Here is a 72,089-nt window from a genome sequence, read left to right as displayed (position 1 = left end):
TAACTGTGGGTATGTAAGTATATCAGACATCACACCTGCATCACGGTTTGGCAAGGGAAGACCCAGATGCAGAATGAACAGGGAGAACAAAGTAATTAACAGAATTGGGAACACAAAAGAAGAGGGAGAATGTCTAAAGACACAAGCAAGGAGAATGCACACAAGGCACACACAAAACAAACCAGCAAAGACAAGAGTGAAGTGAGCACAATATATGAGAAGGCAGGACAAGAGGAGCACATGGCCAACACAAACAAAGACACAGCCATGTGCTCAGGCTCAAAATAAACAAAAACACATTAAACAAAGAAAGGACAGACAAGACTATCAGGGTAGGATCCTGACAACCTGAGGTTCACTGACAGTGTAGCGGACCCCGTCCGAATGATGGCCGAAACTTTACTGATGATTTGAAGTTTTATTACTTGTCCATTTACTCTAGCAATCACCGTAAGAGCTGAATCAAGCAATACAAAAATGTACATTAACATTATTAGACATATTCAGCGATTTTCACAAATACTTGATTTAACTAACAGTATACAAATACACAAACCTTATGCCTTTTCGGGGGGCAATTACTCTGCTTCTAACAACAAGACCAACTTCTGCGCTGGCCTTTCTACTATTGAGATTTTATGAATCCGTTCTCCTTTCTTGTTTAGTCTTTTGTCACCAAGTGCTACTTTGGCCTTTCTTACCAGTCCATCTGGGCTCAGAACAGTCTCTACAATCCTTCCTAATCTCCATTCACTCCTTGGTAATGTTTCATCAATGTCCATGATCACGTCACCAATTTGAAAGTACCTTTTTGGAGCATGCCAGCATTGTTGAGCAGCAATGTTGCGAAGATACTCTATTTTCCATCTGCTCCAAAACTGTTCAGTAAGGTACTGCACACGTCTCCATCTCTTTTTTGTATACACATCCTCTTTTATGAACTTTCCAGGTGGTGGTAGGGCTGTGGTGGATTTCATGGTAATCAGATGATTAGGTGTGAGCGGTTCTAAGCTCTTGGGGTCATTCAAGTTGTCAACTGTAAGGGGGCGACTATTGACTACTGCCATGGCTTCGTAAAACAAGGTGCGCAATGAAGCATCATCAAGCCTGCCTGATGAAAGGGCGACGGTAGCACCAAGAATGCTCCGTACAGTTTTGATTTGCCGCTCCCATACACCCCCTGCATGGCTGGAATGAGGGGCATTCAGAAAAAAGTCACACTGTTTATTTGTCAGAAAAGTAGTGAGCCTTTCGGGATCAAGTTCCTTAAGTGCTGAGTTCAGTTCGTTCTTCGCGCCTACAAAATTGGTACCTTGGTCACATCTTATTTGTCGTACTGTACCTCGAATTGCAATAAAGCACCTTAGACTGTTAATAAACGCATCTGTGGACATATCTTCTAACATTTCTATATGAATAGCTCTTGAACACAGGCATGTTAGAAGCAGACCGTATCTTTTGTGATTTTTTCTTCCTTCTTTAGTTGTGAAAGGACCAAAGCAGTCCATACCGCAATACATAAAAGGTGGAGAAGGCTCTACACGTTCTGAGGGAAGATCACTCATCCTCTGTCCTTCAGCAGTTCTTCTCAGCCTTCTGCAAGTTACACAGTTGCGAATGTAAGATGTGACCGCTCTATTTATTCCAGGTATCCAATAGCCACACGATCTGATTTCATTAATTGTGAAACCTTTACCTTGATGCTTTACGCTTTCATGACAGTGTGCAATTATCAGCTTTGTTACATGATGCTCTTTAGGAAGGATCAGTGGATGCTTAAATGAATGAGTGTATGATGAGTGACTTAGTCTTCCTCCCACCTTGATCATACCATCCTTGTCTATGAAGGCATCCAAGTGATGAAGTTTACTGTGACTTGGAAGTTGTTTTCCTCGACTCAACACATTGATCTCTTTTTGATACATTTGCCTTTGTACTCCTTTTAGAATCAAACATTTAGCATCCTCTTGTTCACTTACAGAAGCCGGTAAATTTGTTTTATCCCTCTTAATCCATCTCAGAAGGCGTGCGATGGCTTTGATAGTTTTAGACCAAGACGAAAACTTAGACAAACAGTCTACAAGATCTTTACTTTCTGTGGTCTTTGTTTGCAATGTCTGAATTTTCTTTACTTCTGGATCTCCTACGGTGAGATCTGGCACAATATCTGTGGTCGTTATTTCCTTTTCCCACAAGAATGAGGGACCAGAGAACCAGTTAGATGAGAGAAGTTCCTTTATTGTTCTCCCTCTAGAAGCATTGTCTGCTGGATTCTCATCCGTTGGGACATACAGCCATTGTTTAGGTTCTGTGCTTTGACGTATTTTTTGGACTCTATTGGCTACAAATGTGTGAAAATGGCGGGCATCATTATTTATGTAACCCAAAACCACTTTTGAGTCGGTCCAAAAGAATTCATCGACATTGGTGAGGTTAAGCTCTTCTCTGAGTATATTGCTCATTCTGACTGATACCACAGCTGCCGTCAACTCTAATCTAGGTATCGTAATAATCTTTGAAGGAGAAACCCGGGCTTTGCCAATGAGAAAAGTGCAATGAATTTCATCATTCTCATTTATCATTCTTATATAGGAACACTGACCGTAACCACAGGTACTTGCATCAGAGAAATGATGTATTTCTGTTTTCAAAACCTCGCCAAATTCAGGAGGTACATAACATCGTGGTATGTTCACTTTTTCCAAATTGACAAAGTCATTCTGCCATCTCTCCCACCGTGGGCTGAGTGTAGGGGAGAGCGGATCATCCCAGCCCGTCCCTTGGCGACACATATCTTGCAGAATTCTCTTGCCATTGAGAACATATGGAGCTACAAAGCCTAAAGGATCATATATGGAGGCAACAGTTGACAGTATGCCACGGCGTGTTGTAGGTTGACCTTTTAGTGGGATATGATTTAAAGCTATCACTCTGTATGTTCCAATGAATACCCAGTGCTCTCTCAAGCGGCATGTCCATGAAGGTGAGATCTTTTATTTCAAAGTTTACAGCACGTTCTGATGCTGGTATGCTCTGCAAAACAGTGTCGTCATTTGATACAAACTTATGAAGCCAAAGCCCTCCCTTTGCACATAACTCCCGTGCTTCTTTTGTCAACTGGATGGCCTTCTCTATTGTCTCTGCACTTGTAACTCCATCATCAACATAAAAATCTCTCATGATGAACTGAGCGCCTAATGCATGTGATTGACTGTACTCATTGACTAGATATCTTAATCCATAGTTCGCGCAACCGGGCGAAGACACTGCACCGAATAGATGCACTTTCATTCGGCAATCTTGAAGCACATAATTTTCCCCACCATCCCACCACAAAAAAAACACACAAATAACAACAATCCTCTTCTACGACGAACAAATGAAACAACATTTTTTCAATGTCACAAGTTACTGCTACAGAATGCCTTCTGAACCTTACAAGTACTCCTATTAGATTGTTTATCATGTCTGGTCCTGTTAACAAATGTTCATTGAGACTTGTACCTTTGAATTTCGTGGAGCAGTCAAAAACAACCCGTAGCTTATCTGGCTTCTTTGGATGGTAGATGCCATGATGTGGTATGTACCACTTTTCACCATCGGTTGCATCATCATTCACTGCTTCTACGTCACCTCTGTCAATGATATCATTCATGTAAGTAACGTAGTCTGTCTTGTATTTCTCATTTTTACAGAATTTCTTGTTCAAATGATTGAGTCTGACTACTGCAAGTTCTCTGTTGTCAGGCAAGTATGGTCACTGCTTAAATGGAAGAGGATTTTTCTTTATTCCTTCTTTGAGTTTGTTTAGGAACATGATATCCTCTTGAGAAACTGTCTTGTCATCTGCTGTGACATCCTTAAAGTCTGACTCGAGTATACGAACTGCATCCACAGGTGTCAAAGCTGGTATCTCCTTTGTGGCTATTCTGTGACAAAGAGTGAATCCTATTGATTCATTGATACTTGGTGCGGAGCAACCCACAATACTCCATCCTAAATCTGTTAGAATAGCATATGGTTCCTCATCCTTACCTAGTATGACTTGCCTCGGTGCTAGCACTCTGGGGCAGTTATAGCCGATTAGTAAACCTACTTCACAACTGAGAAGTGGTGGCATTTTGTCTGTAATTACCTTCAGATGACTCCAGGTCTCTGTTGTATCCTGAGTTGGTATGTGATCACGATTAACAGGAATACACTCCTTTGTGTAGACTGGAGGAAGACTGATATGTACTGATGAATTGTAACCTCTTACACGAAGATCAGATACTCTTTTACTCTTAATGATCACACTGTCTCCTACCATGGTGGTTAGTTTGAGTTTCACTGGGTGACTGGCCACTTGCAGTGCATTACTGATTCTTTCATCAATGAAAGTAGTGTCACTCTGTGTTTCTAGCAAAGCATACACAAGCTGTTCATTGGAAGGACTTTTTTAACTGACGACACCCCTTCACAGGTACGATCAAAGATGTAATGACTGACTGACCTTCACTTGTGATATTAAGTGACATGGCATTAGTAGTTTCACTTTCAAGTGCATGCACATTGCTTACCATGGGCAATGGTCGTTCTCTATTTCTGTCCTTGTCGTAGCTGTAATCATGAAGACACGTGGGATGTCGTAATTTGCATACATCACATGTGTGTCGATGACGACACTCCTTAGCACAGTGACCTGGTTTTAAACATCCATAACAGAGTTTGTTATCCTTAACATAGGCCCTTCTGTCTTTCAGAGACTTTTCCATGAATTTCAGGCACTTATGAAGTTGATGATTGTCATCTTGACACAACATGCACTGTGCTTTTAACTGTTCTTTAACTATTGTTTGTCTATCATTGTTTACACTTGTTTGAGTCTTAAAGACAACTGCTCTGTTTCCTTTGGTTTCCTTTAAGATTCTTCTCTCTTGAGGTGATTCACGAGAATGAAGAGCATGTAAGGACGTGATGGGATTGCACATAATTTCTGCCTCTGTAGACATGAAATTGACAAAGTCATGAAAATTTGGAAACTCTTTGCCATCCATGAGGGCTGTTGTGACCTGGCGGTTCCATCGGGAAGCTGCCCAGTCAGGACGTTTTTGGACCAGCTTCTTGTTCTCCTCACAGTCATTTAATATTTCCAGACCTTTAACATGAGGTATGGCTTGCAAGCAGGCATTTAAGAAGTCTGAAAATATTCTCAGACCTTCAGCATCTTTGGACTGTATTTTAGGCCACTTAGACAGCTTTTCCTGAAACGCTCTTTGAATAACAAAGGGCTGGCCGTACCTTTGGTTAAGCTTGTCCCAAGCATCTTTGTAGGCTTCTTCATCGTTTCGATAAAAAGTGCCCTCAAGGTATTTGTGTGCTGAGCCACTCAAATACTTTTTTAAATAATAGAGTTTATCAGCTACTGAGATGCCTTTTCTATCTATTAATGATATAAATGATGCTTTCCAGTCTACAAACTGCATAGGGTCTCCGTTGAACACTGTAGGCTCAGGTACAGGTAACCTGTTTATGGCTATGCTGTCCTGAACTGCTTGAGCAAGGTGGGAACCCTTACTGAGAGGTTTTGACTGAACAACACTGCAATGCTGATGTAACATTTCGTTTCTCTGCCCTTGATGATCATTGGGTATTGATTGACTTCTTATCTCTTGTTTTATTTCTTCATCATAGGATTTTATTCTGGCTCGAGCAACCTCTATATCCTTTTCTACCTGCAGCCGTTCCAATTCAAACTTTTGAGTTTCTAACTCTCTTCTGAGCTGCTCTTCTAAGGTTCTTATTTTTTCCTTTTGTTGCCTTTCTGTTTGTATCATCTTGTATTCAGCCTCTTTTGCAGCCAGCTCTGCTGCAGCATCTGCACGTTTGCTTGCTGTACTAGAAGATCCAGAATGGCTACTGACACTCGTTTTTGAAGCACTGGAACCGTATATAGAGCGAGCATAACTATGTGCTAAAAGTTCACGCAGCCTGCCCCTTTCTCATTCTGCATCAAACTCGCCATCTACCGTTGCCATTCTTTCCAGCACTATTTTGATGATATCATTGGTCACAGCTTCACATGCATCAATTTTACGTCTTAAATCTGCAGTAGGTGTAACATATTCCCTTATGTCACTGAAGAGTTTCAGAATATTATTCTTTTTGTCCTCTAGAGAGTCAGCCATTTCAGCCAGCTGTTTATCAGTTATGTCAGTTTTTAAGTTCTGTCTTGCTTTACGAGCTTCTAACTTCCACTGCTCATACAGAGTGGTTAATTTTTTTTCTTTCTTACAGCATTCATCTTTCCGATAAGCAAGCATTTTCTCCGTGGGCATATGCGGACATTCGAGTCGAGTGAGTTCTTTACTGTCTTGCTTTTGACACTGAAATTCAGGTGTATCTTTATCCTTACGTTTAACTGCTCCATTTTTATCCTTTTCACCTTCTATTTCCGTATGAAGCAGGCTTTCAGATTCCTGTTCGTCCGTATCCATTTCCATAGTGAACTCGTTGACTACAGCGTCTCTGCTCCGTAGACCATCACGCTGATTTGGACGTGCAGCTATCCGTCACGTTGCCATCTTCTTCTCTGCTTCTTCTAGCTCTCAGCGGAGGCGGTCGCATTTCTTCCTCTCCTCCCTGCCTTCCCTGCTTTGCTTGGTTTCTCTTGTCTTGTCTACTTTGAGAGACCTGCTTTTCTTTCTGCACTGCTCTTCCTAAACTCGAACATGGATTTGATTAATTGGTCTCTCAACGCAATTGACACCATCTTCTCGACGAGGAGCTTGGGTTCGGGGGAACCTGACTGCCCTGCCGGAACGTTCGCAGCTGGCTACACGATGGACGCGTGGGCGAATTGGCGGGTCGTGTGTCCTGGCGGCTCTTTCCGTGGAGGACATTGAAGACATCTACCTATTCGGAACCATGATAACAGGTATTCTGCTGATTGGATTAGGCTTTGCCCTGGGTTATCGGAAAATTCAGAAGACGGGAACAGCTGTCCAAAGCCTCACAAGGCTGCCCGTCATGATTGAAGCAGTGGGGCAGAGTGGTCAGCATTGAGACTTGAGACTATTAACCGCAATATGGATAACATCATGAAGAAGCTCACGGCTTTGGAAAGGAAATTGGAGAATTTGGAGACCAAATGGACAATGAACAATCATAGTGACCGTAAAATGGAATGCGGCTACTAGACCAAACAACTGGTATCAGTATCTTCTTTCGGCGTTTCTCTACCAGCCTTGGCCTTGGCTGGATAACAAATATCTCCGGGTGAGCACGGCAGCGAGACGCTCTCGCATTCCTCCCCCCTCCCACAGACACCTGAGATTGTTGACTCTGTCTAGGACCTGGCCAAGGCTGTCTCCATGGCAACTTGCTGTGACGCTCTATAATCTGGCGGACTGAGGCATCTAGAGAGAATCGCAACTCTCCAGGCCACACATACACTAAAACTCTTACACATATACAGATATGCATTCACCCCCCCAACCCCATCCCTCGCCTTCACCGCTTTGTTCCACCAGTCTGGCGAGCGGGTCTGTGTCCAGCGCTGTAATGGCTGCAGGACCGGATGCTGATTGCCTGGGCTGGATCACCTCGATCCCCAACTTCCGTCCCCAGGTTGCAAAAGTCATGTTTTATGGTGTATTGATTATGTGCTTTTGTGCTGAGGTGTTTTTCCTGTCCTCAAACGGTGCTCCCAAAGGAGCACAGTCTGGGTGTTGGTTTTTTTCCCTCCTCTCTTTTCCTAATGTTTTTTTTGCTGTTATCTCTTCCCCTGTCTACTGTATTTCGTTGCCTTGTGCCCACATGTGCAATGACAATAAAGTTGAATCTAATCTAATCTAATCTAATCTTGAGCATGCACGTGCATCGGGGATCTGAACCAGCGAAGGTGAAGCTCTTACTGTAGCGGACCCTGTCCGAATGATGGCCGAAACTTTACTGATGATTTGAAGTTTTATTACTTGTCCATTTACTCTAGCAATCACCGTAAGAGCTGAATGAAGCAATACAAAAATGTACATTAACATTATTAGACATATTCAGCGATTTTCACAAATACTTGATTTCACTAACAGTATACAAATACACAAACCTTATGCCTTTTCGGGGGGGGGGGGGGGGGGTGCTGAATAAACTTATAAACAATCATTTCGTGCATGAGTTCTGTTAAGCCGTCATGAAGCGTTCGCTCTCCATGCCATTTCTCATTACTCCCACTGAGCAGATTCCGATTCAAAATAAAAGTCCCCCATAAAGAACGGAAATAATATAATCCTTAGACAGTTTCATAAAAAAAAAAAAAATAAGGCAACACAAAACAAATAGATAAATTAAGGATAACTCTTATTAAAGTCTGTTACAGACAGTCTAATGAATATTGCAGAAAAATTGGAAAGTACCTGTGAAAATCACAAGCTCCAATCAGATCGCCAGACTGCAAAACTTCTTGGAGTTGCACAGGTTTTCTTAGTTTGATGGGAAAAATGATAACTCTTTACAATAAGGTTTTACTAGTTAACAACATTAGATGACATGAACTAACATTAACAAAAAATGCTGTAACAAATGTATTGCCCATTGTTATTTAATGTTAGTTAGTGCATTGCTTAAATTTAATGGGAACATTAAACGTTGTAAAGTTACTGTAAAATGTTTGAATTAATGATGAATTAAGGCATCATGTATTGAGAACTAACCTTAACTACGACATGAGTCATATAAATTAATTTGTGAAATTTACCCCAAAGTGTTAATTAATACATTAACTAACAAACATGTACTAATGTAGTCAGTGTGGTGGTTATTCACACATGAATTCATATGATTCATGTCGTAGTTAAGGTTAGTTGTTGATTAGTACATGCCTTAATTCATCATTAGGTCATTTTAAAGTAATCTTTAATTTAGGAATTGTTCATGTACTTTTATAAAGTGTTAACAAATTGGAAATTACTCTGTGGTAGAACTTTAGCAACAATAAAGTTTATTTTTTAATAATAAATTTAAAGTTTGTGGTTTCGAAACCGTCAATATTCTGAACTGAAGAATTGGCAGTAGCACTTTATTTTACAGTCCTGTTCTTCATGTACATTCTATGTACTTGCGATAGTAATTACAACAACTGGGTAATAACTAGTAACTAGGTACTAAACCTGAACCTACCCCTAAACTTAACCCTAACCCATGTCATAACTATATATTACCCAGCACTTTATTAGGTAAGTACAGTGTAATTACAGAAAAGTGCATGTACTGTAAAATATAGTGCAACCAAATTAGCTCAATGGATGGATGGGTGGGTGTTTGGACAGACAGGAAATAGATGGATGGATATATGGACAGAGAGCAGATGGATGGATGTATGGATGGATGGATAGACAGCAGTTGGATGGGTGGGTGTGTGTGTGTGTGTGTGGTTGGATGGACAGACATGAGATAAATGTATGGATAGATGGACAGACAGCAAATGGATGGATGGATAGATGGTCAGTGGGTGAATGAATGAATGAATGAATGAATGAATGAATGAATGAATGAATGAATGAATGAATGAATGAATGAATGAATGAATGAATGAATGAACGGACAGGTGGATAGACAGACAGCAAATGGATGGGTGGGTGGGTGGATGTATGGATGGACAGACAGCAGATAGATGGATGGATAGATGGACAGACAGCAGAGACAATGCCTTCCATAAGTATTGGAACAGTAAAGACAAAATTGTTCTGTTTGCTGTGGAGTCAAGAAATCTGTAAATATGATTAAAAGATGAATATGAAACAAAACTACAGAATGTCACATTTTATTATTGGGTGATTCAACACAAAGATGTTTTACCAGCTAAGAAGATCAGCACTTTTAGAGTTTCATCTCCATATCTGATGTGAGCAGAAGTATTGGAACAGTTGCCTCACAGGTCTTTCTAAGTGTTCAGCTGAGTCCTGATGCATTAATTCTTCAGATATTAAAAGCAGGGAATGTGTCTTATCAGTTATATCCATTGCTTCTGCATTCGATGATGACACACACAAACCAGGATGAAGACGAGGAAGCCGAACCTGAAAGAAAAGCAAGCAATTTAGATGCTAAAAGAAAAGAGGAAGTCAATTAGAACTATAGGAAAAACAAAGGGCATGGAGAAATCAAAAAAATGACCAGCGACATCAGCAACCAACGACGACCTGATCAGCTGAGAAAAACAACAGTAGTTGATGACAGACAAATCATAAAAGCTGTGAAAATTAACCCTAAAATACATGTCTGTAAAATCACCAACAACCTCCAGAAAGCTGGGGTGATGCTCTGTCAGTCTACAGTCCGCAGAAGAATTTGACACAAAATTAGAGAAGCTACACAGCAAGATGCAAACCTCTGATCAGCACCAGAAATAGAAAGGCAAGATTCTTCACAAATGTGAGCCAGTAGAGTTTTGGAACTGAGTTGATGGCCCGATGAGACAAAGATTAACCTTTACCTTTAAGTGATTGTAAAGCAAAAGTGTGGAGAAAAAAGGGAACTGCAAAAGATCCTAAGCATACAACCTCATCTGTAAAGCTTGGTGGAGGTTTTGTCATGGCATGGGCTGCATGGCTGTCTCTAGAACAGGACCTCTTCATTTAATGATGACTTAATGTATGATGGCAGTAGCAGAATGAATTTGGAAGGGTACAAAATAATCTTGGCTATCAATATTCAAGAAAATGCCACCAAACTCATTAGAAATCACTTCATATTGGATCAGGACAATGACCCAAAACACCCTGCCAGTTCAGTCAAGGACTTTATCAGGGCAAAGAAATGTAAAGTCTTAGAATGCCCAAATCAATCTCCAGATTTAAATCTGAATGAACATTAATTTCACCAGCTGAAGAGGAGACTAAAGACACAAACTCCCCAAAACAAGGCACAGTTGGAATTGGCTGCATTAAAGGCTGGGGAAAGCATTTCAAAGCATAAGAGCAAGAGTCTGGTGATGTCTATGGGTTGCAGACTAACTGATCTGATTACATGCAAGGGATCTGCAACTAAAATATTAGCTTTTAATCTTTTACATCTGCCTTAAGTTCAACTGTTCCAATACTTATGCTCACATCAAATAGTGGGATGAACTCAAAAAGTGCTGTCCTTTTTATTTGGTAAAACATGTATGTGTCAATAGACCTAATAATAAAATGTGACATTATGTAGTTTTGTCGCATATTCATCTTTTAATAATATTTGCAAATGTCTTGACTCCACAGCAGAGAAAGCAATTTTGTCTTTACTGTTCCAATACTTATGGAGGGCACTGAAGATGGAAGGATGGACAGAAGTAAAAAGCTAAAGTTAATTTATAAACAACATATACCACGATCATAATGTTTTGTTGTCACCACTAGTAAGTTTCCAACAAATCTTTTTGGTAGCACTTTATTTTAATGTGTCCTTGTCACACGTTACATGTACTTACTATTATAATAACAATCAATTATGCATAATTACATGCAAGTACTTACTATTATAATAACAATTAATTATGCATAATTACATGCAAGCCTAAACCAAACCCTTAGAATAACTTAGAATAGTTTTCAAGACTGCAATTATAAATTGGAAACACAACGAGGTTTTAAAAGTGAACTAGTGAGTAGATGAGTTTAGCAGTTCATCATGGTGAAGTTTAATGAGTCTGACAACCTCTGTAGTCCCATTTAGACACTTCTAATCAACCACCTTTTTCAAGACACCAAATAGCTAAAAAAAACAATACATGAATGGGGTATTTTCACAAAACGTGAAAATTAACAAAACATTTTGTCCACAGACAAACCAAAACCCCATAATAAAACATTATCAGCTATCCTGAGCTTTGACGTCAAAGACAGCTGCTGGAAAATCCTTATCTCCATATTTCATCATGACATATTCCCATATTTCATCAATGAAATGTAACCAATGGTGTAGTTACAGAATCTACCAGCAGGAGCTAACTGGAACACGCTAAACAGCTAAACATTAAAGGCGCTGTATGTAGGATTGACACAGAGTGGCTGAGCTAGATATTGTAGTCCAATTTCAAAATACTGGAGAGGGTTTTTTATTTTTATTTTTTTTACCCCATCCCTCCTTGCACTTGACGATTAATGAAATGAAATACCCTGTGTTTTCCACCAACTGGCAACCAGGGGGGCCAAAATACAACTGGGTAAACTGGCAGTGGGCGGGTTTCATAAACCAAAACAAAGACCGGTATTCAGGCCCGGAACGCACATTTTCAAAGGAGAATAACTGACTGTAACATTGTATTTCAGATAAACAAGTATGTTAACTTAGCATGTTTCTTAAATATCTGCAAACATATTATGGTATTTTTATGCTGTAGTAGAGTCACAAACTTACATACAGCACCTTTAAAGGATAAAGAGCCGCTGATCTACACAACAAAGACAATACTGAACAGGTTATGCGCATCTTCACCACCAGCAATCGGTCACAATCAGTCATTAACATTACTGTTTCCATGACGACACATTGTTATTAGCGCAACCATCTGTACAGCGATTGTCATCACCATAACAATCAACAGCACAATCTCTGTAGCTACAGCAGCACTAGTGACTGGATTCGCTGTCTGTCGAGATGTCGCTGCCCTCATATATAGCCCATCAGGTTCGCCCATCAAGTCCTTTACACATTCTCACATAGATCATTTGAAGTTGCCCATTAATTGGAAGCACTACTCTTTTCTTTATCTATTTTTGTTTGGCTGTTGACCAACGTGAGCGTGGTCCTCGATTGCCCGCTTCTTTAGGTCGACTAATTAAGACTCCAGAGAGCCGCTAATTGCTGTTGCGTGCCTCTCCGTGAAACGAGGGAAACTTCTCTCCTGTTGCTGCCCGGAAAAATGAGTGCAAGAGTGCGCCGAAATTAAAAGGCTTATGTAAGCTTGTGGTGGAACTATTAAATACTAAGCAACTCTCTTTTTTTTTGTCTTGTGGGGAACTGCCACTTGATTTAATAGGGCTCATTAAAAGTGCATATCACATATAGAGTCTCTCCCAACTTGACACACACATATGCATGCACAACTTCAGAGCACCAGAACATAAGGGAGCATGCAATAAGGAGTCTGGAAAGTGGTGTGGAGAAGATGTGGCCCTGTGAAAGCTGTCAATGAATATTTGAGAAAATGTTACATATGTTAATAGCAAATACTAAAGGTGAAGTGCATAACATTCTTTCTTTTTTTTTAAAACCATGTTATGGTTACATCCACAGTTTTGGCTAAAACTTTTTTGGTCCCAGCCAACATGTCTAGGAATGACGAAGTTGACAAACTGGAAAACGTTTGAACATCCAGTTTCTGTCTTTATTTTGCACTGTGACATTCTGAGCAATGCATATAATATTAACAATGCAATCAGTTCAAATGAAATATATTCATTATTCAATAGTAGCTTTTCAATACTATTCAAAATGGCAGTTGTGGAACTCGTTCTTGTTGTGTTCCAACTGTTTGGGGGTAGTGGGGGGGGGGGGGGGGCTGTAAATTAAAAAATTAAACATTACAAGAAAATACTCCAGTCCATCAATTCCGTCTTGTGAAGCCAAAAGCTGTGTTTGTAAGAAACAAATCCATCAAGGCTTTTTACTGTAACTTCAAACATTAAAGATAACCGATTCATTCCCTTACATTCTACCTATTTTATAATAATGCTTCCCCCGGTGAAAAATTAGTTTTCTTGTCACACCAAACTTCACTGACATATTTATTTAGAAATAAATAAATATGTGATGTTTTCACTTGTAATATTTGCATATTTCTCTCCTGATTCAGACAAGATGACTTCTGGGTATTGTGGCGCTAAAGTGAGGTGTAATAAACATAGCTCTTGTAATTATTACTTCTAAATGATTTCCTTTAGATGAATTTAATACTACGAACGTACTTTCTTTAATGTAAGAAATGCAATCCTATGATAATGCCTGGGCCATGGGATGGCAACTAGTGATGTGCATCTCCATAACTGAGGCCGATGCAATACACATATCGATGCATAGCCAACGATACGACACATTAAAGATACAAATGAAGCAGCTATCGATGTGATGGGATACAATTCACCCCTATTATGATGCAGTGCAATCCCATTTTGATTTGAATTAACACAGTGTGATTCAATGTAAAGGAAAAAAAAAATATGATGCTATGCCATTGATTATGGTACAGATAGTTCGCTTTTATTTCTTTGGTTCTGACAGACAGCAAATCATAAATTTATTTAGTGCTTTCTGACTTCTAATGCCTCTGTGATTCGTCATATTCATGTAGCAGCAGCGGTGATGAGTAAATGCGCTTCAGAAACAGTTTAGAAAGGAGAAATCAATCTACATAAAATATTGGTCACAAATTATTGGTCTAAATAATACAAAGTGCATCTACTGATAATTACATATAAATAAATCTTTTTTTTTTTACCAATACAAATATGTTAGGAACAATGCATCGCGATACAAATGCCAACTTGTATCCTATGCACACTTTGCATTGCATCGTTAACTTTTATGCCAATGCACTGATGCAAATCAGTTAATTGTACCATCCCTAACGGCAACTCCACCATAATGATATTACGTGACATGTTCTGTTCAAGAAATGAATTTAACGCAGCGCTTAGCGCTTAGAAGACCACTCTGCAATAACGATGTCTCGTATGTTTAGCTTTAACCCTGTGACACTGAAGATTCAGCTTCTGGAGGGACAAAGGTCTTTAGTTCAAAAATCTTATGTATAGAGTTTTCGTATTTTAACCAGATGCTAGCCAGCTGTTTATCAGCTGTTTGGACTCTTATTCTGACAGCACCCATTCACTGCAGAGGATCCATTGTTGAGCAAGTGATGTAATGCAAAAATGAATTTGAATTTGCATCAAATTTTCATTTTTGTTTGAACTGTTAAATGCTTTAATATGGAATGTTTTTTTTATGGCTGGATGATATAAAAATACATAATGAAGATATAAAGGGAGCTTGACTTTATTCATATATTTATTCATTGTATGAACACAACAATTTGAAAATCTCATATATAAGATATGGTTGACTATATCTGACTGTGTGAATGTAGCCCATGATATTCTGATCTCAAGATATGTCTTGGGCCCTTTTCATTTAAAATCTGTGGCTTTTGCAATGCTTTACTTACCACTGATTTCAAACAGATTTCTTGAATGAGCATCTTGGACAAACAGACAATCCCACAGCAAATTGAGCCATTGATTAAGTCACTGTTGAGCAGATCTAGAGCTGGTCAAACAAACACAGCAATGTTTAAAAAGTGCCACAGAGGCACGAGGCACCAATGTTTTAGTTATAGTTGTCTCTGAAAATTAGGCCGGAATGGGAGAACATATTTTAATATTGGAAAAAAAAAAATAGACACACCAGCTTTAAAGACTGTAAACATATTAATTTATAAACCGCTGGACCTGGAAAAAAGTATGAAAAAGAGAGCAATAAAAACTAGTGGATATGTGTGTGTGTGTGGGGGGGGAGGGGGGGGGGGGTAATAGTTGTGAGACACAATTAAGTTATGAACAGGAATCAGACCATTACCAGAACAGGCACATCGGCAGATATCCTTGAAAAACGGCTACACTTCAAACGCTGTACTTATGATGCTCAGTAAAAGGACCCCGAAAGAAATCGAAGGAACGAGAAACAAAACAAAAAAGGGGGAAAAAATCAGGAAGGGCTGGAAATGAGTCCAACTCATGCATAACTTCAAACGCGCAGTCTTCAAAGTTGCATAACATTAAAAGGCAAGCGTTTCTCTCACTCTTTCTCTGTGCATGCTCAACATCAACATCAAAACACACACAGAGGGCGAAGCCTCGCGTCTCATCACACCAACTCACTCACACACTCTTAGTCCTTCTCAAACTACTTCTGACACACATACACACACACACAGTCTCTGGTTTTAGCTTCCTCTGGCCCTGCAGTCTTGTAGTTTCCTCCTGGGGAGGGTGTCCTGTCTTCTTTCGCCCTTTTGGTCGGCCCTTTTCGTCCCACTCCATTGTGTTGACAGTGGAAAAGGGACTTTGAATGATTTCATAGATTGTGTAATTGTTGGACCAGATTCATCAAAGACTCAAATGAGCATTTAAATTGTTAACACATGCCAGTTCAGTGGCATGATTGATGATGAGGCCATGACAGATGCCTTAACTAATAACGGCGGATCTTTATTATTTTGCACCCAAAAATTCTCTAAATATTCAATTGCATCTGACTGTTAATCCTGCTGACTGTGTGTGTAGCAGACAGTGAGTTCAAACAGAGTTTTGGACAAGGTCAGTGTGCAACTCCAAGTCATACAACAGAAGAACATTTTCACATCCGACTGAAAAATGCTGTTATCATTTACTCATCCTTGTTTCATGATGTCTTTCATGGAAGGCAAAAGAAACTCCAAACTGCTCTTTTCTGTGCAGCAAAAGCATACAGTCATCCAAGCACTGCCAGGCTCCAAAACTGACAACTTGACATGAGTGGACGTGTAGCTCTGGGTTTGACATCACTGAAGCCAAATGCCATTGCCGTGTTTGTGCCTCATAACGCTAGGGAGAAATAAAATCAAATAAAATCAAATAAAATAAAAACATTTAAAGAATATTTATAATAAATTAATGAATGAATGAATTAATTAATTAATACATGAATACATGTAAACAAACTCATTTCAAGAAAAAATTTCAAGAACATTTATAATTAATTAATCAGTCATTTCAAGAAAAGCAAACAAATATTTTAAATAAATAAATAAAAGTGAGTGAGTGAGTGAGTGAGTGAGTGAGTAAATAAATGAATAATGTTGATTTTGGACTCTGCTCATAATTGATGATGCACAGAGGGCAGATTGTCAGTGAATAATGACAAAAATTTTAGTCTGTTTCCTCCCATTAAGCTTCAGAAGACCTGGCATACAATGAATATTTAAAGTTTGTGGACTACTTTATGATATTTGTAATATATAGGCCAATATATGGAAGTGGAAAAATTTGTACAAACAAGTCCAAAATTTGAAGTCATGTCCAGGAAGTCACAATATGAAAGAAAAGATGATCGCAATCTCCATTTCATTCCAACTCTAAGACAAGCAAGAGAACACATTGATAAAATACGGACATTAATTAGTAAGCCGTTTGATTGGATTCTTAACTTGTGGCAACAATATCTATTTTTTCTTCTTCTGTGTGTCTGGTGCAGGGAAAAAGTGCTCCACAGAAGAAAACAAATCACACATTTTTTTTATAATAAGAATGCTGTCAGTTCTATTTTTAATATACTAAAGGCAGTAACGACTAAATGTATTAATGATGTAAGACATGGAAGATAATGAAGAAAGACACGTTTAAGTGAGGCTCTTAAGGACGAGCACTTTGATTGGCTGGCGTCTTGTTTTAGCGTGACCTCATGATGGATATACAGGGGTCACGCTAACTCACACTAACTGTTTCTCCCACACAAACATCATCTCTACATACATCTGCACATGTAAGCTCACACACACACTTTCACATGCACATTAGTGCCTGCTCAATTAAACATAAAAACACTTCAGAAAAGCACCCATCCACCCACACAGGTTGTCTTACAATCACACACAAACCCACATACAAACACACTCATGCTGAAATGAAAGCGGGGTGTTTAAAGACATCCACACTTCGATGTGTGTGCGCTCATACAGTATCACACTGTCAGCGCTCCCAATAAACATGCTAACGGTCAGGACTGATTCAGTGACACACTTCATGTCTGTTTGCTCATGCGTGACACGTGTGTTTATGAATGTTTATTATATGCTTCATTGATTTTTATGTAATACGAGAATATAGAGAATTATTGTAATGGGAATGTATCTGTATAGCAGTCAACGGTTTGTTTACACATACTTATTCTTTATCAATAACCAAACTGAACAGTATCAAATCAGAGGTGTTTTCATGCCACTGATACACCTTACCCAAATGTAATATGTCTGTATGAAACTGAAATATAAAATATATGGAATATATGTAGCCTACATTGAACCTATTAGGAATTGGAATGATTTCATATTTCAAAAAAAAAAAAGTATTTTTGATAAAATATGTATATTATGTCATGTCTCTCCATCTTAAAACCTGTCAATGCATGTTGATCGTAAAGATAAAAAACAGGCATGTCTTTGAAAAACATATGTACATCTGCACATATGATGTACATATGAATTTATAGAGATTTTATGAATTAATGTTATGAATGTATTTTTTCATCTACCCAGAGAATGTACATATCTGAACATTATATGTCACTTTATAGGTAGCATATGGCAATATCACTCTTGATATATAATATAGGGCAAATGATGTCATATATTAATTTTTTTTATATTTCAGATGAGATTTTTATTTTTATATTGTTTCATGTTTTAGTAATTTTGCTGTATTATTTATATTTGCTTTTTAATATGTATATAAAATATTTATTCTTTTTTTAGTAGTAGTTTTAGTTTATTTACTTTAACTTATTTCAGTTCTTCAACTTAAACTGAAGCAACTCAAACAAATGTAAGTTTTTTTATTTTTAATTTATTTCAGTTAATATTTATTTGATTCAATGTATTTTTATGTATATTATTTTATCCTCATTTAAATTTGATATTTACTGCAAATCATTTATAAATAATGAATAATTTATTTTGAAAAAAATTAAATAAAATTTTCTTAACAATGAGTGTGGAACGAGCATCAGTTAATGTTAACGTAAACTAATGATAAATATAAGATCATTATATAAAAATATGTGTGTTTGTGTTTCCAGAAATGTTTTTCTATGCATTTTTTTATATTGTTTTAAATTTCTCATTATAATTTCCATTACAAACACTAAAAACTGCCTGATGCCAGTATATGCACACACACACACACACACACACACACACACACACGTACGCTCACACACAGCTCAGAGGATGCTGGAATGCAGACTCTTCTCATGGTGAATAATATTAAGTGTCATATCATGAATAAATCAGCAGAAGAACAACATCAAAGAAACAAAAAATAAGAATAATAAAAAAAATACTCAAAAAAAGCCCGCAAACAAATGTTACAGTGAGGGCAGTTAAAGCAGCAGAAAGGTCGATGGGCAGAATGAGGTCAGGATGGGGACGAGAGGAAAAGACAAGAGCAAGAAGAATAAAAAAACAAGAGATAGAGAAAAACAGGAAGTGTTGCAGTGAGAAAAGAATACTATGAGACGGACATTTTTCAAGGACATTGTAACCAATGACTATATATGCATGTGAAATGAAATGTGTTCACATTAGTGAGTGCTGGGGAAGAGACTTTGAAACTGTAGCTTCTCAGGCTACTCATAATTTAAAATTAGTTCAGTCAAGCTACACTTCTAGTTATGCACACTATAAACTACTAACCTTGACGCTGCTTAAAGTGTAATCTTGTGACGTGTGTATTTTTTAAAACACTTTTTTTTTCCACCCCAGCTTTGCTAGAACAAGTGATTCCCTAAGGTGTGTGAACAATGTGTTTGAGCATCCGACCAGACCAACACAACTCAACCAGTGGCGTGAGTTTGGGGCGGGGCTATCTGTTTGTCCAACCAATGGCAGATGGGAGTGTGTGTGACAATCCTGGGAGATTAGTCATTACTTTTGCAATTAGCTGCACAGAAATTAATTACACTAAAAGGAGAAAATAGCTTTTTGAACGTACACATAAAATAGTGGCCAATGTGTTAATATGAAGTACTGATATTGATTTTTCAGAGGTGTTTTCATTTCTTTGTGTTGTATTTAAGAGTTAAAGTAAATGGTGAGCCTTTTTTTGTTGTTGTTGTTGTTGCTTATTAATATGCGTATTACTAGCAAATTGGTTGTTTATTAGTACTTATAAAGAACATATTAATGCCTTATTCTGTATGATCACATTTTAGATCCTTATTTAGAAACTTAACAATTACCTTACTAACTATTAATAAGCAGAAAATTAGGAGTTTATTGAAGGAAAAGTTGTAGTTAATAGTTAGTTAATAGTGAATTGATTCCCAAACTAAAACGTGACCGAAATGTGACCTTAAACTTAACTAAAATAAAAATGTCCTGGCTGAAAATTACCAACCTTGTGGGTTAAAAAAAAAAAAAACCAAAAAAAAATAAAAAAAAATAAAAAAATATGAAAACAAATGGCACACTTCATAAAAGAAAAAGTGAGAATTTCTGAGAGTTTGAGAAAAACTGACTTCATACTGTACATCCACTAAAAATCTCCAAAACAGTCCATTGGAAAAATGGCTGAGAAAAGCTCTAGTAGCTTTTGTATAAACCTGAAAGCCAACCAAAACGAACTGAGCTGAAAAGAATTTGACTGAACTAAAGCATCAAAAATGATATTCAGTTGAGACCCTGGATAAAAGAAGTGTAAATAAATGATAAAAACATGGGTTTGTGAACAGCAGGTGCATTCTCAATGAGGGCCACAGGGTGTAGATAGAGCTTCTGTGGATGAGCACCAAGATGGTGGTGATACGACGGGGTTGTGTGTGTGTGTGTGTGTGTGTGTGACAGACAGACTGCAGGTTAATCCCGCCTGCAGGCAAAAGCATCAAACTTTCAGAGCCGCCAATCAATTATTCAGCCCAGAGCTCATCAGAGGCGATCAGAGCTCCAGAAGAGAGTACACACCACAGAGACAACACACACACGCTGTCCCACACACAGACAGATCACACACACACACACGACAGGATAATTAAAAGTCAGCTTCCATTCAGGTTCAGCATTCATAGACTGCCTTAAATTGAAAGTATTTGTATGCGGTGTGTGTGAATTCAGAGGAGGACTGAAACCTCAGCTTTCCTCACACACTCTTACACACCTCCTCACACACCCACTAACACACACAAACATGCAAATCTCACAAATCCTCATTCACACACCAGCAAATCACAAATGATTTTTTTCCCTCCATATTCATGATGACAAGCAAAGCCACTGAATGTGACTTTTATCTAGAACACACACAAACCATCCACCTAGCTAATTATTTATAGGATGAATACTTGTATAGTTTTGCTTTTATTATTATTATTATTATTATTATTATTATTATTATTATTATTATGTTTTAACGCTAATAACTATTACAACAAAATAGCTCTAATTCTACACTTAAAAGGAAAGTGAAAGGTGAAGTGAGCCAATTTTGCATCACTAGAAAGTAATGATTATTTTCAAACAAGTTTCCTGAACACTCCCCCTATCTGCCATTGGTCAAGCCAAAGATAGCCCCACCCCTAACTGACAACACCGGGCGAGTGTTGCTCTGCTGAGATGCATAAACATAAACTAATATTAAAATGTAACATATAAATTAAAGGTTAAACATGTTTTCTGTTATGCTTAGTATGCGACTATAAAATTAAAATCAAATTCATAAACTTATTTCTAACAGAGAATGTAAATGTACTGTCTATTTAGTGCATAAGATTACCGTTCAAAAAAATTGGGATCAGTAAGATTTTTTGTTTGTTTGTTTGCTTTACAGAAATTTGCTTATTTTACCCATATTACATTATTATTATTATTATTATTATTATTATTATTATTATTATTATTATTATTATTATTATTATTATTATTATTATTATTATTATTATTATTATTATTATTACATATACAGGTGATCAAAAGTGGCAGTAAAGGCATTATAATGAAGAAAAAAAAAGATCTCTGTCTAAAAGTTTGAACTTTCTATTAAAAAAACGTGATACTGAAGGCTGTTGTAATGATGCTGAAAATAAAGTCATTATTTTAATTCTTTTAATTTTAATAAAATGTATCCTTGTATCCTGAGCATAACCTATTTCAAAAACACATTATCTATAGTTGCAATTTAAATCTATAGTTGTATTGTATGCATAAAACAAAATAAATCATGCTTATAGATTACTTTATAATATTATATATATTATATATATATATATATATATATATCTATATATATATATATATATATATATATATATATATATATATGAGGCCTTTATTATATTATATATAAATTATATATATACTATTATCATTATTATTATTATTGTTGTTGTTGTAGTTGTTGTAAATCTTTAGGGGTTTCCTCAAATTAAGATTCTGATAAGTAAATCCCTATCTACATGAACATGTGTCATCATGTGTGTAGGGGCCGTGGTAAAGCTGAATTTGCTGACGTTGTGGGGAAGTGGTCTTGGGACACTGTAGACTCCCAGCCTGAGTAACTGATGTAGTGTGGCAGATGAGTGGAGGTGTGGATACACCCTCTCTCTCAGCCCTCCAGCAAGTGGGGGGTCTGATTCTAGCGTCTCCTCAAACCCCCCGCAGGGCACTGCATGTGCGTGTCTGTTCACGTCTCTGTGATATCTTCCACAAGAAAGGCAGCTTTTACTTTCCAATGCATCGTGAATGGTAAGCACCGTCCCATAGGAGAGAGAAATTACAAATGATCTGTTTAATAGCTCAAGCATTTCTCATATAAATCTTTGAGATTGAGACTTTTGAGTCAACATGAAATGATGGCATTTACTTCCATTATGTGATATATCTGCAAACAAAGTAGTCAATGAGAAAAATGTAGGCTGTGATTTGATTTTATCTAGTCAGAATGGATTGGATTGTGAAAGTGGGAGTTAAAAAGCCAAACAGAGATGTTGCTTCAGAGCTGAAACAAGTTATTACATTTTGATGAAAGAACACCAAGACAAACTCCTTTATTTTATTTTTTTTGTTCAGTTCCTATGGAATGTGCAACAATGAATCTTTCACAATAAGACCATAAATGTGTTTTAAGAAAGTAAAAAAAGGTCAATTTTAATTTCACATTGACTCCAGTAATGTCATATACTGTATGTATTCTCTAGAGGTTTGGATGAAACATCAGCAATGTCTTAAACTTACCTCAGATTTGCCAATATACCTGTCTGCAATCTAAAGTGAAGCTGTTTCTTAATAGACAAAATGATCTGTATTGTCCAATGTCACTTTACAGCTCATTTGCATGTTGCTTTGAATAAAAGTGCTTGCTAAATGAATAAATGTAAATAGCACATCTTACTGGATGTAAACCATTTAATTTCAAGACAATATAAATATCAAAAAAAAATAAAAATTGTACAGTATGTACAGTATGCAGAGCTGGGTAGTAACTGATTACAAGTGAATCTAATTTATTGATCCATTCTTCTAAATTTGGGGACAAAAGTACCTCTCAGTCAATTGGACCATATATGAGACGAATAACTATAAAAGTTTTCATCATATCAATGACCTTCACTAATTATTGTGTAAAGTATGAGTGACGTCACTGCTGTTTTTATGTTTATTAACGTTTGTTCGTGTAATATAGTTTTTTTTTTGTTTTGCTTTTTGTTAGCCAAACCCCTTTAACCTAAAATATTTACTTGAAGACCCCTGAGGTTTTAAGTTAATATTACAATAATTTAACATCACATTTGCATGTTGGTTAATGGTCACATTGACATGGTAAACAAATAAAATATGTCTATTTTTAGTGTTCAGTTGTTTTTACTTTCAAATGATTTATGCATTTTAATTTAACAATAATATGATTTGAAAAACCCCCTGCAGTTCTTTCATTAATGCAACTTTGGGAAAACTTGGCACAATATAATCTTTTATGCATTCCATGTTGTTGATAACAAAGACAAATTATGCTACAAAAAAAAAAAAAAAAAAAAAAAAAAAAAAAAAAAAAAAAAAAAAAATCCTACTGAAATCTATGATGAGTTTGGTCAAAAGTAATCTAAAAGTAATCAGAATACATCACATAAAATTAATAATTTTGTAGATTACATTGCTAACTACAATGTAATTTGTAAGCAATGACAGACTAGAGTTTGCAAATAATCTACCCAATACTGAATGTATATATATTCATATATTCTGCATAAAGATCAGATATTGTCAGTGGTAACAAGTAACGCTGGTTCTCATTCATCATGTGATCAATCAGGACAGCAAGTTTAAAGGAGGTGAAGTTTTATAGCTACTCAACCCAGGCTTATTGGAAAAATGTGCCTATTGCTTGGTGGACATTATGTGACACTTTCAAAGTTAAATTTACAGTGAGTGACGTTAAAAGTGCATTAAATTTTATCTGGAACATATGAACATCCAGTAAAGTTTTATTACATTGGCTGCTGTACATATTGCAGCAGTTTGAAAACCAAATACTTTATTGCATTAGTTTGAAAAACCACATACAACAAACACTAAACCTTAAAACAAAAGAAAAAAACAAACAAGAGTTAAAAAAAAAATTATATGAAAAAACAAACCCATTTAATATAACATAAACTGTAAGTAAGTCTTCAGACTGTTTTATTATGATTTCTGGGACTCCTATCTGAGAGCATTGCATCACATGTTGTGTACCAGAATGCTATACTGGGTGCACTTCCAAGCAAATTTACATTAGAAAAAGCCATACGGATAGATCTGATTATGTGATGGAAATGACAAAATATATTAGTTTACAAATCTTACAAATTTTTTTTTTTTTTTTTTTTTTTTTTTTTTTCATTGTTTTAATTCTGCAGCTATTATCCATGGATTTGGATCTGTTCTCCAGCTGTCATATGACTTATGATTTTTTTAATATATTTTACAGTTATATTATTGTTGGTTTTTCTCAGTTTTGGAGCTTCACAGCATTAATCTTCATATTATGAAAAAGAAAAGCATTGACATTTCTTTGATGTATGAAAGAAAGAAATTCTTGAAGTAAATATGTTTTCATTTTGGCTCAACTATTCATTTAGAGGAAACATAACTGAGCCTCGTGAACTATGAATGAAAAGTCAAATTTTTGTCTGGATCACTGTGTAACATGAAAAACTCCACATGCAGTTTTTCAAGAAAGAAAGAAAACGAGTAGTCACTCTATGTCTAAGTATGAGCCTGTGTCTTGTTGCTCCATCAAACATATGGACTGGCCAGGGATTACTTTCTCATCTTCAGACTAGCTTCCTGAAGCCCTAACAAGACAATTAAGAGCCTCCAGACTTATGTTGGATCTGACTTGTCAATATAAAAGCACCCTGAAATAATCCCAGGCATAGAAGGTGCTACCTGGAACACAGCAGAGGAAGATGGCTGCAGGGAAGGAAGTGTGAAGTGACGAGCAGGAAATTAATTAACGTTCAGGAGCATGAGCACAGGCGTCTGCTTCTGGCAGAGCAGTTCCCTAATAAACATGAGTAAGTTCCCTAAATCATGGATGATACTGCGCCTCTTGTAAATAATACAAATGTAAACTGTACAAATGCACAATCATTTGGCAGTTAGTGGCACATGAAAATGCATGAAAATGTAAAAACCTGCTCTCTCTCACATGAAAATGTAATGAGATGTCAAAGACACCTTTTTAGACGTCTCTCGCTCTCTCTCTCTCTTCTCTCTCTCTGTCCATGAATCTAACTTCCAGTGAGTTAAACGATAAATAAAATAAAATCTGAAAATAAAAACACAATAAAAAAAACTTATAAATGAAAAAAAAGAGAAGAAGAAGAAAAAGTCTTTGTGAACAGCTGATTATGGCATGATTGATTGATTCCAACCTTCTCAGGCCCCAAAAATGAAAAATCTCTTTCCCTCCACCACAAACATGATTGATTGATTCCCTTTTATGAAAATCTCTTTCCCTCCACCACAAAACATTAGAAAGCTGCAGATTTGACGTGATAAAGACAAGATGGCAGTGCTACCAGAGTCTCCTAAACTGTTAATTTTCCAAGTGAATTCAGCACATGAAACCCCCAGTTCTGTTTAATTTATTAATGAACTCATTAGGTATGCATTTAGATGAACAACAGTTTCTTTACAACAAAAAGGGAACAGCATTGATTATATTGTTAAACTGGCACCTGTTAAATGATGTGTTATATTAGGCAGCAAGTTCTTGAATTGAGAGTGTTGGAATCAGGAAAAATGGGCAAACACAAAGATCTGAGTGACTTTGACAAGGGCCAAATAGTCATGGCTGGATGACTGAGTCAGAGCATCTCCAAAATGCCAAATCTTTTGGGCTTTTCCCGGTATGCAGTGGTTAGTACCTACAAAAAGTGCTACAAAGAAGGACACCCAGTGAACCAGCATCAGGGTCACAGGAGCCCAAGGCTTATTAATGTGTCAGACCACACAGTGCATCACATTTTGTATTTTCTTGCCACACTTTGGATTGCTTACACCAAATGAGCATCATTTAAATGCCACAGCCTACCTGAGAACTAGTTGACCGTGTCCATCCCTTTATGACAGTGTACCCATCTAGTGATGGCTAATGCCAGCAGGATAATGTCACGAACTCAAACCATCTCTAACTGGTTTCTTGAACATGACAATAAGTTCACTATTCTCAAATGGCCTCCAGATCTCAATCTAATAGAGCACCTTTGGGATGTGGTGGAATGGAAGATTTACATCATGGATTTACATCCAACTGAGAGAGGTCTCACCTCGATCAGATCTTCTGGAGTTTACCGCTGGCTCTGATGTCACTATAGCGCTTAAACATGAGATATAATTAATTTGGGGTAAATCTAACGTTTGGTTATATTGGCACTACCTTTGTACTTTTGACTGAATTGCATAGCAGATTTTATGATGGCCATTATTGTTTATTAAATATTATTGATACATACAAATAATATTTTTATATAAAGAATAGTTGCATTTAATTATAGTAATTAGTGTTGGCAAACGGTGTGTGTGTTTGTGATAGTGATTTGATTACATTGTTCCAATATTAGATGGCGACAAGAGAGTTATCAGTAAAAACATTTACATTGAAAGAGTCTGAAACAGGGTTTTAAACAAGGAAGTTATTTTTACTTTTAACAACACATTGCAGACAATAAATACACTGCAGCACTGTCATTGGAAATCACCCTTAACAGATGAAAGTATAGTACGACAAAGATATCGCTTTCCTCAGCAGACATTCAAACTAATGCATTATGCTGAATATGAGATTGAGCTGAAGAATGAATACACATAATAAACTGCTTTTAATACAGTAATACAATAATCTTTTAATGAAGCAACTCAACATTCTTTCATTACTAGTTCTAAAGTGACATTTTGGAATTAGTAACGGAGGCTTGGACTAAGCTGATAAACTGTCAACTTTAGATTTGAATTCATGGCAGAAGTAGTTTGTCTGCACACAAAATGTTTTAAGACACTCTCTGGTTGTTTCTTAGTTATTTACACACTTGTGCCATCAAACTGATGTATAAATGCAATATCACACTTGTATGTGGTATATCAGCAAGGTGTGGTATTGCTCATATATACATTATAGGCTCGAGAGATTAATATTTTAAAACAACATTGAAAAAATGCCTTTTGACCATTAATCTTAATATTAGGGGATACATCTTCTTATGGTGGTTACAGTGCTGGTTTAAAATAATAATAACAGTGCAAATACTGTTTTATTAATAGCTGTAATTAATATAATTTAAACTCCTAAAATTGCCAGGCACAAATGTTTCCTAAGAATTACCCAAAATGTAAATATTGGCAAGGTAATAAACAATGGCAAAGAGAAGAGGCCTGCATCTACTGGGAAATTCTCTCAAGTAGACCGACAGACATGCGTGAAAAAACAGAGGGTGTGACTTGGAGTTTCACACATGGCTTCACACGCTGTGATTGATGGGAGTGTTAAAATGTAAATCATTAATAACACTCTCAATTCAAGCAAGCTCTCAAATTCACACATATAGTCAGTGTAAGACACACAATTACTGATGTGATGAGCACATGCAGACACAGTGATGGACACTAATGGGCAGTCAGTCAGCAGTCACATGATCAGGGATTGACAGATCATCTGACTCATTCCTGAGCTCGGCCTATGGCTTCTGTGTCATCTCAGTAAATGAGTCTTGAATGGCACCAGTGATCCAGTGAGCTGCAGTGGTTCCGGCATCCATTACAGCTCATTATTAGCGGCTGAGAGTGGATGTGTGTCTGTTGGAGGCTGTGTTATATATCTGGAGGCACCGGTTATATATGAGAATCAGACGGTTTTTAAAGGAATATTCTGGGTTATTTTCCCCTTAATGTTTATGGGCTGCAATAATGGCATTCTGTCCATCACCACAGACAATAATTTTGACTTGTTGCTCAGTTTGTTAAAAAGAAAAGAGGCATTTGTACCGCAGGGTTTAAAGGAAGAAGCTCATATTTTGTTGAGGCAATTGATAATTTATTAAATATGAATTATTCAGTCTATTACAATAAATTCAATACTATAAGCTGAGGCCATACTAATCTCTTAAAGTGAAGTGTGGGCCAAAAAAATTGCCATTTGTGAGTGAGTGAGTGAGTGAGTGAGTATGGGTTGGGAGGGGCAACGTCAAACATAAGCATTTTAACAAACGTATAATTGCGGCGCGTTCTTTCCTCGGTAGGAGGCACGTGTAAATGACACTCCCCTGGGAGCTCCTGATCCACTTTCTGATCTCGCAGATCCAGCGCTGATCAAAACCAGCGCTGCGGGCAACGTGCTTCAAACAGCCGGGACCCCAGCCAGCGGGGGACCACACACCCCTCACACACAGCTATTCTCAATCGCCAAACTGATACAAAAATGCATTCGTTATACACTAGTTAAGGCACCCACATGATTTTTTTTTTGATCCTGCATAGCAATATCAGTGCAGCAGGGATGACCTCCACCCACGTCCGGCATGTTACGAAACACCTCCGATGTTATCCATCATAGCACGACCCTGGAGAATTCACGCAGACAGCAGCTATTATCACCTTCAACCCATCATCATCATTATCATAGCAGACAGTCCAGCGGCCTACAGGAAGAGCAGGAGTTCAGCATTACTGTACTCTGCAGGCCCGAGGATAGGTGTATTTGCTATGTCAGAGAATAGTTGAGCTTTCACTGTTGTCAACTACTCATCTCATCTATTTTATTTAAACGCTAATAGAAGCATTAGTCAGGACTTTGAAATGTTATGTTGTTTGTAAATCAGTGATCAAGCAAACACAGTATTGTGCAAATACGCTTGCGCTTCTGCAAAGAACCAATGAAGTTTGTTCTTGTGTGTCAATCATACACGGTTAAGCTTCTGTTTACCATATTAGATGTGCTCTGTTTAACCTGTTAAACCTGTAGCTGGTATGAAGTGCGCAAAAAATGCCACCATTTAAATGCAAATATCATGATTCTAGTTACATAAGATAAAAAAAAAACACCTTTTTAAACATCTCAACAGGCATGCACATGCATGCATATTTGGCGTGCATAAGCTACGCGTTGGGTAGGTTTAGGGTTGTGGGGTAGATGCGTATCATACGTACACGAAACCTGCGTATCATATGCACGATAACAAATTTAGTATCATATGCACACGAAAACTGCTTATTATATGCACGCCAAACACATGCGTATCATATGCACGCCAAAGTCCATTTTTGCATATCAATACCACAAGTTTTCGTTTTTATTTGGCATACTATTTATATGCATTTTCATGAGACTGGGCTCAATATTTTGATCTGGTTATGCTGCATCAAATGTCTTTTTACACGTTTTTACAACATTGCACATTATAACCAATCACACACAATTCTGTTGATCTTATGAATGCAATGGCCAATTGGAGGCATTCAGATTATTCGTCGGTATGTTCAGTGCACACTCTCCCTGACTGAATTCTGTACTCTCGCGAATAGGGTGTACGTCGAACGTTACCTGACCAAACCAGAAAACATGTCTCATCAAAGTTTTATTCAGTTTTAATATCCAAACATTAGTGAAAAGAGGAAAAAGAAAAGACTTTTAGATATCTGTCTGCATACTGTATGTGATGGACGTTGGTTATAATCATCTTTGGTATCTCTTTTAAAGGCATCTAGAGTAAAACAGCATTTAATGATTTACCATTTCTGGTTGCTTTGCCACTGCAAATCGCTCCCGGTGTGAATGACGCTTCAGTATTAAAACAACCCTCCACTCGGTCAAATGTAATTCAAGGCTTATGTGCCACGCTAAATTAAACACTATTTCAACAAGTCCATATAACTTCATGGTGTGTACATCATGAACCACAAATGAAGTCATTGAAAAGACATATCAGCTTATTCCTCACCAAATTTACGAAGTCTTGGCAGTTATCAAAGAGCATGGGGATGGAGTTGAATGCAAATCAGAGGTGGTATATGAAATGACAGTGAATATTATGATCATGAATAATGCAGCCCTTTCTACACCACAATGCTGAGAAAAAGCCCTGAGAGCTGAGAAAGAATTTCGGAATAGAATGCATTATAGAATAAGAATTGAAATAGAAACGGTTGGGGGGTGGGGGGGCATGGCTGTCACAACGCTGTCACTTTCTCTGTCAGAATAAATCCATCAAACACTGGGAATAAATCAGGCTGCTCTCATTTGCATTGAGCATGGTGAGAAACCCGGGTTCAATAACACATGCTGTTTTGACAAATCCTGCTCTCAGGGATGAAAAGGGCCCGTGAATCCGGAAGCCTCTATTGTCTGCCGTTAATGGCTGTGCTTGATACTTAGAGAGCACGTGGAGACAGAGGTCTGTAATAAAGCCTCACATGTGAGTTTGAGCACAATGCTGATTTTTTTTGTTTTTTTCTTGCTTAATATTCAGATGTAAAATTTACCTGATATTTGGAATGGTAAAAATCATCCAACCATCCATTTTCCAGACAGTTGATCCTATAGGGATGCACGTTTAAATGATTAGTTTGCCTAAAATGACAAATTATGTTATTTATTATTATTATTATTATTATTATTATTATTATTATTATTATTATTACCTACCCCATCTTGTTCCAAAACTGTTATTTCCCCCTTGGAACTCAAATAGAGAATTTCTGAAGAATCTTCACACCTTTTATTTTTTATCCTAATACTGGAAAGGTTGTTGGCTCTTTGATGAATTGATTTGTTTCTTTGTAAGATGCTTTGGATAAAAGTGTCTGCTAAATACATGTATGTAATAGTATACAACAGTTCATAGTGACAACCCATCCCCCCCACCCCCCCCCCCTCCAAAAAAAAAAAGGTTTAAAAAAATAAATAAATCATGAAGCACTGTGAAAGCAGTAGTCTATATGGATCTTATATGTAAGAATAGAATAGAATAGAATAGAATAGAATAGAATAGAATAGAATAGAATAATATTTTGAGTGTTGAGAGCAGTGTTATTAAAATAAAATTGTTTCTGCTAGTTTCTGAGGCAACATTTCTCATTTTCATTTAGTTTTAACTTGGTGTACTAATAACAAAAACTAAAACTGAAATAACAATTTATAAAAACTATATAGGCATATTTAAAAACAACAACAACAACAAAACTAAAACAAAATGTCAAAAATATATAACGAACATTAACTAAAATTGTAATAAAACCAGAAAACATAAAAATAAAATCTAGTTTAAAATATTAATCAAAACTAATACTAAAATCATACTGGTTCAGAGGCTTTTGTGTGAGGGGATTTTATTTTTTAAAATTTGAACTGTTTTTGAATCTGAAAATGTAAGAGCTTTAGCAGAAAAGAAGATCATTTGTATGAAAGCGTAAATTCCAGTCTGATTCTCACACAAAGCTGTAGCCTGATTTAAGAACACTTAAGATATAGTGAACAAGATATCTAGACACCTTTATTAAAAAAAAAGAAAGAAAAGAAAGAAAGCAAGAAAATGTGGGTTTTATTTGGAGCTTGACAGACAGTGTTAGGAGATTGATTTAGAGCTTTTGCATGAAATAAAAAGTCAAACAGGTTTGGAAAAACAAGAGGTTAATGGTGTAAGTAAATGATGACAGAATATTCCTTTAAAACTAAATTAAAATAATCTGTTTTTATGGTTATCATTTTCCCTAGGGAAGAGGGGAGGAGTCATGTTCAGAGTGAGCATGTGTTTCCAGTACCGTTTCCTTCTCTTTTTCTCTCTCTCTCTCTCTTTTTTCTCTCACGACTCAGTTGTCCGTTTCTCGCTCACGCACAGTCGCCTGTGGAGGCGAGGCAGAGCCAGAGATGAGCGGAGTCAATTAGACGAGCAGCAGTGTGTATGTGTGTTTGTGTGTGTGTGTGAATCTCAGAGAAAGATGTGGAACAGTATGGCACTGCAGATGCCAGCATTCCCTCAGTGAGACTGCTTCCACAGGGACAAGGACAGCTGTGGAACAGCATCAGGGGTGTTAACGAGCCTTATCTCTCTCTCTCTCTCTCTCACACACACACACACACACACACACATGCATAGCAAATGATGCACTTTTACATTAATGCATACACATTATGTTCCAAAACCTACTGAACTGCCTACATCATAAATGTGCTTCCGATATGACTGCTGTCCAAAAAAAGGTAGGCAGAATAATTATGTCTCATTAGTAAAATTCAAAGGCAGCATTGCATGTATATTTTACGGATAAGGCAATGCTAGAATGAATTACGAAATTTAGTGATGGCAGAGTTGCGAACAATGTAAATTCTAAATAAATGTATTTTATATTCAGTATTGAATGTGTATTATTCTCCACAATATTTGTTTTGCTGATTATAGAATACCGTTGTAAGCTTAGCAACATGATAATGTCAAACTTTGCGATTTGTGTGAAGAGTTGCTGTCTATTTAAGGCATTTCAAATCAAGGCAGCAGTTCACAGCAGCTCACTAGGTCTTAGAATGCTGATTCTCAGTATGAACTGCCTTTCCTGTTGAAACCATATGAGATTCTCATGACACACATGGTAACACGCATAATGAGTATTATTCTCATTGACCTCTGTGCCATCCCAAAGGAAACATTTATTGCTCAGGGGTCATGCTTTCATAGCTCTGGAGACTTAATTGAATTATTATTTATGGGGTTTATTTAATATTTAGCTTGTCTCAGATGTTTCTCAGATGTTTTTCTCTAAAATGCTTTTCTATAAGGCAAGTGCTCCCCTTTTAAGTACTCTTTTTCCTTATTTAGTATTTCAGAATACTGAAGTAAGTGCATTTAAATGCATTGTTGTCTGAACCATATCGATTGAAGCATCAAAAATATTCTTTACACACATTGACAGAAAAAGGCTTTCAAGATTTTCAACTTCTCTTTTGTTTTATTTTACAGGCCACAAGATGAGCAGATACATCATTTAAAAAAAAGAAATAAAACTGATATTTGCTTGTCAAAAAATATTATACAATTTTCTCAATACAGATTTTTGTACAGCATGTAACAGAAATGAACTGCAATAGAATCATGATCTTGTAATATAGATGAATGGGATACAGGAGCTCCAAACTGTCATCCACAAGCCCGTCCTTATACCCAATAAATATAAACTGTCTATATTATATTATTGATAGCCAGGCATAGTAAATACCAGGGCACAATTTCAGTTCATTTTCATATCATTTCAGGTACGTCACTGTGCCACACACACACACACACACACGCACACACACACACACACACACACATGAAGCTGAGCTCTGAAGCAGGCGTAGGCCAGCAATCAAAATCACAGTTGGATAACAACAGATTCCTGGCCACCTCGAAAAAACATAAAGATGGGAATGAAAGCGGATGAAGACAGGGCTCATTGTCCTTGGCAGGAAAGAGAGACAGTGAGAAAGAGGGATGGCTGTCTGATCGGGCCGTGTGAAAAACACTGTAGAGAGCCACTTGACATTTGTCCTGATTCAAACAGCTCTGCTGAGAGTAGCTTCTCTGACAGACTCTGTCTCTCATGCACAAAACACACACCATCTCTATCTGAGAGCTTTTTTTTCTTCTTCTTCTTTCAAGCAACCTAGTGCTGTCCTTTTCAACTCACTCTCTGTCAGCTTCCTTTATCTTTTTTAACTGCACTCTCCATTTCTCTCTCCATGTACGTTTTTCCTCATCAAAATTTAAGCAGAACAAAAAGCTGCATCCAAGTCATGTATCTCTGGACAATTTCAGCCTCCGAGAAAGCACCTGGTAACATATATTTAAAAAAATAAAAGAGTGTGGGGGATGGGGATGCACTTTATGGAACATTGATAATGGTAGACAAAAGCAAGTAATGATACAAAGAGTGGACAAAATAACCTGAAACACCAAACAGCATATAAATAGGAATTAATAAGAGTTCCTTCACAACACATTCTTGTTGGAATGGTAAAGGAACAAACCTCTCCAAATCTACTCTTTGTGTTCCAGAAATTTACATAAAAATTCAAAGATGTTCGGATTTAGTGATTGGCCATGGAAGGTGACTTTATCCTGGCAGCCATGAAATTACTCTTGCATTTGTTTAGTAGTGTGCACAGAGATATTATAATCCTGTAATTATGGGACATCACAAGTGAATGGTGCTTTTGCTGTCTGATACTAGAATATGCCTTTTGTGAAGACTTGGTAAGAGAAATACTGATTCATATAGCCTATGATTTTTGATGCTGTACGTTATATGTTTTTGATTGTCAGAGTGCACTGAGTTGTGACTTCTGTTTATCTTTGCCCATGTATTTTTACTGTTTGGCAAATGCTATCATTATTTTTGATCCCGTCTCCCTTGACAAATAAATAATTTAGCAATATTTGACATGGATGCTCCAGCAATTCACATACAAACTATTCGGCTTTAAAAGCCTGTTAGTCACCTCACGTTGCTTTGAAACCTCTCATATCAAAGTGCTAACTGTCAGACCTTTTTTTACACCTGACATGTTTTGTAATTGGCAATCAGCCTAATAAACTCTCCTTTGTAATTGCAGTCGATGGTGATTTAATTGCTTCAAAGTGAAGCTCATTTTCCATGTGGTGTTTCCATTACTTCGTCCACCCCTATCTAGTGGCCATAATAGGTTAAGACAACTGGTATCTATGATGTGTGCATAAACGTGCCCCATATGTTTCCAAACCATGTCATAATTAGAGGAGGCTTTCTATTTGAATCCTTGGTGTTATGCAGCATCCAGAATGAGAAAATATACAGTACACTTGCACTTAATTACTTGAGTCTGGGAGATCACTGGATAAGGGCAACATGATAGGGGAAGTCTGCACAGAGAAGATAGCACCAATTTTTTGCTTGCTGACTGAATTAATCAACATGCAGTTCACTAGTGTAGGACACAAAGGCTCTGGAAAATGGTGGAATAGTCATTCTGTAAAACCTGATATGAGATGACACCTTTCCTTTTGCAACCTTGAGGTAGCACTACCATCAATTAGTTAGTCAGGTTAGTCAAGCTTTAACTTGTTAAGGATAATTTTCCAAATTCCAGATCTGTATCACATTAACACAGTTAATAGGGGTTGACAAAATTTTTAATTTGATTAATTAACCATCATTGATAACCTAGGGTAACGCTGCATAGGCAAAATAATAAAGAATGCTAATGTAGCCAAAATAAAGCCAGTCCATTGGTTAAACACAGAGTAAGGCTGCCACAGAGTAGATAGGCCGAGGTGAACCAGGAAAGAGCCCTGCACAGGATGTGCGGTAGTGTTGGATCGTTCCTTATTTCATTACAGGGAAAGCTTTATAAATTCACAGAATGGAGAGGAAGGGGGCATAGTGATAATATTTGCATTTCTCCTTTTCCCCCTCTATCTCTCTATCTCTGCCCTCCCTACCTTCTTCTAATACCCCCTCCCCCTGCCCCCCACTTACTGCAGAGTGACTTTAATCATCACTTTCGCCAAAACACATTAAGCCGTTGTGTGTCCGGGGGAAAAACAGCCCTACGCTCTCTGAGCATCACATTCTATTTGCAACAGTGATGCATAGCCGGTGCATTACTTTGGAGATTAAAAAGGATATGCTGAATATCAATAGAGTGTGTCTGATGGATGACTGTCCTGGCCCACAATAAAGGGACCTACTTGGGAGGAGGTGCGTACATGTACCAAAGAAAAGCAGCTCCACACTCAAACACTCACACACCCGCACACACTGACAAATACACAAATGACAGCACAGACACTCAGACAGCTATAGCAACTGCTCAATCCTGTACTCATGTTTAGTAAAACAACACCAACGCTTAATTATTTATTTACTTTTTTTGTTCAGGAAGGATAACAAAGTCGTTTGCATACATTAAACCCAGGCCAGCGGACAATGTGATTCCTCCCAGGTTGCGGGGTGGTCGTTACAGCATCGGAATGGATGGCGATGTAAAGTGCTTCAGAGCTTTTGCCCAGAAAGACATGGAGTTGATGAATTGAGCTCAGACTGAAGGACATGAACCACAGAAAGGACAGTTAGGGCAGTATGACATTATTCCACAGCAGGGAAAATGCAACAAAAGGGGGAGGTGGGTATGGAGATGGGGCAAGGGATAATCATGAGTCCAGAATCTGACATCAGCAAAAGGGAATCTTGGTCAGTTCGTTCATGTGAGTTCCCAACTTGACCTACTGCCCTTCAGAAGGCTGTATGGTTGAACGCTTGCCTATATGTAGGTCCTCAATGCCCCCACGGTTCACCCAGGCACCCAGCTCTGGCTGTTGTGTGATTGCTGAGGTCCTGCAAAAAAACCCATTCCCATTCCCAAACCCATTCCCATGCCAACACCCTGTGATAGCGACCCGTCAAAGTTAAAGTCCATTCCCTCTGTTGAGTCCATGAAGTCGCTCAGGAGGATGGATTCCACGTCGCAATCCAGACTGCCCTGATGCACATCCAGTTCCAACTCAGACTGCAACCGGTTATGAAGATCCTGGTGATGGTTAACTTGGTGGTTGCAGTTGTAATTAGAATTCTGTGATGTGTGGTGGTAATACCCCAGCCAGGGTTCTGTCATGCCCTGGTGGAGGTGGGAACCTGGGTAGGATTGATGGCGAGGGTGCGGGGCTGAAGCCAGGCGACAAGGGTCTTGGGGTACGTCCAAGACACTGGCAGGGTTAGGAGGCAGGGCAGTAGAAGGGAGGTGAGCACGTGAGCCATAAAGGCTGGGTGATTTGTGGTTGTAGGGTTGCAACATGTCATTGTTCACCCTGGGAGAAAGGTCTGGTTGTCTGGAGTTGTTGTGTTGCAGGTGATTGTGCATATGGTTAGGATTGGGACTAGCATTGAGTTTGTGGTCATGAGATTGAACGTAGTCATGGCCACGGTGGTGTTTGTGATGATTGAAGTCAAGACTTGGGTTATGAGCTTGATTGGGATTGTGATGATGGCTTGGGTTTTGCTCGTGGGTTACTCCATGGCCGTTGTGAAGACTCTGACTGGAACTGCGATTGTGGCCATGCTCTGGGTTATGATTGTGATTCTGGCTCTGATTGTGGCCGTGAGAGTGCACGACGCTGCTAGATTGTGACATAAGGGAATGGGATGCTGGTCCTTGCCCCACAACTATGTCCTTACCACAGTATTGTGGCCCTCCAGCAAGCAGACTTTCAAGGGCATTGTTCTCTGAGTATGCCCTAAGAGCACGCTGGAAGCTGGTAGGCTTGTTTTCCTGTATCGTCTGCATAGGCGTATGATGCCTAAGCATGCCCATGGTTGGCTGGCCATAAACCGTTCCACAGTAGGAGGTCTCTCCTTTTGGTCCAGGGCCATAGTGATAGCCATTGCGCTTAAGTGGTAGAGGCTGGGAGTAGCCCTCTTCCAAGCTGATGGCTCCAGTTAGATCAGCTAAGTGCGGGAGCTCAACAGATGGACAGTGTCCCCCTGTTCCCAGGGCTGGAGATCTTGTGCTGGTGGGGCTAGGGTAGAGTCTTGGGGAGGCTGAGCAGGAAAGTCCTCCTTCCTCTGGTTCATCAGGTTCTGTCTCAGCCAGAATTGGAGACAAACATCCACTTAATGTTGACGCAGAGGAGCTTGTTCTGGAGTGGAGGTCTGTCCACGCATCAAACTCTTCACCCCCAACTCCCATTACTCCCTTACTAGCTGGGCTTCCATGTTCTGGCGATCCCTGTATTCCAGGTCCTCCAAGCTCTCTGCCCATTCCCACAGCTCCTGCTCTCTTCCGGCTGACCCGGCCTCGGCTCTTCAGGTATTTAGTGCCATTGTCCATGGATACAGCTCGTCTTCGTGGCCCTTTGCCCATCTTTCCACCCTCTGGGTTAAGCATCCACCAGGAACTTTTTCCTGTTCCCTCATTTTGAACACGGATGAAGCGGGTATGTAGGGAGAGGTTGTGTCTGATGGAGTTCTGTGGCAAGGAGAAAACAGGAAGAAATAAGACAAAGGAATTAGTGATTTTGAATTGAGATTCACTAATCTGTGTGTCTTAATCTTAGGTAGAAAATAAAGATATTTAAACATGCTTTTTCAGGCCAAGGTCCCTTGGTAGATGAGAGAGACTCAGCAAGGACCCCTATTACATATTCATAAAACTGAGTATTACATTAGGCCTGACTCATAATAATGTACTTAAAAAAACATATTAATATATTTAAGTACTTTATTACAATACAGTACAGTGTCCAAATAATCATTGATGACATACATAGTTGTACACTCAAATTGTTTAACTTTTTTTTCAGACAGTAATTGATGGATGCCCCCTGCTGAAGACCCCTGAACTATGGTATATTACAAGGATTATTCTAAGAAATTTTCAGTGTATACAAGGTATATATACAAAAATGTGGATTTAGAAGTATTAGGGGCTTTCGCACCAGGTAGTTCTAGGAACTAGCCAGCAGGGTGGTTCCTAGAGAACCAATTCTCCCTCGGGCCGTTTTCCTGGTTGCATTCGCACCGGCAGCAGGAACTTTGAAGGGGCCGACAGCGGCGTTTTACATGGCTTTTCAAAAATGCCGGGTAGCCAGTGTTTTGTACGCGTTCGGCCAGTTAGCGTACACTTATATCACTGGAAGTTCCTATAGAACTGTTTTAGACCCTACTCTAAAGTAGGAGCTAATTTAGTTCCCCCAAACAGAGTTCCTAGAACTAAAACCATTCCTAGTTCCTGCGATGCGAACACGCCATAAAGCGGGTGCTTCCACCATTAGTTCTAGTAACAATGAAAGGTTCCTCTGGTGCAAAAGCCCCTATTGTGTATCAAGCAAGTGTGATTCAAATACACAGATATTCAAAATAAAACTACTGAGGGTGCTAATCTCAGAAGAATTATGAAAGTTCCTAAAAAAATTCTAAAGCAGTTCGCGGCACTCATTGTAGGAAGAGATGAAACCCCTCTTGGCTGCTCAGGCAAATCAATACTGTAAGCAGACCAGCTCCTGCATGGCACACGCTTTCTCTGACTCACGCTGCAGCTAGCCAAGCCAAGTCCACACGCACATCAAACTGTAGTCAAGGTTACCCAAATGAATCACACGTGGCAACCTGATCACAGACGCCTCTATCGATTGCAGTCTTGGGGAAATATGAGGGAAAGCCAGAGAGTGAGACGAGAAAGCAAGAGAGAGGCGTGATTTTGGCACACTAGAAATCCTGGAGGAGCACCAGACAAAGGAAACCAGAAAGAGAGAGAGAGAGAGAGAGAGAGAGAAAAGGATTCAGTGGTACAGATGCAGCAGAGAAATGCATCTCTTTCATTGGTGTACAACAACAATGGATTCAAGAATGTTAATGATAGTTATAGTCTCGAATGTGAATTGGTCAATACATTGTTCCAGCTGTGCACTAGAGCAAGTATGACATGAAACACCTGTTCACATACAGTAGCTATTGTGTATACTACTGCACAGAACTCACAGAACCTCAGTTATTTCACATTAATATGTCTGCCGGATTCAACAAAATATGTTTTTAATTAAATTACATTAATTTTTATTATAAAAGCTCAAGGCTGTACTATATATTAAATAAAGTCACAGCAAAAGCTTTTTGCTAAACATTCCTCTGTGCATCTTGCCAAACAATGAACTTTATATTTCACACTATAGCAAGGTCTTGCATACCTTATAGCTTAATTACCTCAGTGTAAAGATTCTCAATAGCATGTTTGAAGTATTTATTCATTACCTCCATATGTACAATGCAGAAATAATTCAAACCAACAAGATATTTACTGACTAATTTTATATATTATAAAAATCTGTTGCAATTAAAAAAAAAAAAAAATTGGTTAGTGTCTACTGATGTTGAAAAGTATTCCTTAGAAAAATTTAAGCTATTTTTTTTTTTTTTAACAGAGAATGGCTACAAGTCATCATAAGAAAGAAATACAAACAAAAAGAATGAGGCCAACTACTCTGAGACAGTACAGCATCGAAACATAAGAAAGACTAGGACAGTTTGTTCCTATCCATTCTTGCAAGCAAAAGGGTTTCAGGGGAGAAATCCCTCAATCTGCTTCTCCCTGTTGCATGCTCTTGTCACAGTATGCTAAAATCCAGGACCCAGGACAAAATATTTATGTTTGGTCCCCTCTCCCACAGAGGCGAAAGTTTTAATCATAGAGGGCCCTAATCCCAGGGCTTGGGACAATGTTCATAGTTCTCCCTTCTTGGCATGGTACACAATCAGAGTTTCAACTGATCATCTTAACTGATCTCAGTTTCCCTCCCTTTTGCTTTTTATTGTCTGTCTGTCAAATTTACAACATTACCAACAATGCATATAATGTGTTGATATGTGTACACAGCAACAATAATGTAGTGCAAGCTCCACACCCTACAAACACACACCGTCTCTCTCTCAAAGCTGCATAGCCTCTTCACACCCTCCTTCACTCAGATTCTCTCGTTCTCTCACTCATTCATCTCTTTCCCTATGTTCTGAATCTGTTTATCACTCTCTTTTCGCTCGCACTCCATCCCGGCAAAAATCACACTACTAATTTCATTCACCTGCTCTGACTGAAGACAAAAAAATGCAAATAAGACAAAACAAATCTACTTCCTGTCCCTCAATCATCCACAATACAATTATGCTTCAAGTGCATCTATCAGCCCATCTATACTCCATAATCCCCCATTGCAACCCCTTACGGAAAGCAGCCTCTCGTTTTCCGTAGTGATTCTGAGAACTATTACCGCTCACACGAGTGGTCAGATATGAGTCACTGAAAAGAGCCAATTACCTTGGCAAAATTTACACTACAGCTGGATATCGACTGTAAAGCAGGCTAATCTCGGAGAGCGTGCTGTTTCAGTGTCACCTCACACTTGAGGGGCTAATTCTTCCCCCAACACCAGTGGCAGATTTGCTGCATTTTGCTGCGTTCCCATTCAGAGCGGTGAGAAATTGGATAAGCAAGATGTATTTACGTCCCCTCGACCCCCAGGTAGGGGGTTTTATTCTCTTTCGGTTATTCTGCCAAATTACGCAAGCCCCCGTGCTGGTGAAAGAGCCAGATGCTTCCCAGGCTGACTTAATCAAAGCCAAATTGAAGCACAGTGTCACGAGTGGGAACTGCGTGCCGAAACGACCTGCACGAGGTGATCTGAGCACGACGCCCTGACGGCTCCGGCAAGCACGCTCTGTTGCGGGGGTAACCATGACTACTGTGGAAACGGGAAGAGAGGAGCTATGTGCGAGAAGTGGGGGGAAGTGAGGCAGATGCCGTTTGATGCTGCAGGTAAACTGCAAACATCCTTTCATCTCTGACAGTCAGACGACTTGCCCAACTCGCTAGAGAGCTTCAATCATTGGCAGTCACACCGTCGCTTGAGCTGTCTCAGAGGAACAGTGATTAGCAAGTCAACTATAGGCTGCATGACTTCACAGTAGCTACCAGCACCCCGCCACTCCGCAGCTCAGCTCACCAAACAGCCGTCTGCACATGAGCTTGTTGTAGAAAGCTTGCATTTTTAAAACATGACAACCCTCAGACTTGAAAGGCCATGAGTCGTCGTTTAGTCTCTGAAAAGATCCGCTCTTTGCCCTTAGTGCCTTCCTTAAGACGGGGGAAGAGGTAGAGTGCTGGGTGTTTGATGAAAGCAGATTATTCATGAAGTCACAATTGCTGTGGTGGTGTGGCCTGTGGTGAGCATTATAAATAGCAGGTCTGTGGTTCGGAATTTGACCCAGACACCTTCAAGCTCTTCTGCCTCTGAGTCATTTGCTGGCCAGCCATGTAGCCGTCTGCTTGTGACCTGCTTTGGCTCTCACAGATACTCTTCTGGTTAAATCAACAACTATTAACTCACACTCTCTTATCAAAGCTTACATAAAGTCCCAGTCTAATGCTGCAGTAATGATGACCTCTCTATGAAATATGATGTATAACAGTATTAACTGATTAGTGCTGGCAGAAACAACACAATTATTAGGTCAACATTATTGGTGTATTCTGACAAAGATGTTTTTTTTTTTTTTTTGCCAATCCCAATTTTATTATAGTTTATTATAGTATATAATAAAATACTTATACTTTCACCAGTAAAGGATTTTTGTCTTCTGCAAGTTTGAGATGTAGAGTGATCAGGCACATGTCATTTAGACATTACAACTTCTTGATTTACAGTCTGACGAAGACAATAAATATTGTATTTATTGTCAAAGATAGTTGGCAATATAAAGTAAGCAACAGCATGTTGTCGATGCAACAAAGTTCAACGACTACCAATGGGAAAAAGGCAGACAGTGAAGCTTACTGCCACCTGATACAACTAGATACTGGATACAGATGAGGAACATCCACTAGTGGCCAAAACTGACCGGTTAGCATTTTAAACACAAGATTTTTAAACACCCTGCTAGTCAAACATACACATGAAGGCTGAGATTCTTAACAGAAACAGTGTGCTCAATGAAAAAAACAAACTCAATCTGGCAATCAGGTTTAATCCCACTCCAGCCTGCATAATTCAGAGAAATCTAGAGATAATCCTGGTTAAATCTGGTGGCCCCTTAGCTGACTATAACCCCTGGAACGCAACAAAGTAAGAGGGATTGAAGGGATCATATGTTGGCCAGGCAGAAGGTGTGTAGAGGAAGAGCAATGATGGGTGTAATAATCTGCAGTGAGATCAAGATGGAAAAATTATGAGAGTTTCATTAAGGTTAGAGTTTCAGGGTTCTCATGCTTCCTTTAAAAAATTGCACATTCCACTTTGGCTCATTAATAACTAAATACCAACTACTACTAGGCTAAATTCGAACTTTGTTACTTGCAATGCTGTGGTCATTAATAAAATAATTAAACAACTGATAAAATGTTTATACTTGTAGCCTATTTGTGGAATGGAGCAACTAAATGAAACTGCTCACAATCTTACCATCTTTTATAATTTATGCTAATACGTAGCTTGGTACATTTTGTCAAATTGAGGTTTATGAACCAAGATCATTACCTATGTATTTGACCGCCTGGCGCCATTGGTCGCCTCCGCCCTCTTGTTTTTGTGTTAGGCACATCTGCCCACAGCAAGCCATAAAAAGGGCTGCTTTTACTTGGAAAGTTCTGCCTTAACAATTGCCCTGACACACCAAAAATAAAATTTCATACAGCGAGAAAGCAAGGTTTTCGACACATTCATTACCACAGTGGTTTGTTTTGAAATCAGGGAAAATTTGTGATTGTATGCAGGGAATCAGATATATTGAAGGGTGTACAAAGATGTCACAGTATCAAACAAATCTGAAAAAGACAGATGTGACCTGTGACCTGATTAGCTCTCTAGTCAGATCATCTTTTCCCAAAAGCACCTATTGATGAATACCCAAAATATGATCCATTGAGTGGATCCAGAAAGGAGCTTTAATCAAATGATGCTATGATACAGTGTTTCAGTCCACTATTCATCAATGTAGGCCTTGGATTAGTGCCCTTGGATCAACTTTACTATGGGCAATGAATGGGATTTGGGAGGATCACGACTCATTTTTTATGCAAGATTTCATTCAGTTTCTGAGCAGCACAAAAGGCCAAAGCTACGGTAGCACTTCAGTAGAAATAAAAGACAGCGTTTAAGACGCTATCTACCTGGAAGTTTTAGAGAACTATTCCAGATAGCATTTGCCAAGCGATCTGTTTCTCATTTTAAAGAGCATTCTAATTTACTGAGCAGACTCCTCTGAGTATTCCAGGCAGCGTTCTGTTTTACATTCTGCCCAGTGTTCCATTCGACGCGGTCCGGAACGCACGGCTCGTGTGTTGGGGGATTGTTCTGTCGAGCATTCTCGTGCACTCGCAGGAGTGGAAAAGCTGTTTTCAGCCGCGTTCACCCATTATTTATTAATCCATTTCACACAGCCAGCAGTCATTATGCATGCTACTGTCAATGGGTATCTCTCTACCTCGCATTTATTTGATAATAAGCACAAGTGGGGTAGGAGATAAAAGCGCTGACTGCGTTCATTGTGCGAGAGGGAGAGAGCGAGAGAGGACTCCTGCAGGCGAGGAGACTTTAAATGAGAGTTCTGTGTGGGAACAGGGCGCGTCTGCTAAGCCTGTCTGGAGGCAATCGATGGAAATTAGCCAACGCTAAAGATGCACTTCCTGTGAGTGATGTCACAGGCGGTGCTCGGCTGTTTGGGGAAAAAGAAAGAACTCACAGGCGATTAATGCGAAAGGTGGAGAGCAGCGACAGGTGTTGGCAATGTGATAGATGGAGCGATATGAAATTATAGGATCGAACAGTCCTAATACATGATAATGATGCTAACGGATGTTTGCTAACAGTGTTATTTCTGGTTAATACAGGATGTGTTTTATGTATTCATTTGTTAAGTAAAACATGTTCTCTTGGATGACTCAAAGTTAAGGCAGCCATGTTGTTCCAGCCACGTCTGTTACAAAACACCATACAATTACATCATACGACTAAACGCTGGAATACACTACACAACATTTACCAAGAATGTGTTCCTATTTACAGTCTGGACAAATTTGAGTTTAAGAAAATCACAAGGTGAATGATGAACACAGAGTCCATTTTTTAGATTTGGACTTTGATTCCATCTAGTCAGGGGATATGAAACATTTTTGCTATTTTGAGCCGATTTAAAAAAACAAAACAAAAAAAAAACACATTGTTTTCATTTGTCATGTGTCTCCTTGCAACAGGGCATATGTTTCTGCATGAGTTTGTTGTGATTGGAACAACCTGAAAGTGTGGTAGTGTGTGATCTTCAGTCGTTTAGTGTACATATGATTCCCAGTTTTTCTTCTGTAACTATTTACAAAGTTGACAAGTGTATGATACCTAGTGTAAGCTAAAACATTGACAAAATTCACGTTTAGAAGATATAAGCACTCAAAACTTAGTCTTTCACTTTCCAAGTTTTTTTTCTCCATTTCTGACTTGACTTGACTTCAGCCAATATGAATCAACAATTTTGATGATCATTCTGCACTCAGGTTCAGGTTTTCTAACCAATCAAATGCTCTCTAGAATCTAAAGCGTCCTTCCCCTTATACCTTAAAATACACTAAAGCTGCACCTGAAAAATTGTTTATATATTTAATTATATTATGTATGGTGAAGGGCACATATTGCACTACATATGGGATAGGGAGTGATTTAGAGAGTTTAAACATGCTTTCCATTGGGGTGAATAATGTCTGTCTCCATGCCAGTGTCACCTAAACCAGTGGTTCCCAACTTCATTCCTGTAGGCCCCCCAACACGGTCGCCGTGATTTTGCCAAGTAAGACATGTTCCTGGATCAACATTACTGTCCAAAAATATAGACTTAACCCAATACCTACCCCAAAACCTAACCTTACCATTAATTTATTCCTAATAACAGTGTGAAATAATAGCTGATTAACAAGGGTGTAGAAGCACCTAACCCCAATCATAAGCCTAAAACAGATATTTCCTGAAAAGTTATTCCTAAATTCTGATTGGTTAATTGGAATGTTGTTACTGGATCAACAAGGATGTTGATCCAGGAACATGTTGTAAATCACGCTCACCCCCCAACACTGCACATTTTGCATCTCTCCTTTGTCAGACACACCCATTTCAGGTCTTGGAGTCTCTCCTAAGGAGCTGATGATCTGAATCAGGTGTGTTTGATTATGGAGATATGGAAAACCTGCAGTGTTGGGGGGACGTGGTTGGGAACGACTGACCTAAACTACCGTAGTGCACACAGTGTGCTCTGGTCCAGAGACACAATATCGCAGAGCAGATCATATGCATGAGTCGGCATGGACCACAAAACATATCAAACCCACCTGAATGTTGTATTTTAAACCGTGATGCAGGAGATTAAACATTGCAAATGGTTAGACATCCTCAGCATTATAAACAGCAATGATGAGGAGAAGAGATAACACCGGTGCCATGCACCAGCATATATTACATATTTTTCAAACTGTATTACTGAAATTATGGCTGTGGCAGTCACAAGCTGTCAAATGCTGCGATGCAAACAAAACGCTATTGGCTAAAAAAAAAGGGCGTAGTTTTGGTTTGAACATTGGGGAGGTTGAAGTGTGAAATGTTTTAGTAGAGTCCTGTGTCATGCTCACTCATAAGGTTTATTTATTTATTTGTTTGTTTGCTTATATGTTTATTTTTGTGAAATGGTCTTTTGTGCTACCATCTATTTAAAGTTTGTGCAATAAAGTAACATCATAGTTAACAATTACTTGGTTACATAGGATATATACATATATATATATATATGTGTGTGTGTGTGTGTGTGTGTGTGTGTGTGTGAAGCATTTTATATTATTTAGGCACTTATAGGTTATAGTTTGACAGAATATTCTAATAGAGCATGCCATGGGAAGTCAACCTTAACATTTTCTTATATTGATATTGTTTATTTCTTACTCCTTAACAGTTCATCAGGCTCTTAATGATTTAATCTATGCCATCTTTTGGAATATCTGAAGGTACCAAAGTTCTTAATGTAGTATTTGTTATAATAAGACTAGCCTTTTAATCATTACCAGGCCAATAATGACTTTTTTCTTTAATTAATCAATATAACATTTGCTATGAAGAAACAATGCCACAGTTGTATTAAAAATGTATAGGAAAAATTCTAATTCTACAATAAGTTAGACTAAACTGTACACAATTAATAAGCTTACAATAAAATGTGATAAATTCTAGTAAAGGTGGTCATGAGTAGATTAAAAAGATTTTAAGATATGTTAGTGGTGGTTCAAGACTGTTTTCTCTTTTTAGTTTGTCTTTTTTAGATACTGTTTCTCGAAATGAATCAAATTGATCACATATTTGACCATCAGCTTCGCGATAGGAATGGCTCAAGCAAATCTTATCACACTTTTTGAGCACTGGGAAACACGTGCAGAGTATACGGTGATCCACGCGCCACTCATGAACAGCTCTTCAGTCATATTGTGCTGATAACTGCTCTGTTCAGTACGTATGTGAAGTTAACGCTTAAAAAAACACAGAAGGCATGATTTAAATAATTTGAGGTTTCCACTGACCATGGTATAAATATTGGGAGGGGGGTTGTACTTGCTAGTTTTGGTTATTGGGGGGTTATATCCCCCCCCCCACAAATGCCCCTGGATGAGCCACTTGATATGGCACTTATTCAAAGAAGTCTTTCTTTATCATACAATAGATATGTGTGAGGAACAGACCGAAATTTAAGTCGTTATTCATTGTTGTTCATAATCTTCAGCTAAAATTGACCTGCCACACAAAGTCTGACAACATTACTCCCAAAACCCCACCAGTTGTTGCATGTTATAACTAAACGTGATGCATCTGTTTGAATATAGAAAATGACATTTGAAAGCTGCAGTGGAGATTTTCCGTCACTGTTTTCCATACAATGTTGAGATGCCTTGAAAATGTTGGTGGTCCAGCAAAAAACAAGAACATTTGAGTTAAGGATGACATAAGGGTGAGTAAACAGCATTTTTTTTTGTTTTTTTTTGGCTGAACTTTTAATGTTTTGTCTTCAAATCGACAAATTAACTAAACTAGACATTGTTAACGATGGAAGCCCAGCATTCGTATCCTGAAAACAGAGCATCACTACAGCCAACGCTTTGGCGACAGAAGGCCGCTGACTTCCCTGTGGAATGCCCACCCACCAGAGGGACCGGGACGGAAGGGAGGGGCCGCGTCTGGAGATCTTGCCTAACCTGAGAGAGGTAGACTGGGCACGAAAAGAAGCCGGGGCCCCTGGGGGCCTGTAGGTGGGAGCAGCCAGCTAGTGCGCTCCATCCCCTTGGACCGAGCTCTAATTGGAGCTGCTGGGTGAGCCGGGCCAAGTTCCCTGGGAACGGGGAGAGCCTGAGGGAGGGAGGGAGAGTGGGAGGAAGTGAAGGATGGACGGATAGAGCAAAAAGAGGGGAGGGAGGTTTAAAAATAGAGCCGGCAGATTAAGGAGCATCTGAGAGCGGTGCAGGGGATCGGAAAATCCGCCCTGCATGCCAGAGCTGACCAGACCTTCGGGGCATGAAAGCCAGCTCTTCACCATCGCGGAGCAGGGCACAGCCGCCCCCTGGCATACGTTTGCCCGGTCGTCGCGTGGCACGCGGCCCAGATTGGGGCAGCGCTAAGAGCAGCGTCAGCCTGAAATGATGACGATCCCTAGCTAAGCTTTCTCACAACAGGTGGAGAGAACAGACACCTGTGGGAGATCGCACAGACTCAGAAGAACTGTCTTACACCTGGGTCCTGTGCACAGATGCACACCTCTTGTTGTGACACAAACTTTGCTGTGATAGAACAACATAAAATAATACTGAATAATTGTACACGTTTTAAAATATATATATATATATATATTAATTTCTTGTTTTCCATAAAAGTATCTGAACAGCCTCAAAGCAAGATAAATTCACATGAGAAGCAAAATTGCATAAGATATGAAGAATTATTTTGCTTACCCCACTGGCAATGTTTTTCTTCTTGAGTTAAGCACAAATATAACCAAATGTATTTGATACTTAAAATATAATAAAGGATGAAAAATATGTATTAATATTATAATCTGGATTATAAATAAATTTATCTGGTCACATTTTATTTTAAGGCCCAATTCTCAATTAACTCTGGATTTGCTGCTTATTAATAGTTGGTAAGGTAATGGTTAAATTTGTGTTCCTGTAGCTCAAGTGGTAGAGCATTGCGTTAACAAGCACAAGGTTGGGGGTTCGATCCCTGGGAACACATGATAGGTAGAAATTGATAGCCTGAATGCACTGTAAGTCGCTTTGGATAAAAGCGTCTGCTAAATGCATAAATTTAAATTTAGGTAGGGTTAAGGGATTTAAAATATGGTCTTGCAGAATAAGGCATTAGTATCTGTTTTATAAGTACTAATAAACAGCCAGTATGCTAGTAATATGCATGCTTGTTAATAGTGATAAATAAAGTGTTATCATTTATCTTATTTTTGAATGTGTTTACTGAAACAATAAGACAACATTAATGGGTAACACTATAGTATAGGGACCAGTTCTCCCCTTTAAAGCACATATTCTGCATGACTATATTCTACATCCCTAATTCTAAACTTAACAACTACCTTACTAACTATTAATAAGCACCAAATCAGGAGTTTATTGAGGCAAAAGTCATAGTTAATGGTTTGTTAATGGCAAGAATTGGACCTTAAAATAAAGTGTGACCGATTAATAAAATTATTTTTGCAGTCTGGGTCTTGAGAGAAAGAGAAGAACTATATTTGAATAACTAATTCGTTTGGTTCGTGTCTAACTGTGAAGGTAAATAATAGTGAATAAATGTATAGACAAAAAGCAAGCTACTGATTCACAACAAACAAGCAGCATTTCTTCAGTCTTTTGTGCCGCCGCTTTCTCCGCAAGCAAAAACACGAGCGTGCGTAACTATGACTGACTTTATCATCAAGCACAAAGTCATCCTCTGTTCTAGGCAGAGCATGCACAATTAATTAGTAAATCATTAATTAAGTCACGCATCGATTATTTCGGTTGCAGGGCGTGGAATGAGCTGATCGCTTTAATCAAACCCCAAACAGATTGGGAAGCACCTGGTCACATGATTGTTAATTAAAACCTGCTGCATTAATGCGTTTAAGAGGCATCCTTTAATATTCAAGCTGATGAAAAAGGACAAAAGTGGCCCTTTTTCACAATAAGACATAGCGGTTACACACACACACACACACACTCGTGCTCTGTTAGCCTGGCACATAGGGTCCGCTCATTACAACAATGCCAAGCTACCGGTTGCTAAGGAGACCTGTGGGAGAGGGAGTGATCCTGTTGCTATGGCAGCAAGCCTGCTTCCTGCCAACTGTCTTTCCCCATGAGACCTGACCATAGTAGGCAGAGAAAGACAGAAAGAATGAAAGGAAGACAGGGAATTGAATGTAGGAGAGTCGGAGTGCGCGTGAGGGTGCGTTGGGGGTGTAAGAGGGCTTATGGGTATGATGTTGAAAGAGAAAGACTTTATAAAGAACACAGCAAGCGGGGTAGCGATGGAGGAGGGGTGGCAGACAAACCACAAAACCAGAGGAGAGAATGTGCTGGGAAAATTGATAGAGTTCGAAAGAGGGAAAATAAAAGAGGCGCTTGTAAAGAAACTAGCGCCTTCCGGAGCACCATTTTCAGCCGCTCTTTCCCATGAAACGACTCGCCGGCTTACCGCGCCGCGTCCCATTGGGCTCGTCCGCCGGCGACAACACAAGATGGCCGCAAACTACTCTAATTGTTCAAAGCGAACACTGAACGCCACCTCCCAGCATGCACTTTGTTGTGAAGCGACCCGGCCCCGCTCGTTAAACTACCCTCAAACTGGCCTGGCTTTTGGGAAGTTTGTGGAAGCAGATTCCGCCTTTGCTCATTAAGCGTTACAGCACGTCGCAGCTCCCATTTATCAAATCTACACCTGATATAAGCGACGTGTCATCACAGGTGTGTCTGATAAGAGACTTGACAGAATACATATTAATTATGCTGCACTGCGCAAAAGATTAATTAAACACAAATTCAGAGGAGACGCAAGAAACAACATCGCAACAAATCAACACCCCTGTGGAAACATCATCCTGGAGCGAGACCATCGCCGTAACCAGGCTTTGAAATTTAGTGAGGGTTAAGAATTGTGCTATAATAACCCCTCAAATACAACTCACTAAAAGAGACAGACGTGTAGATGTTTGTGAAAGACGTTTTCTCTGCTTTGGAAGAATGAGCATTGTTAAATTATATCATATTGCACTGTTACTATCGGTTAGGGGTGGATAATTTCCTCAGTTGTTTATTATTCATGCAATAATACATATTACTCAGTGGCGGACTTTAAATATAAGCAAGGTAAGGGAATCAGGAGGCCCCGTCTGATATTAGCGGAACATATTTGCAGTGTTGAGCAATGTAGCATGAACATCTGTTGATTTCTTGAACAGAATGACCAGAAGTGTTAAAGTTAGATTCCACTCACAGCTCAAAACGCCGAGTTTTTGTCAAGTGCTGAGTTACGACGTAAATAAGAGATTCATTGTGCAGTGTAGAGAGCTTATTAATGGAAAGTCCTGAGATCGCAATGAACTGAAGTGAATGACAGCTTTTAATGATTATAAAGGGAGTCATAATTTTATAAAGTCATAATTTTATTTATCTTGATGTTTCAAAATGACTGTCTCATGTGCTTTTCCTAGGCGTGCCTGCATCGATTTTATTTATTTTATTTTTTTGATAATGTCTTCTTCTGTGATCCGAAAAATTAAGGTAGCCTAATGACTTTAGAACAGCATAAGGTTGACTAATTATTTACTGGTTGTGAAGGGAAAAATAAACTATAAACTATGAGAGCGAGCACGCAAAATAAGGTTTAGGCATAAAAGACCACATAGATATTGTGTTGGGGCCCCATAACTGGAATTTGCTTAGGGCCCCTCAAATCACTAAGTCCGCCCCTGATATTACTGTTTTTATTAATAACCATTGCTATATAGAAGATAACCTTGTCTTGTCTTGTCTTTGTGAAAATGTAACTGCTATACTGAATGAAATAGCTTAGACTTCTTCATGGCTATTGTCTGAATAATTCATTTCATTCTGTAGCCTACAGATCTGTATACTAGTGTTAAATGCTGTTTTTGACAGCATTCATAACATTTCTGACAGATTTTTTTTTTTTTTTCGTTGCCATACCAAATGTGGTATTTTGTCAGAAATAACCTGTCCGTGGGCTTTTTTGATTACTGTCAGTTTAAGTGCTGATGATGCAGTGTTGCCAGATATTGCTAAGAAAACAAATTAAAAATAAATAAATAAATAAATCAAAATAAACCAAAATTAGTTAAAGTCTTTTGTAAATAAGACAATGATATCGCTAACACTAAACTGTTACTTTCCTCTTTATTAACTTTCTAAAGTGTCAAAGGTGGGGTGGAAAAAACAAGTCTAAAGATGCTAATAATAGTTGGATCTGGCAACAAACTTTCACTCGCGACTCTCTCAATCATCATTCACTCTGGCAGCATCTCACAGCGATCATTTTCATACCAGGGGCGCTAAGCATTCTTGCAAGCTCTTTAAACTGAATTATACATGCAGACACTCATACGAGGAGTTTTAAACTGCAAATTAGTCATTAAGAGAGCAAATGTAATTTTTGTACATAAAAAATTTACAGAGGTCTAGACCTCATAGCTGGCTACAGCCAAGGAGACAATGTCCGAAAATGTGGGAAGACAGAGAAAAGGAGATGATATTGATCAAGCTCAGGAGATGAGGGTCAGATGAGGAGAGAAAGCTGGCGAATCTACTGTCTCAGATGTAAATGGGTTTTTTGGCTGCCGTTAGATCACAATTGGTTCCATACTGCCATGCTCTTCTGCCTTTGTGAGGTTTTTCGGCTTGATTACGGCTCTCATGACAGTGCTGCTTAAATGAGAGACAGAGGAGCACTGGCACATATTCTCCCACAGATAAAGTGGGAATAAAGTTGGTTTGGGAAGGAGGGGGCTCTCGGAATTCTCAGGCTGTTAAAGACATCTTCCTGTCTCTCTGTCCGGGTCTGTTTCTCATTCGCAGGGAATGTGGCGTCTGTCAAGAACGGGAGTCTGGCCTTCCACACGGACACACACGCACATATTTGTTCATTTGTTTATGCACACATTCGGAGCCACGGCCATTATTGACTTATTCATGCATGTGTTTATTTCCAGAGCACGGCGTGTCTGCCGAGCCCCTCTGTTCCCCCCAAACCTCTTTACAGGGGTTATAGGGTTCACTTGGGATTCTCCCACATTAGACGAATCTCTCTAATTCAACATGAACGCCACTCTGCTCGATGTCTGCCAATGAATTCGTCCCAATGGAGTTGGGACACATCTGAGATGACTTTCTTAGAGATATTAAAGAGATCTCATTTGTGATTATTCTTTCCTATGGGTTTGTCTTAATCTTTGGTCTGAATCTATGGGAAAACGTAAGGTAGGTCCACATTTCTTTGAACAAAGACAGCCCAATTAAGTCAGTTTGAGTTAGGGTCTGTGCGCCGGAGAGAGGGGCGGAGAGATGGAGCGCCGAAGAAAGAGGCAGTCCATAAAAGCAGTCTAACGAAGGGGAAAAAGGAGGGAAAATAGAGGAAGAGGAGTAAAAGAGGAGAGCTCGAGCGACTTTGTAGCCGAAGCGAAGCAACTTCTCGTTTTTTTTTTTAGCTCCTCAATGGGAAGACATATGAAATATTAATAACAGCTCTAGCCATCGACTTCAGAGGCCCGCGCTAAAACTTAGTGTCTAATGAGACTCAGCTCATGAATTGCTAATGAGGATGCTTGGAATGTGTGTTTTAAGTGTTTGTGTGCATGCGCGTGTGTGTTGCGATGGGGGGGAGGGGTCATTTGGTTGTGTGTGTGTACGCTCGGGGGTGTGTATGGGGGATGCAAAGTCTTTGGGAGACTTAACGGAGAACTTCATTAAAAAGCCGAAGTCTATACACACACACTGCGAATATTCAACAGCCTTACATGCATACACACACACTCGCATATCACTTAATAAACAGACTCCTAAAGACATACAGACAATATATTTCTTGTCACAAAACAGTGAATGACACTCTGGTTTTATAATCGTAGAGTTGGCATATATACGAAAGCTTTTTAAATCTTTCATTCAAATACTGTGACGTTACACATACCACCTACATTTTAGAAAACTCTCTCTAAAAAATTCTCTTTTATTTTACATGTGTTCCGAATGACTGGCATATTTCTTTTGAAAAAAGAAAATGCAAAATGTGAATATCTGTGAGTTTTGTGAGTTTCAGAAGAGAAGAAGATCTTCAGTGTACAGTAACTTAGATAGTAAGTTATGGAATTGCAGCTTTGTGGTACTTTTATGGTAACTTTTAGTCATTTTTTGAAGCTCAACATTCTCAATACTCATTCACATTCATTGTGAATAATATCTCCTTTTGTTATCCACAGAAGAAAGAAATCGTATGGGTTTGGGACGATGAAGATGGTGAGTACATGACGCTATGTTTTTGGAGGCATGAACTGTTCTTTTTTAAATATAAAACTGATCTAAAACCCTGTGATAATAATGTGACGGACTGCTGATCTTCCCAAGCAGTACAGTGAGAAGACATCAAGCCATGTGGACCATATTAAATCAATTCTTTGTCAATAAGCAGTGAAGCCTCAAGATACAGTGGCATCCGTGTCGAGATACCCAATCTGACCTAATTTTTGGCCTTTTTGACCTGAATGTACAGTACTATAATGTACAGAAAATGTGGCTTTTTGTGTGTGTTTTCTGGCACAATAATGCGAGTGTGTTTGCATGACTTGGAGAGTCTGAAATCTACATGCACTGAAGTGCTGAAGTCTGCTTCTGCACATGTGATGGAGAGATTATGTGTCAGTGTGGGTTTATTCATATATTCGGGATAAACGTTGGCCTGCGACATTCCTCTCTTCTATATGTCTGTGTGTGAGTGTGAGTGTGTGTGAGTGTGTGTGTCTTTCCGCCTCAGTGGTGCTGTCGGTGGGCATCGCTCAGATTCAGAGAGAGAGAGAGAGAGAGAGAGAGAGAGAGAGAGATCGGCTTTGTTCAGAATGGAATTCTAGCATACTGCTTACTATGCAGTATACAATGAATATTATTTTTAAATAGTATAGGGAACTGTGCACAGAATTCAGTGATAAACATTTTAGAATTTTTTGTAAAAATTATTAACTTTTGTGTTATGTAAAAAAAAAAATAATAATGATGATAGTTAAGTTAAAAATCACAGATGTTGTATTATTTCTGGTTTATTGGAACACATCGGGTGCCCCACTGCATTGTGGGATATATTTATATGCTGCACATTTTGGCAAATGAAGTAGGTCATCTGAGTATTCCTTGCATGCATCATTTTGCATACTGTGCTTAGTATATAGAATACAGAAATAGTAGGAGTAGTAGTAGTATGTCATTCTGGACGCAGCCGCTGGCTTTGGGCTTCTCATTATCTGTCTTGAGAGGAGAAGAACGCAGGTCAGCCAGCTCACTGTTCACAGTCACGCAATTAGAGCCGCAAACACACAGCCGTCTCTACACATATCCGTCCAATTCACAAACTCATTTCAATTTATGTCTTTGAGTGTCTCCCAATCATAGTTTTTAAGGGTTTAATGTTTTTTTCCTTTCATGCTGGCCTCATTCAGAATAGCATACTAACATACTATGTACTCCTACTATTTCTGCTATATGCACATTTAATTATTTATTTATACTTTTATTCAGCAAGGACGCATTGAATTGATCAAAGGTAACAGCAAAGACTTACACTTTGCTACAAAAAAATCTGTCCTTTTAAACTTTCTATTCATCAAAGAATTATGAAAAAGATAATGTATTATGAAATCAAAAAATAGGCAGGATAATAGTTAGAAATGTTTCATGTGACACTGAAGACAGGAGTAATGAATAAAATACATTTTACAATATATTACAACAGAAAATAGAATTCAACAGTTACAATACAATTAGTGCTGTCAAACGATTAATCGCATCCAAGATAAAAGTTTTTGTTTACATAATATGTGTGTGTACTGTGTATATGTATTGTGTATATATAAATACACACACATGCAGTATATATTTGGAAAATATTTACACGTATATACATTTATATATTTATATTCTTATATTTTATATTATATATAAATATATTTAATATATAAACAACATATTTTTTCTTAAATATATGCATGCATGTGTGTGTATTTATATATGTACATTCAACATATATTATGTAACAAAAACTTTTACGATGCGATTAATCGCGATTAATTGTTTGACAGCACTAAATACAACAGTTCAAACAGAATTTGAAATTATTATATTATATTATATTATATTATATTATATTATATTATATTATATTATATTATATTATATTATATTACCACTTTGCAATTTAAAGAAATAATAATAATAAAAAAAGTGTTCATAAGAGTTCATTAATTGTGAATTGGTCTACACTGGTCAAATAACAAACAGGAGGAGAGGGTAAAATATTATTTATGTCGCTGTGGAGCTGTAGATTCAGAATATCTGAATATGGCACAAGAATACCTAGTTACAGCAGCTGGTGTTTATGTTTTATGGTAATATTTGATAAGTATACTTTTTATGAAAAGAAAAAAAGTCATAACGTAAGGTTATGAAACCAAAGAAATAGTATGTTATGCAGAGCTGAAATGGCGTCACTCAAGAAAAGAAGCTCCTAAATCTATCTGCTTTTGACATCGATCTAAATCATCTCAAACAGTAAAAAGGACTGTTTCAAGTATATGTCTGTCTCATTTCAATTCTACCACCCCTCTTCCAACAGCCTTTTCCTCTCTTTAATTCCCTCATGGTTTTCTTTCCTTGGCACTAGTTAATACACAGATTAATGTTACTATTAACACACTGATGGAGTCAGATGGCAAGCCATCAAAGACAATAAAGATGCTTAATGGAATCCAGGATTTGATGTAGTCAAAATTTAGGGTGAGGCTATAAATCAAAAGAGATGGTAACTCAACCAATTAAATTAAAAAAAAAAAAAAAAAAAAAAAAAAAAAAAAAAAAAGTGTGGGAATGTGTATGTTAGAGCAATAAAAAGAAAATGAACACTAGATTCTAAAGTCTAAAATTCCTTAAAGAAATGGTTCACCCAAAAAAAAGAAAATTCTGTCATTATTTACCCTCATGTCGTTCCAAAATGGTATGACTTGCTTTCCTCTGTGAAAGTATTTAAATATTTAATTTTAATCAAATGTCTGGTGTTTTTTTTTTTTTTTTTTTCAACGTTTTTTTTTTGTTTGTTTTCAAAAACTGTGCAGTTACCAACATTCTTCAAAATATCTGTATTTTTTTTTTTTTTTTTTTTTTTTGTTCAACAAAAGAAAAAAAGAAAAACAAAACTCATACGAGTTTGGAACGAAATGTATGTGAGTAAATAATGATAGAACTTTCATTTTTGTGGGAACTGTCCCTTTAAGGAATATGTACAAGATTCCAGATGTTGGGCCAATGCCAAAGCAAACTGTGACTATCGTTTATGCCAATATGTATGGATTACTAAATACTTTTGTCACAACTGACCACCAACCTCTGATAAAAACATCCTCACTTTTGGTAGTCTGACAAAGTCAAGAAAATACACAGTGGTTGCATTGTGGGATACACTGTTGCACACACTGAGCTCTGTTGTATATTACACACTACAGAGTTTGGAAAAATTTAGTAGGTCATTTGGGTATTCCACGCATACAGAAATATGACATCAGACATCACAATCCAGCCAGTTATCACAGTGCGGATAGGGAGAAATTCTAAAAATGTAAAATAAAAAAATAAAATAAAAAAAATAACAACAATTGGAATTTTCAGTTTATAATACGAGATTCTTATAGGATTCTGCTTTGGTCCCATTAGAATCCTTTAGGACGGGTTCCAAATATTAATATAAATTCCAAAAGAAATAATATATACATTCCTTTAAGAATTTTCAAGAAAAGAAAGAAAAAAAATATCTGCATGTCATTACAAGTGTGTAAAAGATAAATCATAAAAAAGAGAAGCCATAAAATCCAGACTGAGAGAGTGAGAGTGGCAAGCGAGACACAGAGGGTTCATTCCAGGCTATGTGTCGTGTCTGAGAGTTAGCAGTGACATGGGCAGCATATTAAACGCTGGGGCCTGCATCCTGACCCACTTTCATCAAACTGACAAACAAAATCCACACACTGTCTGCTTCATAAAAATATCCCACCACACACAGACATATCAGCACACGGACACACGCATATCTACCATTTAGCTATGCAAATAAAGAATTTTTTCATCATGAAATATGTGGAGAGAGAGAACCGTTTGCATTTTCTTTCCATGACGAGAAATACCTTTGAGAAATTGCCTCACGTAAAGAGAAACATGACCTTGATCTCAAAACATCGCTCTGAACACACTTTTCTATTCTGAATGAGAGCGGCGAAATCTGTAGGATGAAGTCAGACTGAGCATCGAGAAAGACGCAGGTAAGGTCGTGGCACACTCTCTTTTCCTGTCTGAGCTGGTGGTTTTAGGCCTGAGTAATGTCGATGTCGACGGTCAGTCTGCTCAGTGAGACGAGGGTCAGTCCTACAGTGGATGAGGAGCACACTGGCAGGCTTTCCTCTGCGCATGCATTAATCATGGCTGCTCTTCTCTCACCCATTACAGCTCATCAATCTCAGTTTGCCCAGCGCTCCAGTGGGGGGGAATCTTATGAAGATCTGATTAAATATGTAAGCACCTGATAATAGCAGCACATGCCAGGCTTCAGAGTCAATTGTCCTTAATGCGTACAGGCTCTAGCGAGTATCTAAGAGACTGTGGTCGGGGTCAGAGGTCACAGAGGCGTCTGTCCTTTCATCTAACTTACTTGATTCTGATGCTGAACTGCTGTAGGCGACAGGTCCAGGGGAAAAATCTCACCAAAGAATCTGAATATAATACACAGTCTGCAGCAACATCGTTTCAGAAAGCACGGGAACGTAAAAGGGTGTGTGTGAGCGTGTGGTGGTCGGGATTGTTTGTGTGTGTGTGTACTGGTAAACATGGTTTATGAGGACACTTCCTGTGTTCCCTTTAAAACAAAAGGCTTAAAAACATACAAAATGGTGTTTTATGAAATTAAAAAATTGCCAGTAGTTTTCTGTGAGGGGTAGGTTTAGGTGTAGGTTTAGGTTTGGGGTGATAGAAAATACAGTTTATACAGTTTAAAAACCATTACGTCTATGGAGAGTCCCTGTAAACCACAAATGCAAGTATGTGTTTGTGTGTATGTGTGTGAGCAGAGCTTCATGGCTTTAATTAAGGTGGAATCAGAGCAGGATCTGTGCTGCCGTGATAACGAGCCTCATCTGAATTATTAACGAAAGCTGCACCCCCCTGGACGTGAAATCCCGTCAGACTGTCTCTCACACGCAACAAACAATTCCAGCACATGCATGTAATAATGCACAAATAGTATCCAGCCATATAAAAGAACTGTGGTGCAACACATCAATGTATATAATATCTATGCAACATCAAACTGTTCTTCTTGCCATACAATTATGAACTATGATTTTATTTTATTTTTTTCTTAGCTATGGCTCGGTTAATAGTTATTGTTACATACTGTGCATTTGAGTGTAATGGGATTATTAAAAAAGAAAAAAATGTAGGGTGGGGACTTGTTTCTAATTATTGGTTGCTGACTGGATTATGAAATGTGGCCGTTGCACTCAAAAACTGAATGTGAATTTGCAGGCGATTGTGGAGGGGCGGAGTTTAAACCGACTATATTACTGGAGAGACAAGTCTGTTGTTTTACCGGAAGATCCAGCTCTAACATTTTGATTAAAAATTAGGAGCTCATTTATTATATATATATATATATATATATTATATTCATATATATATATATATATATATATATATATATATATATACTCACAACAAGATCATAACCTGCATCTACAAAATGTATAGAGCACGTTATTGGACAAAGATCTGTCTACACTCCAGAGTGCAAGATGTTTAGTCCATTTTCCTGGAAGCAAAATTTTATTTTTAAATATGTATGATCTGCTAAGAAATGATTCAGTCATTTTTAAGAGTAAACTAGCAAATAGATGACGCCAAACCAACAGAGCATTCAACATTTTGCATTTTCCTGGTTTAGCCAACCAACACCTATTAGAACGTCCATTTATATCATAAAGCATTTCCACCACAATGCATATGTCAGTGCATCAGGTTGCCAGGTGCAGTCAAATCCTTCTAGCATATCTTTTTACTGACTAAAAATTGTATTTATTTTTAATTTTTTTTTTAATTTATTTTTATTTATTTTTTTTGAGTATTGAACTGTGTAATCTGCTGTTGGTGAGGTTTTGTTTCTGTTCATGCCAAGTCAAGTCTATTCAAGTCTATTCATGCCAAGTCAAGTACAGTATGTTCATGCCAAGTCAAGTCTATTCATTCCAAGTCAAGTCTGTTCATGCCAAGTTAAGTCTATTCATTCCAAGTCAAGTCTGTTCATGCCAAGTTAAGTCTATTCATGCCAAGTTAAGTCTATTCATGCCAAGTCAAGTCTGTTTAAGTCTGTTCATGCCAAGTCAAGTCTGTTCATGCCAAGTCAAGTCTATTCATGCCAAGTCAAGTCTGTTCAAGTCTGTTCATGCTAAGTTAAGTCTATTCATGCCAAGTCAAGTCTATTTAAGTCTGTTCATGCCAAGTCAAGTCTGTTCAAGTCAAGTCTTTGTTTTGGATTTGTTTGGATTTTGGATTACCATGAAATACAAGCTGCACTTGGGTTCATCACAACTCGGCCTCAGAGGACTGTTTGTTACAGAACAGTAGTGTCTGTTTACATTTAAACAGAACAGTAGTGTCTATTTTACATTTCACATTTAATGTTGGGAAACAACCAGCATTTTTGGGCAATACTGCCACCTACTATGCTGGAGAGTCAGCCAGATGCAGTAAAGGCACTGAATTAATTCTATAGCATGAACATGATATTGATGTATCATTTTTTACATTTTACAGTCATTGTCAATACTGGTATATATCAACATCCCTACAGCCAATCACAATGGATTTTGCCATTTTTGTATTAAATATGCATCAAATGGGTCTATTGAGAATAAGAATTAATACTTAAAGTCATTGTGATTTTTCTTTCAAATATCTCAACCACTTATCTTATCTCCAACAATAACCCTCATTCTAATTTATTTCTGTATGTCTTGTTTCAACTCTACACTATAATATGCTTTCTCTTTTTTTCTTTTTTTTCTTCATTATCAATCTAATTCTACAGAAAATCCAGCTTCCACACTGTAAATGCCAAGTTTTCAGTATGGCCGACTGCGCTGCAGTCACTTCTACACAGTCTTTGAGGGAGTAACAATGTCAGTGTTTCTCCAGAGCTGAGGGCATCCAACTGAACCACGGCTCTGGCCAAATAGCCTGGCACTGAGATCTGCCCTGCATCAATGCCAGGCTGGCCAGCGCTGCCACAGCTGGGGTGAATGAGGAGCCCGGTCAACAATTACTAAATTACTGCCACTGTTGCTCATGTATCTCTTTCTGTTTCTCACTCTTTTGTTTCTATGTGTGCTCATTATCTCCTCTACAGCTTCTGTGCCTGTTCCTCGCACATTAACACTCAGTTATGAAGTTATATAGTTACAACAATGAAGATAAAAGGCAAGTGTTTTTACTTTGAATTTAGCATCTGTCCCCTTTTTTCTAAATTGATATCCTAGATAATTAACAACAATCGCAAATGAGACCTAATATTCTAACCAACCAATGTTTCTCCAAGAAAGGAATGAGATTGGATAAAATTCTTACTTTTGCTTAAGACTCCTGCTTCTCAGATATTTCTCCTAACAAAAAAAAAAAAGCCTCAAACATTGCTCATCTGATAATCAAAATTCTCATCAATACCTTTCCAGACTGAATGTTTTGAACTTTACTATCTATAAATAGTAAAAGCTATAAATTCTTAGTGTATGCCAACAATTGTATAATTTCTGTCTATTTTTATTTCTCCTCAAGGAAAAATATCTGAGGAAAAGTGAAATTTAATGGAGATCTCCACAATGTTCTTTGAAAAATCAACCTCTGAGCTATATAATTCTACTTTGGCTATAGATAACACAACAGACAACATCTCCAGTATATATTCTCAGTGTCTGGAAAAACCTATAAACCGCTGTAGACACACAAGCATTAACAGTGAGCCCCATCCCATTACTTATTTTTAAATCTCAGATAAACGCAATAAATACTTGGAAGGCTTGAGGAAATCTGATTAGCGATTTCATACATCTCAACAGTCAGTTACAGGATGTGACACACTCTTGGTGTACTATTATACCAGATGCCTCACATCAGCAGGCTCTTCTGAAAACCTCACGTTATACCACAGATACGTAGAGACACTTTAAAAGAATGTGAACATAAAAGCAAAACACTCCAACGTGGCATCCCTCCATGAACCACATGCATTGGTCATTTGAATGAGCCATGCGTGTTCTTCATTGCCCTTCTGCCCGCCTTACAACAGTCATAATCCGAGCCGTAACACAAAACCAGAACTATTAATAGCAGTTAATTGATGCCAAAGACGGCGAGGCTCAATGTCCAAGCCAGCCGAGAGACACGAAACCGGCTGCCACAGTTTAGACAAGCCGCTCTCGGACAGGATTACACAACAGCTATTAAAAAGTGCTTTCAGTGGCACTGGCTGTATGTGATCTCTGTCTGCTCCAAACCAACTTCAGGTCCATCATCTATCCATCTGTCTGTCTGTCTGTCTGTCTGTCTATCTATCTATCTATCTATCTATCTATCTATCTATCTATCTATCTATCTATCTGTCTGTCTGACTGTCTGTCTATCAATGTTGTATAAGAGTGCTAAGGAGGTTCTGTACATTCCTAAATAAATATGTTTGCGTGTTTTTTGTGTGTATTGTTTGTGTGTAGTGCACTGGTCCGTATGTGTCAGAATTACAGTAAATGCACATTAAAATCAGCTGCCAAATGTTAGGGGGCCAACATGTGTGAGCATGGTCTGTTTTCCACAACCTTATTTTGATTCAATCAAGTTGTTTTTCTCCATTTTTTCCTCCTGTCAGCCAATCAAATCTCTGGCCTTATGGGAACATATGAGCGACATACAGCTGCGCATGCCTGGGCAGCACAAACAAGTCATGTAAGGAATTAAACCAGATTTAATTTCAGTTTAAAACTACAGGCTTAAGATTAGTTTAGCCCATCTCTTTGTCCTCTGTATCCAATGAGAAAACAAGGCTTTAGTGCGAGGTAAATATCCCATTTAGAAATATTAAAAACTCCTGTTGTTTTGATGATGTAATAAAAGGCCTGTGTGTATCAACTATTGCACACATATGAAAAACAACAAAACATTTTGTAAGACAAGATTAATCCAAACAAGAGCACGCCATCATTTTAAACCAAGAGCAAATAGAGCAATATATTTTTTTAATTAATATTAATATTATTAATACTGATGTAATAACCATATAATAAAATAATATACAGTTTAAAGATTTTATTTCTATATTAATTCTAGGGTATTAACTCTGATCTCTAATACAAAAACATAATGTTCTTCTGGCTGGTTTTGTATTTTATCTATAAAAGGCTACAATAAATATCTCCAGCCGCTTGACTTCATAATTTTCTGTCATTCTGGATGTTTTTGTGATGTGATCTCGGTGATCTAAAATGCTAGCCAGAAAGCCACAAACCACAGGGAGAAACAGAATTCAAATTCAACTGTGACTGACTATCATTTTCTAACTTAGACGTCAGTGCTGAGGGAACCCAGAGAGAGAGAGAGAGAAAGAGAGAGAGTGAGAGAGAGAGAGAGACAGACAGACAGAGGTCCCTTGGGTTCTCCATGAAGCTTGTGCAGTGAGAGCATGTGCATACAGTTCAAACTATCAAATCTGATCTAATTAAAACCTTTGAACCATATGACATAAAAAATGAACAGTTGAAACATTCAACGTGTTTTTATTTTATTTTATTTTATTTTGCCAACCAGTGTGGTGCAATTATGCGTTTGCATTTGCTTCACTAAATAACCCTTTTCGATTATGCAATGTTTTAATTACAATTTTACACCGGCTATTTTATTTCCCGTAGTCTTTTGGATGGATGTTAGGACTGAAGAGGACACGGCAGAGGGAGGGAGGTTATGAAGAGGAGGAGGAGGGTGTTGGAGAACTCAGAGCAGATAGACAGGCGTGCGTGGCCGACGCGCGGGTAAACGGGCCGGACTATGCGTGTCCCCCAGGTGACCTGCCTACTCCAGCTCATCTCACTGACCGCGTCATAATCCAGCTCGATTCGTGATAAACGCGATCGCTGCGTCAATATAACGCTTTAAAATATTGTAAGAGCAATGAACTCACTGAACTCTAGCTCTACCCCCGACGTTCTGAAAGCGTTTGCACGATTTAGTGACCGGCCCTCACAACGTGTCAAATGCATGTAGGTATCTGGCACGAGCGACAAACTGCCTTTTGTATAATGCGAGATGCCTACAGAGCATGGAGCATGCAACACACACACACACACACAAGCGCGCGCGCGCTATCAGGTGCATGGCAACCGTACCTTCCAGCCAGCGGAGCTATTGCTGTCTCCTTTATCCTTGAAATAGGGCACAAAGCGCACCATCCAGTCGTAGATTTGCGACAGGGTGAGCCTTTTCTCGGGGGTGCTCTCAATGGCACGCGTGATCAGATCCGCGTACGACTGGTTGCCCCACGCGTTCCGGCGCGACGACTTGGATTTGCGCAGCTGGCCGGCCACATCCAGCGCGGCGCCGGACATGCACGCAGGGGCGGCTGCGATAGGAGCAGGGGCGCCGGCTGGATGCTTGAACTCCGTCGGCGCCCCTCCGCTCCGGCACGCTGGCACGTTACGCGGCTCCACTTTCACCGGCAACGCGCGGTTCTCCTCCTCCGGACACGGCAGCGGCCAGGTGCACGACCTCGGGCGGCAGTGCGGCTCATAGTCAGCGTCCAGTTCAACCTGATGCGCGTCTATCCCGCTGCTCTCCATCATTAACATGCTGCTTTTGAGCGTCACAAGGCAAGGTCAAGGGGAAAAGCAACAATGCGCCCTCAAATCCAGTGAGGGTAGACTGTGTGGGTTTCTCTCTGTCTGTAGTCTTTTTTTTTTTTTTTCTTTTTTTTTTACAGCAAATGCAAAACGTGAATAAACGCAGAAGCACCGGAATCCGTGAATAGACTGCTCATTCTCGTTTCTCTGGTCTGCTGTGGTGTATTAAACGCGCAAAAGCATCCAATGCATCGCGATGTGCAACAGTCTGTCTTCCATATTACTGAACAATTCAGTCACACGCAAGCGGGTGTCCATAGGGCTGAGGTGCTGAAATCACACACCCATCACTGAAGTGTCTCGCGCGTGCAAAGTCCCTTTAATCGCGCGCTCACACCAACTGTTGATTGCTTTGACAGACGGTCTGACAGACACGCTTGTAAATCTATCTCATCAAGAAGGGCGAAATCAATTTACTTCCTCTGGAGTCTGGCCACAGTTTCCGTTTGTCTGGAGCTCTCCCGTCCCTTTCTCTCTCTCTCTCTCTCCGCAGATTTGTAAGCGGTCTCTCTTCGCACGAGCGCAGTCACTGTTACTGATAGTAGACACGGCGTGAATGAACCGCGCGATTCCGCCGCGTCTTCTCACGATTATGAATTTCCCCACGCGTTTTTTATTTTTATTTTTTTCTCCCTTTTCTTTGCGTAAGATAAAATATTCAGACGAACATTCCTTCCACATCGGTTCACGCCTGTTTGCGGATGACTAGACTGGGCTGTAGCGGCGGATAAATGCTGCTATCAGATAATTGGACGGCGCTTGAATCAAGTCACTCCCTCCAGAACAGGTTTATCCGGGGGACGCGCATCTTCTACCACACAACATGCATGCCTCAAAAGACAGATTTACATGTGCAGAGTTTCCTTGCACGTCCATATCTCATGGCAAGTACATTTATTAACATTTATTCCAATTAGTACGCTGTAAAAAAAAAAAAAAAAAAAAAAAAAAAGTTTCAAATTAATTGCAAATTTACTAGCAGCTTCTTTTACAAGAAAATATTACTATACATACAAATTTCACATTCATTTCAATGTTATTTGCTGTTTCTTTGTAATCTACTGTTAATTTACTAGCAGCTTCTGAATGGGGAAAAAGTGTATTTAATACTTTCCCAATTCCTAAGAAATCATACTTCAACTACCATTCAGTTTCACTATTGTACTTGTACTTGGATTGAATCCAATATAGGCCGAACATAGCCTAATTCAAGTGAGATGAACAAAATGTTTCTATTTCCAAATGGAATAAACATTGGAGTCTAATAAACAGGTCGTCTATAGTGTCTGTTCAGTTAGTAGGGACACTGACTGGAATGTATACTTATAACTGACCTAATAGTTGAATATGTATTAGTGATTAATTGTTAGTAATAGAACTGTATATGTACAATCAACGGGAATAGTCCATATTAAATCTAATAGGTACAATCAACTGAAATACTAGCAGTAAGTGAATATGGGGATCTGTGGAAAATAGCCTATATTGATGAAAAAAATGGAAATTTGTTGGATGTAAAAAAAAAAAAAAAAAAGGTCACGCGTAGCAAAAGAAAAAGTGCTAGGCCTATATATATATTTCCCGATTTTGCACTGAATTTATTTCTAAGATAATTTGTTTGGAAATGCAATGCAACCTGTTGCGTTGACAGGCGGAGGGATGTGAGCGGAGGGGCCATGCATGCATTTAACACGGCTTTACTGCCCACATAATGGTAGACCCCAATGAAAAACGGTCGAGAGCGGCTATTCATGGATGCATGTCAGTAGATAATCTCCACCCCAACATCATATTATCCACGAGAGACACCGCAGCGACAAAAACACTTTGCCAAGCGTGCTTCGGATGAGGAGGAAACGAAGACTCTTGGAAAGCGTTTCTCTTGTCTGTGAACAAGCGTGACATTCAATGCGCGGCTCGCGTGCGACTCGCTGATAAATTGACCGAGGGGATTCCGCCCACGCCGCGAGCCACAGCGCGCCTATCAGATTCTATCGAATCTGACAGGGGGCGGGACCAGCGCACGCGCTTCCCCAATCACCGCCCGCTGCCAGACGCCGCTCCGCTCTCATTGGCTGTGCCGCGGCACAGTTGGGCGGTGCCAATCTGCACGTATAAAAACCGTAACCCCCTTTTTGGGTGGAAAATCCCCCAACGGTGACGTGATGGTGGACCGTTGACAGCTGGTCGTCAATGGCAACCTAATCCTCCAATGCTCTGTAGTCAAAGGCTTTCATCGTGATTAAATGCTGTTTTTACAACATAAAATGTGGAAAAGAGAGGGAGAGCGAGAGGTACATGCAGAGGAAGGTAGGGATAAGAGATAGAAATGCTGTAAATGAGAACAAACAGGGGTTTAATTCACAACACATGGGCCTGTGGTTTTGGAAAGGAGATTTTTATGCACCACAATGAAGTTGTAACAGGAATGTGGTGTGACTCCTACAGTATGGAATGAAAACACTGAGCCTGAGCCAGCTGAACAGATTTAATGGCGTATTCACCTTAGCTGCGAGAGAGCCCAGGGCAGATACACAGGGCCGGGGCTAGTTGTCACAAGAGCTATAGAAGATTTATTAACGACAGTCCAATTACAGGAATGTGAGTTTTAGTTAGCTGTGGTTTTGTATGTAGTTTTCAAACACCTAGTTCAAAAATACCTTAAATTATAACTTTTTTTTAAAAAAATGTATCAAATTCTGTCCACCAAACCAAAATTGCAGTGTCATATTTTTTATTGTGGTTGTGTAACCATAAAGCAAGTAAATGCAATAAAAATATGCCAACATATGCAGGTGCATCTCAATAAATTAGAATGTCGTGGAAAAGTTCATTTATTTCAGTAATTCAACTCAAATTGTAAAACTTGTGTATTAAATAAATTCAGTGCACACAGACTGAAGAACTTTAAGTCTTTGGTTCTTTTAATTGTGATGATTTTGGCTCACACTTAACAAAAACCCACCAATACACTATCTCAACAAATTAGAATATGGTGACATGCCAATCAGCTAATCAACTCTAAACAACTGCAAAGGTTTCCTGAGCCTTCAACATGGTCTCTCAGTTTGGTTCACTAGGCTACACAATCATGGGGAAGACTGCTGATCTGTCAGTTGTCCAGAAGACAATCAATGACACCCTTCACAAGGAGGGTAAGCCACAAACATTCATTGCCAAAGAAGCTGGCTGTTCACAGAGTGCTGTATCCAAGCATGTTAACAGAAAGTTGAGTGGAAGATGCACAACCAACCGAGAGAACCGCAGCCTTATGAGGATTGTCAAGCAAAATCGATTCAAGAATTTGAGTGAACTTCACAAGGAATGGACTGAGGCTGGGGTCAAGGCATCAAGAGCCACCACACACAGACGTGTCAAAAAATTTGCCTACAGTTGTTGTGTTCCTCTTGTTAAGCCACTCCTGAACCACAGACATTGTCAGAGGCGTCTTACCTGGGCTAAGGAGAAGAAGAACTGGACTGTTGCCCAGTTGTCCAAAGTCCTCTTTTCAGATAAGAGCAAGTTTTGTATTTCATTTGGAAACCAAGGTCCTAGAGTCTGGAGGAAGGGTGGAGAAGCTCATAGCCCAAGTTCCTTGAAGTCCAGTGTTAAGTTTCCACAGTCTGTGATGATTTGGGGTGCAATGTCATCTGCTGGTGTTGGTCCATTGTGTTTTTTGAAAACCAAAGTCACTGCACCCATTTACCAAGAAATTTTGGAGCACTTCACGCTTCCTTCTGCTGACCAGCTTTTTGAAGATGCCAATTTTATTTTCCAGCAGGATTTGGCACCTGCCCACACTGCCAAAAGCACCAAAAGTTGGTTAAATGACCATGGTGTTGGTGTGCTTGACTGGCCAGCAAACTCACCAGACCTGAACCCAATAGAGAATCTATGGGGTATTGTCAAGAGTAAAATGAGAAACAAGAGACCAAAAAATGCTGAAGGCCACTTTCAAAGAAACCTGGAAACCCATACCACCATACCACCTCAGCAGTCCCACAAACTGATCACCTAATTACTAGGCAGTAATTAAAGCAAAAGGAGCCCCTACCAAGTATTGAGTACATGTACAGTAAATGAACTTACTTTTCAGAAGGCCAACAATTCACTAAAAATGTTTTTATTATTTTATTGGTCTTATGAAGTATTCTAATTTGCTGAGATAATGAATTGGTAGGTTTTTGTTAAATGTGAGCCAAAATCATCCCAATTAAAAGAACCAAAGACTATTTCAGTGTCACAGTGTCAAACTCTGTGGTTCCCTCTTCTGACCATCAGAGGGCTCCCTCACCCGAATATTGACTCTTACACTCTCACACTACATTTCCCATCAGCACCGTATCTAGGACTGATGACCCAGCCCAGTTGTAGCCCATTAGCTGGCCTATTTAAGCAGTCTGTTCTTACCATCTCATTGTGAAGTCTTGTATTACTGCGGTTTGCATTTCTGAGCAGTTCCCTTTGTGTAGCCTGCCTGTTGTGACCTTATCTGTTCTTAGTGTTTGACTCTCTGCTGCCTGCCCCAACTTTAAGCCTGTTTACTGACGACGATTGTGTTTCCCCTCTGTCACTGTGTTTGCTGGTGTTTGACCATTGCCTGTTTGACCACAATTCTAATAAAGCCTGCTTATGGATCCCACTTCGAGCGATGCCCTGTTACAGAAGACTTCGCCATCTCACGATCCAGCAGCTATATCTCACCTGTCATCATCACTTTCTGCACAGGCTTGTCAACTTGCGGCACACCAACACCAGTTGAATCGCCTCACATCTCTCACGGAGGAGTTAGTGAAAGCACTCTAGAATCTCCATGTTTCTCCACTGCCACTACACCATCTGACGCCACCATTACACACGCTGTGGAAATACCATCTAAAGTGAGTCCTCGTCTAGCATTCCCAGAAAAGTTTGACGGTGATCCAATGAAATGTTAAGGGTTTATACTCCAGTGCTCACTGTTTGTGGATCAACAACCTACACTGTATTCTACTGAGGCTGGTAAGATCGCCTTTGTTTGTTCCTTACGCACTGGCAAAGCATAGGAGTGGATCACGGCAGTTGCCATCGATCGGCTACTAGAGCTCTCTCAGGGGAAGAAGACTGTGGCCGAATATGCACTCACATACTCTTGCTGCTCAGACTTCATTGGTCGATGACAGGCTTAAAGTACTGTTTAGAAGAGGATTAAGTCATGAACTACAGTCTGAGCTGGCCTGCCATGATGAGGGGAGAAATTTGAATCAATTTATTGAGCTCACAATCCAGATTGACAACCTCATCAGATCGTGAAGATCAAAAATTCGTAGCACTTACCGAGTCCCCGTACCCGCTGCCACTGAGGAAACTGAACCCATGCAAGTTAATTCTTATCACTTATCAGCTGAAGAGAGAAATCGTTGACTATCCCAACGTCTCTGTACTGTGGTCAGTCGGGTCATCTATGAATCTCCTGTCCTTCACGGCTGCACTCTGAGTCTCAGGCGTTGGTGAGTTTTCTTGTTGATGCACTTAATCCAGATCTTTGTTACGGTACCTGTTACTATCACTGTAAATGGCTGTCAAATCACTACCAATGCCCTCTTGGATTCTTTATGTCTAAATAATTCGCTCAGCATAATAGCTTCTCTCTAATCCGTAGCTCCTCTCCTTTGACAGGGGAAATGATAGATGGACGGCCGCTGGGCTACGGACAATTTACATTCTTAACACAAGAATTTCAGATCCAGACTGGTATTCTTCATTCAGAAAATATTCAATTCTACATTCTCCCTACACCTCACATGCCTGTCATCCTTGGATTACCCTGGCTTCGCAGGCACAACCCGCAAGTCTCATGGAAAGAAGGTCAAATCATCAGATGGAATGATTCATGTTCCCACAAATGTCTCGCTAAAGTCTCACTTCTGTCTGTCCAGTCCATTACTGTGTCTGAGGAGAAACCACATGATCTCAACCTCCCTCCTGAATACATGGATCTGTTGGTGGCCTTCAGTAAAATCAAAGCATTGAAACTGCCACCTCACCATGTGATTGTGCCATCGACCTACTCCCAGGTGCTACACCCCCTAAGGCTCTATCCCAGCCTGATTCGGAGGCCATGAAGCAGTACATTAAGGAGAAATAAACAAAGCCCATGTTGCAGGTTAACCACCACTGTCGATTAATGGGTACATAAATCACTCAAGATATGTATATCATTTTTAAAATGTCTCAAAAATGGCCTTAAAGGACAGTTTTTTACATTTTTGGTATTTTTACGTTTTTTTTACGCAATTCGTGATGACGTCACATTGGGGAGAGAGTGGGAGGAAAGGTAGCCTCAGCCTAGTATGATGCGTGTTCCAGGCAACCCGTAACCCGTGTTTTTTCAACCTTAAACCCGTGAAAGTGCACTGGAACGGCAGTCAAACCCGTGACTTTCCCACCCGTGAACTCGTACTAGATCGATATACTCCGAGTTTCCGACGTCCACAGGACGCGAAACAACAATGACAGCCCCTACGGATAATACTGCCTACGGACGCAGTGTTTATGCAAGTGGTACATGTTGAAAAAACGATTTTAGGACAATGTAACGTTGCGATAAACACTGGGAGAGGAAGAGGTGGCAAGAGCCAACATGTATGATGGCCCGCAGCCTTATAATTTTGAACCAGCCAGACGTGAGAGAGCAAATGAGAAATTGCCAAGAACTGATGGCCGACAAAGCCAATTAAATGCATGGTCCGAGGAGAATGAGTGGAGAGTTGGTGAAGTGTCCTGGTGAGTTGCTATCATTTAGCAATGCAGTAATGAGCACTGGAGCTAGTCTACAAGCAGCAGTGCACAATAACGACACACATACATATATATAATATATATATATATATATATATATATATATATATATATATTTTACTGTCATTGGATAGTACCGAGTGAAAAATAAACGTTTTCTTTATATCTAGTGGCAGTGACCATGACGTTAGTTCAGATAAGTACC

General features: G+C 38.9%; 1 protein-coding gene across 1 annotated transcript; it reads right to left on the bottom strand.

Annotated features, from left to right (window-relative positions):
• Window positions 1-36,179: 36,179 nt before the first annotated feature.
• Window positions 36,180-65,953, bottom strand: LOC109072744 (forkhead box protein O6-like). Its single transcript, XM_019088949.2, has 2 exons — window positions 64,595-65,953; window positions 36,180-38,267 (listed from the first exon to the last, which is right to left on the bottom strand). Exons 1-2 carry the CDS (start codon window positions 65,051-65,053, stop codon window positions 36,597-36,599), a joined length of 2,130 nt encoding a protein of 709 aa, XP_018944494.2. The 5' UTR covers window positions 65,054-65,953; the 3' UTR covers window positions 36,180-36,596.
• Between the last annotated feature and the right edge of the window lie 6,136 nt (window positions 65,954-72,089).

This window comes from Cyprinus carpio, chromosome B19 (genome assembly GCF_018340385.1).
Source record: "Cyprinus carpio isolate SPL01 chromosome B19, ASM1834038v1, whole genome shotgun sequence".
NCBI lineage: Eukaryota > Metazoa > Chordata > Actinopteri > Cypriniformes > Cyprinidae > Cyprinus > Cyprinus carpio.
This window is presented reverse-complemented; position numbering and strand designations above follow the sequence as displayed.

What these genes read in the sequence shown, in the direction of transcription:
- LOC109072744 (XM_019088949.2), bottom strand. Translation starts at nt 65,053, where the DNA reads ATGTTAATGATGGAGAGCAGCGGGATAGACGCGCATCAGGTTGAACTG. An exon ending in ATAGCTCCGCTGGCTGGAAG is followed by an intron (nt 38,268 to 64,594) that starts GTACGGTTGCCA and finishes TCCTTGCCACAG; the next exon opens with AACTCCATCAGACACAACCT.